Raw genomic sequence first — 72,089 nt, forward strand, 5'->3', positions numbered from 1 at the left:
CAGGCTCAAAACAAGACATTTTGCAATAACTTTCATTAATTGCACAATGGCCCCTCCAAAAAGTGAAAACTGCACTTATGGCCCAGAATGAAAATATCTTCCTAAAATATTTTCTTAAAAACCCCTAAAATAAAATATCTTCAAAAGATATTTACGAAAAACACCCCAAGAAAAGAAAATAATTTCAAAGAACTTTGCATCCATTCCCCTATGGACACCGGGATCAACTAGAGTACTTTCTTGCAAAAGTAAAGATACGTATTTCGAGAAAACCACTCAAGATGAAGGCACGTGAAGTCAAAAACCAACTGCGAGCATGAGAAGTGAGGTTGTGCCAACAATGTTACAAATGGGGAAAAGACAGAATAGGGAAAAATGACGAAATAGCGAATAGTGTCCAAAAACGAAAAATGCGAAAATGACTCGGTCCTCAAAGGAAGTTGTCAATTCACATGAAAGAGTCTCAAAAACCAATTCTAAGCACTCGAGATAACACTAAGTGACACGAAACAGAGCTCAGAAAAGAAAATTAAACGAAAAAAATTCATTCGTAAAATTTCAGGAAAAAGGAAAGGAAGGCAAATGACCGGGTCATTACAGGCAGAGGCAGCAGCAGTAGCAGCACCGGCGGCTGAAGGTGCATTCATAGACATAGACTTAGAGCAGAAGCCTTTAGAGGAGTCACCACATCACTCTCCGGCGGGGTCACCATTTCATTCCCCGGAGCATAGTCAGGCTGAGCATCAGTTCTCAGATCATACCATTCCTGACGCTCCAGCTCAGACACCCAGCCTAGGGGAGCTTATCCAGACATTAGAGGATGCGGTTGTCTCTCTCTGAGTAGATGTGACCTCTCTTCGCACGGATATGCTGACTGTACTGCAGGGCCTTTCCAGAGATATCCGTAGTTCACGCCCTGCCAGACTGACTTCATTTACTTGACCTCTTTCTCTCTTTATCATTTATATATCCGTTATCTTTGCCTGCTACTTTGACACTTTCATACTGTTAGCCTAGATACTGAGATGTACCATATATTATTTTTATTTTCTTTATTTTATGTATAATATTTTTGGATGTTAGATTAGTATATTGATTTATCTATTTATGATTGACTCCATTATCAGGTGCATCCCAGTGACTTCAGTGAGAGAGTGCAGCCCATCCTTTTTCAGGACCACCCTTATCCATCTTTCTCTATTTTTATTTATTATCCCACTTACACTTGCATGTCCACTGTGCACCATTATTATCCCCTTTGTTATCTGATGAGCTTTTATTCTAGTGCCATTTTTTCAGGACTAAAGTTAATCCCAAGTTTGGGGAGGTGGTACCACCCACTTCGGATACTTATGTCCCAGCCATTCTTTGCCAAAGCTGCACTGGTATGTTCTTTCCTTTGGTTCTCTTTGCACATTGAGGACACTGTGCCATTTAAGTTTGGGGGTGTGTGTTTTTTCAATTCAACAATTTGAGCATGACTTGTGTATTTGAGGGATTTTTTATGATTGGTCCATTACTAGCTATGATTTTGATCTTTTGAGGATTACATTGCTTAGAATTTAAAATTTGTTTGACTTGAGAGTCCAATACTCCTTGTATGCCTTGTGGATGCCATTTAGGAGTAAATTTTTCGAAAGATTGATATCTTGCTTGTATTTGTGGTCCCATCATCCTGATTTTGTGATTGTTTTGAGATTCACTCTAGGATTCTACATTAACACAGGCGCACACTAGCATTCATTTATGGGGTACATGCTTTATTGACTATTGATTTGGTTATATCCTAATTGAGTTAGTAGTGCATTGAAAGCTTTCATCTTGACAAAAGTGGATAACAATCCATTTTCACTAAGTAGCCGGGATTCTAGCCTCATCAAGCACTGAACTTCTTGCACCAAAAGGTGGAGGGCCCAAACTCTAGGTTAATAATTGAACTTACTAAAAAAAAAAAAAAGGTTGTTGCAAAAGCAAATAAAAAAGTGAGGACTTCTCCCAAAAGGTGAGAAGTGGGAAATGATTAGATGGAGGTTGTTTTGATTTGTAGCCTAGTCGATTTGAGCTTATAATTCCTTAGGGGTGTTTAAACACCTAGTGCCCTAAAGCCGTCTGGTTTTAGAGTCATTGAACTAATGCTCGACCTCATGGATCACTAGAAAGCTTAATAAATCAACTCATTGCACCATGCTTCCATCTTTGATCCTTAGGGATTAAAAAAAAAAAAAACAAAAAAATCGAGTGAAAAGAATAAGTGCACTTAAATCAATAAAGCTTTAATAAAAGGTCCACTATTTGTCTTGATGATCGGTACTAGATTTGTGTGCTAGTTTGAGGGTAAGGATGTGATCATTTCTTTAGTTGACTTAGATAGCAACATATTTGATGCCGGTTCACTCAAAAAGGATTCTTGACTTGTTTTGATTTGTATGATCATTTTCTTGATGTGTGGAGGACCATACTTGTTTGTTTGGTGTTGAAATTTTGAGATATTGCTTGGAAAGGGTTGAAAAATTACATACTTGAGGTAGTTTTTTTTCCTAATGCTAGTTTGCAATATTGGTGCCTCTTTTGTGAGAATGAGCTTAATGTTTATGGGTATCATTTTTGGAAACCCTCACGAGACTTCATTCGTCCACTAGGGGTTGAAAAGGCTTGTTGCATACGCTAAATGCAATCGTGTTCCCTACGAAAGTAGCGTTATCCATTTATTGCTTTCTAGATTCATAATTGTATAGTTGTTCATTTAATTCCTTTACTTTGTAGTTCATTGCTAGGGACTAGCATTATATAAGTTTGGGGGTGTGATATGCACTAAAAAGTTCGTATTTAAACCCCTTAAGCTTGAACATTCTAGTACCTTATCCTATCTTATTTTCTCATTTTAATCTAATTTCATATTATTTCCTTTTTCAGGCACTTATCCCTAAAATAAGTTAATCAAGATGAATTAAAGTATAAAAGATGCAATCTCAAGCTTAATGGAAGAAAGGAGCAAAGTGGAAGCAAGTTGGTGAAAGGAAGCCCGCTCAATCAATCAAACAGATCTCAGATCGATCTCACATTGATCGTTCCAACAATGCCAAGATGGATCGAGCCTTTTGTCCTTATCTTCAGCAAAATGCCTTTTTCGATCGATCCAATAATTCTTCAATTGATCGAACATCTTTGATCTTATCTACACCTACCACTTTTGTCTTCTTCCCAAAAATATCTCAGCCTTGTGTTTATTTCAAAAAGGCGCTGCCATGGTTTGATCGATCGAACCAACCATGAGATCGATTGAACTGCCTCGAGTTGTATGAAAGTTGGTTTCAAGCCAAATTAAATGTGTGCTCGTGGTGCAATCATTGGGAGGTCCATTTGATGATGTGTGCTGATTGTGGACTTAAAAGAAGGAATAATGGCTCAATTTGATATGTTATACTATTCACTAGTTTGTCTAGACAATATATACTTATTTAGTCATCCATGCTTATTGATTCAATCAATGACACACATTAGTATTGCAATGCATAATTCCCCTCATCCATCAAACATTGAATGTCTAGGAAGGTGATGTTTAGTGGTGACCTCTAAATACCAAGACCTCTCTCTCATTCTCTACACTTTACTCAATTTAGTTGTTTTATATTACATTTGTCTAGTTTAATTTGTAGTGTAACTCAACCAACAACCCATCTTTTGATCACTCAACCTACTAATCCAACATTGTTTCCACATAAATACTGCCCTCTTTCCCTTGGGACGATCCCTACTCACCCTAGTTATATTAGTATTTAGAGGTAGTTGTGGCATTTTTTAAATTTAAACTTGGCCACACTACACACATTTGCATGCTTTGGTACTGAACACACCATAACCTTTCACTCGAAACTCCCAATTAGGCAAACTCATCGGCTTTGGAAATAAAACTCGAAGCCCGACGTTTTTATCTCTAATAGTAATTTTGAGATTTATAATATAAATATATCAAAATAGTGTTAGAATTTTAAAACAATTTGCTGAAAGAAAACTAAGTGCTAAAACTGTGCTCAAGCATTGTCATCCTGGAACTTTTAAATACATGTGGGAAACACTCATTTTTGGTTCCAGACGGGCCCATATGACTTCAGAAGCTGTAAAGCCCATCCAAATGGGATTAGGACTTGTTCTCCACTATAAAAAAGATGAGAAGACACATTGAAGCTCTCTCTTTTATCTCTCTCTTGGTTCTCCTACCTTGTGGCAGCTTTTAGGGTTTTAAAGATTGAAGATTCCAATTGGCGGTCCATAGAGATGACTTATACACCAATAATGATGATATCATTCCTCTCCATGAGTAACTAAAACATTCCTTAGGGAATTAATGTAACCCTAGTCCAAGTAGCATGTTTTGATTGTTCTTAACTTTGGGGATTTTTATATGTATATTGATTGCATGGTTTTGAGCAATTGACTTAGTTGTACTAAGCAATTAAGTTTTAATGAAAATAATTGGTTTTTGATGAAATTGATCTCTTGTCTTAGAATTAATTTTGCTTTAATCAAATTCAAACTATTTTTATTGTGAGAGATTGACGGCTAAGGGCTTCTCTTAATGGTTTAAGTAGTGATCATGCAATGTCACTTAATTGAATATGTATGAATGAATGCTTTGATAATTCATGCCTGGGGAAGACGAGTTGTACTGCAACCTAGAGTAGAGTAGTTAAGTAGACAATTCGTGCCAACCGAAAATGAGTTATGGCTTAGTGTTTATTCATATATGCCTTCTTAATTGAATTAAAGTGTGCTTGTAACCACTTGATTCCCAAATATACATAATTTTGAATTTCCCCATAAGTTGAAGCAATTTACCATGTTTTAAGGATAACGGTGAAGTCAATCCCTAAGTTCTTTTCACTTTGATCTCACCCTTTGTTAATTTAGTTTATTTTAAGTTTTATTGCAATTTAGAAATAAAAAACAACAAAATCATATTTCTCTTCAATAAAATTAGGATTAATTTTATACTTAACAATCCACCACAGTCTTTGAGATTCGACACCCTCAACGTAGCTCTATCCTACAAGGATTCATTCTATTGCGAGTGGTTTTTATCATTGATAATACACACATCAGGGGAGCAACTGATAGGAGTTGAACTGACACAAAAAAAACTAAGAGATTGGATGGACTACTATTAATGAAGAGATAAGGATAATTAATGGCTCTTCCTTCTATGTTGAGGAAGTAAATAAAATAAATTCCCTAGTCAAACGAGACTCAATTCTATATAAAAAAAAAAAATGATGTTTGACAAACCCAAAAGGTAGGACATTAATTGTTTACAAAAGGTTCCTTTATATTTTCTTGATCTAGTACTAACTTTATCGTCGAATTCCATTTAGCCAACACCACACCGATGCCTTTCTCATAACCTTTTCTTCCCTTTGCATGTACGGCGTCATTCTAGATCACTATCGAATCTTGCATCAACAATGAGAATTGATGAAAGTATCTCATAAGTCTCTTTTTAATATATAAAATTCTTGTAGTATAAGGGCTAGTTTGGTGTGCGTGAATGAAATAGAATGGAATGGGAATGAAACTAGGAATGGAATGGGAATGGAATGGAATGGGAATGATGATTCCCATTCTCTTGTTTGGTTACAAACATGGAATGCCGTAAAAATGAAATGATGATTTCCATTCACGTTTGGTTTGACTAATGTAAAAACTAAAATAGAATAAATTTATATTGTTTTCTCCAAATAACCTCTATCATTAATAAAAAATTTAACTAAAAAATTAACATCTAAAGAAATTTTTTCCAATAAAGAAATTTTTTCCAATCTAGGGTAAGAAAAAGGTCTGTAAGAATGAAATTGGGGCAAGAGATAGAGAGAGAAAGTAGAGAGAAGAAAGAAACTGGGAAAGTGAACGGAGGTGTTGGAGGTTGGGTTGGGTTGTGTGTTAGAGAAGATGATGATGGTGGCAGGGAAGAAGGCTGGATTATGAAGAGGAGTATAACAAATCTCCTTCCTAAAAAAATCCTTCCTTTATTTATTTATTGGAATTGATTCACCCTTTCCATTAATTAAATACTACCTCAAAACACACAATGATTACCATACAGGGAAAAAAAAATGTTCTTAATCTATTTATATTGCAAAGTATGTTTTGTACAATACGTGATGCATCAAAGAATATATATATATATATATATATATATATATATATATATATATTAAAGTTACTGGATTATGGAAAGGAGTATAACAAATCCGTGATGAACCTTGATGCATATGTTGCTTCATCACAGATCTATTATACTCCTTTCTATAATCCAATAACTTTAATATATATATATATAGTTACTGGATTATGGAAAGGACTATAACAGATTTGATATGAAGGGGTGGATTGGAAGAGAACAAAGACGTGATGGAAGAGATAATGAACGGTTTTTTTTATAATAATTTTTTAAATTCTATTCCATGTGGGAATGGAATGCTCATTCCATTGTTAAAGAGAGAGAATGAAATAGTGGGAATGGTCATTCCCGAGAATGTCTCTTGATTCTCTTTCCAACTTTAATTTAACCTACCAAACACGGGAATGGAATAAAACCATTCCCATTCCCTCTTAATTGATTCCATTCTGTCATACCAAACTAGCCCTAATAGAATTATACCAGTTAATAATAAATTTTGATAACATGTCTTGTGAAAAAGTCTGAATAACTTTATTATGGATAATATATCATCTATCTCATTAATTCACAAGTTTAAAAATTGATCTCAAATATTAATCTTACTAAGCTTATGTGATTTTCTTATTAAAATGTTGTTGATGCAAAAATCTACAGGCTCTAGAGCCAGTGACGATTCCTACAAGACAAGAGAAAAGAGACGACCGGTGTGGTGTCGGTCGGGTGCACTCTGATGATTAGGTTAGTCCTCCACAATCCCATCTCCGATCAAGCATTAAATATGGGATTTATGGTATACCTTTTTCTGTTGACTGGCCTCACTATAGAAAGTTGAAGTTGTCGTTTCCGCATTTCCTTTCGAGAGAGAAGGGATTAGTTAATCGTATCTTTAGTGCAACCTTTGAATTAGTCAAATCTTATCCTTTAATTACCTTATGAGTTGGTCACTTTATCTCCTTAAATTTATCCATGCCCTTCGAGTCTCCATGTCACTTGGAATTCTTATCTAGTCAAATATTCCGTATCAGTAGCCCCCCATTCCCGAAATCTTGCTTGTCAAGATTCGGGAATGCCAAGTCCTTCCAAGCTAAGCATGCTTGATGATTACTTTCTTGCCCCTTTTAATAAGGGAGTGGATTTGCTCGAGCGTTGTGAGCTTACCCTTTAGTAAGGAGTAGTTAGCCCCTCGTCTCTTTACCGAGGGAAGAAAATGAAGTTGACCCTTCGTTCCTTTATGGGGGAAAGAGGTGTAGTCGGCCTCTCGCCTTTTAATGAAGGAATGAGGTGTAGTTGGCCTTTCATCCTTTTAATAATGAACCCTTTAATAAGGTGTAGTCGGCCTCTTGTCCCTTTAATAAGGAATGAGGTGTAGTCGGCCTCTCCCCTTTTAATGAAGGAATGAGGTATAGTTGGCCTTTCATCCTTTTAATAAAGAACCCTTTAATAAGGTGTAGTCGGCCTCTCGCCTTTTAATGAAGGAATGAGGTGTAGTTGGCCTTTCATCCTTTTAATAAGGAACCTTTTAATAAGGTGTAGTCAGCCTCTTGTCCCTTTAATAAGGAATGAGGTGTAGTTGGCCTCTCGCCTTTTAATGAAGGAATGAGGTGTAGGCGGCCTTTCATCCTTTTAATAAGGAACCCTTTAATAAGGTGTAGTCGACCTCTCGTCCCTTTAATAAGGAATAAGGTGTAGTCGGCCTTTCATCCTTTTAATAAGAAAACCTTTAATAAGGTGTAGTCGGCCTCTCATCCCTTTAATAAGGGAAGTAGATTAATACGAGTTTCACTTAGCTCATCTCTTTAATAAGGTAAGTAGATTAATACAAGATTCACTCAGCTCACCCTTTAATAAGGGAAGTAGATTACTATGAGCTTCATCCAGCTCACCGTTTAACAAGGGAAATATATTACTATGAGCTTCACCCAGCTCATTCATTTAACATGAATATCTTAACATATCAAAATGATAAAGCATTATTTGAAACAACAGACCTAAGTAGGGAATACTTTACTGTTGAAGCGAGATTCTGCATGATCTAGAATGACATCGTTTCCTGCAAAGAGAAGCAATGAACCTTGACAACACTGGTGTGGTGCCTGCCAAGAGTTCAAGCTAGTCACCGGAGCTCTAAAATAATAGCAAGATTTAATTAATTATCTCATACCTTTCAATTAGATTATTTACCTTCTTATAAGATATGGTAATTGTCATTACATATGGTAACCGTCAGAGAGATTTTTTGTGATTCCATAGAGATTTTGGGGAGGATAGATCCTTTACCCTTATCTCATTTCTGATTTGAATTTGAGTTGCTCATTATTCACATTCAAACTACCTATATTGTAACCGTCAGAGAGATTTTTTGTGATTCCACAGAGATTTTGGGGGGGATAGATCCCTTACTCTTATCTTATTTCTCATTTGAATTTGAGTTGCTCATTATCCACATTCAAACTGCCTATTATTTTTATCCTTATCATATATGTTGCCCCCCATTCTCGTGCTGGCTTATTAATGTCAAAGTGTTTTTTGATCGACTTCTCTTTGGCAGAAATAAATCTCTTTTTAGGTTGACCCTTGTTGGGCAACCTCTTTTTAGTTGACCTCTTTTACTCCTTTAATAAGGAAACTGCTAATAAGGTATATAATTCATCAAGTATTAATCGACATAATATAGTTAGGTAATTGAGGCATAGACATGTACAAAATGGATAAATAATTAATTTTGTCATGAATGTTGATGCCAACAAAGTACTGCATAACTAGTCGCAAAAATTTCTTCTTCATAAGAAATGACTGGAGATCTATGACTGGAGACCTATGTTGTGCCAGAGGTTGAAATTTTTGACTAAAGGCCATATATAAATAGGACGGTGATACTAAAAGTATTGATTGAATTATTAACCTTGTAGTGTCAATCAAAAGAGTGATAAGTATTTCACAACCTAAGCAACATTTATACCTCTGTCTCGTAAATGAATTATAGTTCCCAAATGGCCAAATGATAAGAGCACCGATGGACTCAACATAACTGAGCTTTGGAGCTGTGGGATATCGACTTTATCTACTTTAATGAATATTTTAAAAGGTTATATAACCAAACCATCCCAACTACTATTGACAATATCCAACAATAGTAGGGGAAAAAAGAGATCGAGGAAAGAAACCATGCATGTAATTTATTAAAAACATGTATGAAAATCACAACGACAGATTCAATAAGAAATCTCATGGCAACTCAATTGTTGGCCACATTAATCTTTGTAAATCTTTTCATTTTGTGTCCTTAGGCTCAGCGAAAACAGGGAGAGAAGAAATGGCATTCAAAATTAATGTATTGCCATCTCAAGTTGACAAAATACTACCAGCAAGATCTGGTTCAAAAAATGGGTTGTTGAACATACAATCAATGAATTTGCTAGAACTCAAAACAGACTGGGGCAAAACGTGAAACCAATCTATAGCTGATCGGTTGAGAATTCGATCTATAATAAATCAACCTTCGCAATAGTACAAATCATTGTAAAATAGGGCTATTGGTCGGGTAAGTCGAACCACTGGGACTGCGCTAGTTTATAGCAACCTAAGTGTCTAGAGTCTTTTTAGAATGATACGGGGTGTTCATAGAGGATTTGTTGGTTGTCATTTAAGCTATGAATTTAAATTGCATAAAACAATAAAGTAAAAGATAGGAATAATAAAGAAGAGACTAGGTAAGTGACTCCACAACCATTAATAAGCATGCTAGGACATGATTTATTTAGGGGAATAACTTATATATACAACCATGGGATGTAACAACACAAAATTATTACATTCCCCTCAAGAAATATATGAAGTCAATAGGCAAGAATAACCTATCAAAGCATTACATGCTTAGGTTACCTAAACTAGAATGCAACCTTGGACATGCTTACTAAGCCAAAGATTATCAAGCCCTTAACCTCATAATGTAAGCACATGAAATAGAATCCAAGAATAATCTATCAAAGGGAGATCCTAAGCAATAGATTATCAATTCTCCTAAGTATCATGCCAATAACAACACTTCCATGAACTCATCTCCATTGTCACTATGAAAATTTAGCAATATAATCATAAGAGAAAAACAGTCTAAGACGAGATTTAACTCAAAATGATCATGTATAGATATTGAAGTTCATTACATCAAATGAAGTGCTCTAGTTCATGGAAAAGTTACATACATACATTACTCCCCAAAAATAAATCAAAACAAAGCAATGCTTACAAAATGGAGCTTCATCACCTCCCTAGATAGGGAGTTAGTTGCTCATGGATGCAAGAGAAGAAGGAGAAAGGATGAAGAACCCCTCCATTTTCACACCTATAGGATACCGACAAGCCAAGAACTCAAGAACTCCCTCCTTTGCTTCCTAACGCCTTCCAAGAAAATATATGATCCCCCCCCCCCCCCCCTTTGATCTATGACGAGATATCCTCCTATATACACTCAAAACCTACTCCCCATGCTGAAAATCTCGACCTTCCCCCTCTGGCTCATTCTCCGCCACATAAAATGAAGATAAGGGGACAAAAATGCTGAAAAAGAGGGGCAGGTGAACTGCCTGCAGAGGGTCGGCGGGCGCCTGCGGAAGCTGCGGCTCGCGAGGATGTCTCTGGAGTGTTTGGCGGGCGCCCGCGGTGGCGCGGCGGGCACCCGCGGGAGGGCGCAAAGGCTCCTGCGGTTGCTATGCAAGGTGCCGCGAAAGAGGCCAGAGAGTTTGGGGTTGGTGGGCGCATCGCAGGAGCTTCGCGGGCGCTCGCGGAGGCTGCAGCTGCACTTCAACTCTTAATTTTCTGCAATCTTCTTCGGGCTGGAGCGATGACACACGTCCCTTATGAAACACTAAACCATGTTGCCACAAAAACGGTAATAGAAGAGGCTTGATCAAAAAGATGATTTCCCGACACGGCGCATGCAATTCAACACAAATGATGTCAAAACCGTTTCTTTGATCACTCTCGGGCACAAAACCTGAAATCTAAAAGAAATACACAATTGAATTAAAACTTTATCCTCTAATAATGGACTTAATTAATACAAGAAGGGGCGCTTGAATATGTAATATTCGGCGCTTATCAATAGCATCGCTTCCCATCTGTGAAGATTGACCATTTTCTAGATCAGTTTTAGAAAATGAGTACTCTTGAATGAGTAGAAATTGGTGTTACTAATATAGATTTATGGTTAAATAAGTTTCTCAAAAAATTAGAAAGCAAACTAAGAGTATATATTTTTGAATTTTTGGATTCAAAAGCCTTTGTCAATTGCTTAACAGACAATAGAGATGGTTGGATTAAACTTAAATAGCATGCATAATTGCATACCTCTATGTCCTTGTGCATGGTGTCTGTCTCATCAATGTTGAGGGAATTTTCAACCTCAGTTTCGGATTACTACTCCGTTATACGAAGTTATACCGTGAATGGGCCTTTCAGTCCAAATTCAGGCTTCGGTTTCTCTTTGTCCATCTGCGTCAAGTTTCTGGAGGCAAGACATCTCAAAGGATTTGTGCTCAAAGGATTTGTACTCTATTGCTGTCAAAGCACTACATCCTAAAAGATTAAACTGACAAGGTTATAAAGATTGATAATGGTTGATAATGCTTTTAAGTTGGTTTCCAAAAGGTTAAGGATTTGAAGGGAGCTTAGATGTTCAAAGAATTTGTCTGTGATTTTGACCAGACTTTGAGTACCTGGACGATCAAGTATCTCGATGTCTTCATTAAGTGATTCAGTGCCAAATAGGATTTTTAGCTGAGATCATTGTATTAAAAAGGGATGTCGAGTTGGAAGGGACATGTTTAACACCACTGTCAGTTTCTAATAAATTAAGGATATAAAGACCAACCTTTCTTTCTAATGAATTCTCATGGAATTCATTGAACTTTTCAGTAACTAACAAATCAAGATTCTAGTCAGTGACTAAATTCCATGTAGTCTTCAAGACTGAGAAGTTTTGGTAAGCTTTTAATCCGGGTTTGGGAAAAATCAAAGAGATGTTTGGATAATCATATGATTTGTTAATTTGGACAAACTATGCGCATATAAAATGTGACAAGAAAGATTTTAAATGCACCCTCCATCATTATTTATTTCTTAATGTTGAAGGCAATTAAAAGCACAAAAACCTCCGTTCAATTTTGGCATCAAATTTAGTATGTCAAAATTGCAAAATTGAATGTCTGTAAATTTTTAAACAAAAATCATGTACTAAATAGAACAACCCCTATTCCCAGATATTGGTGTGTGTGTGTGTGTGTATATATATATCTTTGACCAAAGGTTTAGACATACTATATATTTATAGAACTGGAAGAAAACTTGGGAATGAATTGTAATAATAGTTGGAACCAACTGGGCCCTAGTTCGCATTGGGATGCGGCCAACATTAAGTGTATACATAGAGTAATAAAAGATAAGTACCTCAATTCGTCAGAGGTGTTCGAATTCGTGAGTGTCTAATTCTTCTGCGAAGTGTTTGAGTTGCATCGATATCGATAGTCTCATCAGACATGTTTGCATATAGGAGTCTAGTACGAGCAGTCTAGTGCTTTCTTTAATTCCACGGCTATGCCTCTGATTAGTAGATAGATGCATAATACCAAGCAATTGGTACATCTAATTAGAGACTTCATGGTTGCGCCAACCATTGTGATGGCAACCAAGGATAAGGATTGACGATTGTGTTGGCGGATGAAGAGTGTTGTACTGTTGTAGAACCTAGAGTTGGATTTTCTGATATCTCTACGTTTCCCACAGATGGCGCCAACTGTTGATGCAAAAATCTACAGACTCCAGAGCGATTCCTGCAAGACAAGAGAAAAGAGACAACCGGCGTGGTGTTTATAGAAAATTGAAGTTGTCGTTTCCGCATTTCCTTTTGAGAGAGAAGGGATTAGTTAATCGTATCTTTAGTGCAACATTTGAATTAATCAAATCTTATCCTTTAATTACCTCATAAGATGGTCACCTTATCTCCTTAAATTTATCCATGCCCTTTGAGTCTCCATGTCACTTGGAATTCTTATCTAGTCGAATATTCCGTATCAAATGTTATACAAGTGAAATCGTTTTGTACGACTTTCTCACATCGAGTGTTTTTTTAACCTGAAAAATACAATAGAGAAATCAAGAAACATGTACAAAGTCAGATTCCAGAAGAGAGAAGCCAAGAAGGACACACCTCTCACAGATAATCACTCACTTTACAACAAAAAACCCATTGCCCTATTCCATGGGCAACACTGTTGTAGTGTGTAGGAGCCTATTGTAAATGAACGTCTCCATTCACTTCAGTAAGGAGGCTTGAAATGTCTTCGAGTAACACCGTTGACAAAGCATCTAAAGGAGAGAGAGCCATAACTTCTTAATCTCAACGATTTAATGCTTTCTCTAATCATCCACAACTGAGCCATGAAAGAGGAATGAATGTTCTGAAGGAACAAAGATGCAATTTTGACAGGCCATCCCCATTAAACTCACAGGAAAAAAACACCACCACTGTCAGAAGAAGGATGGAAAGATGCATCAAAGTTTAGCTTGAGATAGCCATCTAGTGGAGGACTCCATCTATCAGGGGAAAAATCAGAGGCTGAAGAATTCAAAAACATTCTATATTCACAAAAGATAAGCATTTATGATTATACCATTTGTACGTTGTTCATGCTTTTCCAAATATTCCAACAGATAAAGGAACCCAGGCTGAAGTAGTCCTCTGACGACTCAGACTTGGACCATAGATCTGATCGATTCAACAATCATTTTTGTCAAGGTATTTCAACCGGACTTTCTAAAATGAGATTAAGGGGAGAAACACGCCACACTTGTTGAGCTACTGAATAGGACAAAAGAATATGATCCACGTACTCACTTTTTTTCTTTTGGTTTACATAAGAACCAAGTTACATCAAGCACAAAACCTCTCTTCTTGAGGACTTGAAGACGAGAGTCTTTTTATGGCAACTCTGCCATAAAAAGAAGTGAACCTTCTTGAAGGATCTAATTTTCCACAACGAATGCCTACATCTTTGAAATTCTTGGCGAAACTTGTTGCTTTGTGTGGAAGAAAGAATGTTGGTCCACCTTAGGATGAGGATGTAACATACCAACAGTAACCTAATAGACACTTATAATAGAAAACTTGTCATTCGAGGATAATCCCCATGATTTAGATTCCTTTACAGTGGATTGAAAGATAGGAATCTTCGGAATCAACTCTGAGTCCCTGGCGTTGAGAGTGTTTCGAATCAACTTTTGACTTCCATGCTTTGGTGGACGGGTTGATAAGATTTCTTACTCGCTTAAGAGTCCCAAACCTTTGGGTTATCACAATCCGACAACTAATTACAATTCCAACAGTCAACCAATTCACCAGTCCGTCCATAACTTCCAATTAAGTCCTCGTTGGACAATATCCTTAGCATCACTTATACTTTTCCAAACCCACGAGGCCCGGGTGCTTCAATTAGATTGGAGAAAACTTACGTTACAAAAATATTTCTATTTGAAAATTTTAGAGAATTGTGAGTTCTCCTCCACTTCAAGTCGCCGTGCTAATTGATGAAGATTAGACTGCAACGATTCGAAACGATAATGTTTTCTCTTAACACCGGTGTGGTGCCTGCCAAAAAACTTTCGATAGCTAAGTCAGTTTACTGAAGAAATAAATTAAGCAATTGATGAACTGGAGTTCAATATTGCCCGTACCTCATTGTTTGGTGGTCGTCTCTTTTTATAATTTGCTGAGCGTGGAGTTTGTTGCAATTTTTGAGGAGACACTTTGCCGAGAATCATAATTTCACCTTATCATATCAAAACCACTTTTTGAATTTGTGACGCCAACTATATTAATCATCTTATCTTACCGTACCTTATCCACAATCGCCTGTTCAACTTCTATATCAAATTTCCTCATCACTAATTATGCTAAAAGAGTAAGAATAAATTGTTCAATTTTTTTTTTTGGCTAGAATAGTTCAATTCATAAATTGGTGTGCTGAACTCCTACATTATGAGAGAGAATATTTATCAAATTGTTTATTTCAAATAAATCTCTTTTAGTAAATTAAAATATACACATTTTTTTTCCATAAGTAAAAGTAAATAGAGTAAGCAAAAGTGTCATTTTTTTTAAATTCTTTTCATATAAATGACCTACACATCTACTTTTTTGAAGAGATATGATTGAGTTACACAAATTTTTAAATCATTATGTAAAAATAGTTTTTTTCACCCCTAGTTATACCTTACTTCTTCTTTTTTAAAATTATCACCTTTTTATTTTGAATTAATTGCACTGACACTTATAAGATTTTGATTAATGTCACTCAGATTAAAGTCAATGCAGGTCACATTTAGAATATTGTAGTGTCAAAAAAACAAACCAGTATGTCCCTTGACTTGTCAACAACCACTCATGAAACAACCCATTTAACCTTCCTAACTAATAGGCAATTTAACTTAGGAAACCAAACACCATAACCACGACCACCGCCACAACACCCAGACACCACCACCATCCCAAACAGAATACACATTTATATGCATAGCCAAATTATATACGTACGTATTATACAATATATATGTATATATATACACAATATAGTGGCAGAATCGCAAATAGACTTGGAAACCAGACACCACAACCATTACCACCAAAACACCACCACCATCCCAAACAGATGCCCAAATTATATACGTATATATAATACATCATATATATATATATATATATATACATATATATGTAGTATAATATAATATGCAGACCCAAATTTTTCACACCATATATATATATGTATGTATATATATAACCCTACAGTCGAAGATTTAAATCAGAAATGGAAAAATCAAAATCGAAACTCGTCTAAGCCAAATCAAACAAAACCCATATATATATATATATACACACACACATATAATATACATATAAATCTCAAACTGAGAGTGAAGAGCCCAAAGGTGTTTTTATACCATCTTGTGATGTGGGTATTCCTCAATCACACTCCCACTGATAAGGATAACACCATTGAAGAAATTGCTGGACTCATCCCTACCAAAGAAATTATGTTCTTCGACCTTCACAAAGTATGGCTGATGTAAAAAATTGCAAGACTTAACCCTTGAATTGGGTTTTGAATATATACGTGCTCGTTGTGAAGCCTCAATTGTAGTGCCATCGCCGCTGCTAGTCGTCGGAGCCCTCACCACCTTGGTCGTCACCACTGCAAAGCCCTAGGTTATTCTGTTGGGATCAATTTGGGAAGGGAAATCACTATTGATCAATCAGAGTCCTTTCCAACAACCTCCACAACCACATAACAACAATTTTACTCCGGTCTTTGTCCTTCACAAATTGTTTTTTTTTAACACTTCCTTATTGACTGACAATTTCTCTGCAAAAATCCAAAAACGTTAGTGCCAACAGCCAATAGACTGCTAACATGTGTGCGAGTGTGGATCAGTCGCAACTAGCACTCCTTGTTGAGATGAGATATGTCAGCTGTGAGACAGTGTATTGTTGGTCACATGGGTTAACGGTAAGGGATATTTTTGTCAATTAACATTAATGTTGAATTAAATAATAAATAGCAAATATGTCATTTGAAACAGGGTGTTATTGCCTAAAAAGTTGTTGACCAGGGCTAGTAGGATCGACCAAAATCGCGTGGGGGTGTTAGTGCAATTAACCATTTTTCCAGCTGCTTTTAGTAGAAAAAAACAGAGACTTTATTTGCTTTTTGGTCAAGTTAGAGATCATCGCCATCTTAGATTCTCGGCAAATCTAGCGGCACAATTTTCTTCCTAATAAAGAATGAAATTAAATTCTTTTCTATGCAATTGCCACAAATATGGCAATTCATTTCCCTTGAATTCAAAATAAAATTCCTTTTTACCCCTAAAATTCACTAAGAGTTAGGGTTTGTACTTGGGAATGCATGTTGAATTCATGTTGTAAATTGATGATTTTGTGACACTTCGATCTTCTCAAGTTACTTCGTAGGTTCTGTGATCCTTGTGTTAGTTCTCTGATATACCTTCTGTAATTTTGTTCTGGATTTAGAGAATTTGAATGCAAAGTCTAGGTTTTGCTGCTCTACTGTGATCGACCGTTATTTGATTGCTTTGGTGGGTTTTGATCCTTTTTTCCTCAGATGCAGCCTGATCAACGAAGAAAGGTAACTGCTCAATATTTTCACAGTATATGTATATATATATATATATACACACACATATCTAGATACATATACAGATATGCATGCTTGTTTGTTATAAATACAGGGACTTAATTGTTCATCCATCTTGTTGTTCCTTGTAACGGTAGGTCTCTTTCTCTCTCTCATTTGTGTTTCTCTTGTCCTGAACAGCTTTTTGTATTGTGGAAATAATGTTTGTTTGTGAATGGAATTCAAACTATTTTGCATGTTCAATTTTTCAAAATTTAATAAGAAATTGTTCTGACTCTGGTGTTCTTGGAATGATCGATAGTTATATGTACTTCTTATTTACATTTTAAATTGATTCTGTAAAATCAACTAAACTCTGAAAATTGGGAAATTGTTGATATTCTTTATTTATTCGACTGTGAAGTAATTAATCTGTTATTTCTGTTATTAACTTAGAGTAATGGAGCAAGTAAAAATTCTACTACTATTCTGTCCAATCTATCTATCTTTGAGAGTTAACCTACAAAAAGTATATATTCTAGTGACTAGCCCACAAAAATAAAAAATAAAAAATAAAATGTATGCATCTCTAAAGTGAGTGCTACCATGAACAGTGTTGTGAAGTCAAATCCAAGCACTAGTAAGGCTTTGTCAAATGTGGCTATGGACAGTGTTATGAAATGATTCAATTGTAAAACCAATATACAGTTTAATTTTATTTTAATAGTATCACATATGTTTCCTTTTTTGGTGGCACATAACGTGCCAGTTGTGATTGTAGACTACATCTATCAGTGCTCTTTCATTTCCTGTTCACATTCTTTAGAACAAATAGTTTCTGATGCCCTTTTACACTTTGAACCATTCGAAAACATAGTGTGGTGTTAATAACATCAAGTGTTTTTTCATGATGATGCAGGCATCTGAAGATGTAGATTTCTTCACAGAATACGGTGAGGGGAGTAGGTATAGAATAGAGGAAGTAATTGGGAAAGGAAGCTATGGTATCGTCTGCTCGGCATATGATACTTATCTTGGTGAGAAGGTTGCTATTAAGAAGATTAATGATATATTTGAACATGTATCTGATGCCACACGCATCCTTCGCGAGATCAAGCTTCTTAGACTCTTACATCATCCAGACATTGTGGAAATCAAGCATATCTTATTGCCTCCTTCCAGACGAGAATTCAAAGACATATATGTTGTTCTTGAACTCATGGAATCTGATTTACACCAAGTTATTAAAGCAAATGATGACCTGACACCAGAACATTATCAGTTTTTCCTTTATCAGCTTCTTCGAGGCTTAAAGTACATGCACACAGGTCATATGTTGTTATAATATTGTAATTCAACTTTAATACTGCTTTCACTTGACTGCAGTGCAAATGCTTTGTGAATATAGCACATGTGAGGATGTATATAACATTAAATTAGTTGTTTTATTTTTATGATCTTTCCATTCTGATTTTTTTTAGTTCTTTAATAAATGGTTTTGCAGCAAATGTCTTTCACCGAGATCTAAAACCAAAAAATATCTTAGCAAATGCCGACTGTAAACTCAAGATCTGTGACTTTGGTCTTGCGAGAGTAGCCTTTAATGATACCCCCTTTGCTATATTTTGGACAGTACGTTTCTTCTTAATCCACCGTGTCAATATTTCTGCCACGTGAAATTTCTTGTTACATGAGCTATTTCTCTAATAATACCTTTATCATTAGTTATTTCCATTGATGTGCTAATAGGATTATGTTGCGACTAGATGGTACAGGGCTCCTGAATTGTGTGGATCCTTTTTCTCTAAGGTGCAAGCATCAATATCACTGTATTTGCTTAGAAGTATCTTGATCATTATTTGCCTAATTCACAAATATCTGCTGATCTGAAAATATTATCATGTGACAACTGTTGTCCTATAATAGTTGCCATGCTGTGCAGATGATAAATATTTTTTTTAGTTACATTCACTCTCTATTTTGTTTCCAGTACACACCTGCGATAGATATATGGGGCATTGGTTGCATTTTTGCAGAACTTTTAACTGGTAGACCTCTCTTTCCTGGAAAAAATGTAGTCCATCAATTGGATCTGATGACTGATCTGTTGGGAATACCATCTCCCGAAGCCATAGCCAGGGTCTGTTTCTCGTGATAAACTTGTTTTGTGATATAATTATTATTATTGAGTGCCATTCTATTGCATGTCCCATCTATGTAGCAAGTATGATTCCTCAACCATCGTTTTATGCCTTCAGATACGGAATGAGAAGGCTCGGAGATACTTAAGGAGCATGCGGAAGAAAAAACCTATTCCTTTTTCCCAAAAGTTCCCAAATGCAGATCCCCTTGCATTGGATTTGTTAGAAAGAATGCTAGCATTTGAACCCAAGGATCGACCATCTGCCGAAGAGGTATGATTTTTATGGTGGTAAATCTGACCTCGTACATATGTGTCTGCCTCTTCTAAAGAGCATGTTGTGTTGCAAGCTGTCAGGCTCTTGCAGATCCATATTTTAAGAACTTGGCCAAGGTTGAGAGAGAGCCTTCTGGTCAACCAGTTAAGAAAATGGAATTTGAATTTGAAAGACGAAGGATAACAAAGGAAGATGTACGAGAGTTGATATATCGGGAGATTCTTCAATACCATCCAAAGATGTTGAAAGAGTACTTGGAGGGATCAGAACCAACAGGCTTCATGTATCCAAGGTATTGCTATCAAATATGAATTGACTTATTTTTCCCGAACATCCTGCTAGCATGGATGTAATGTCTTCCTTTCCTGTTGATGCCCTTATCTTGGTACCACAGATCAATTCTCATAACTTGCATTCTTGTTTAACTTTATTGTTATTAGAAAGACATTTAAATGTCCATATTCCTTACTTTCTATAATGTGATTATTTATTTAGAAAGATCTTCAGTCATTATATGATTTAATTCATAATATATTACAAGCGATTAGTAACAGTTTCCAATCTCAACAATTTGGACTTTGCATTTTCCAAATCTAAGTAAAGATATGAGGTTGAAATCTATTCTGGTTATTTCTAATAGCTTTTGGTTGTTGTTGTTAGTTGTTGGTTGTTTCTTCGGCCTTTTATTTAAAATTAATAAGAATGATAAAGCCGTATTTCACGTTGTTCTCTACTTAATAATCTTTAAATCAAGACTAAAACTTGTGACCCTGAATCCTCTACTAAAATTTTTGGTGCCTTCCTAGTCTTAAGTAAACTTTCAATGCTTTAGTGGTGATTAATAGCCAAACCGTTAGGATTATATATTAATGGTTGTGATATGCATTAAAATAAACTGGGTATATAACTAGCATTTTTGGGAAGATTATACTGTGCGCTGAAGAATCTTAAGCAAGTTTATATATATATATATATAGATAGATAGATTTGCTACTTGACCAGGCATGAGGTATGTTGTTTGTGCCGTAATCATGAAGATTTCCATATTTTTGTGTATTCTTTGTCACTTTCGCGTTTCGAATACACCAACATTTAAAATTCAGATTCTCCAAGAATGCCCCTTAGTTTACTTAAATTAAAAAATTACTTCTACTGAAGAAATCATAATTTCTTAACTTTGAGGGGAAACAAAATTTTTAAAGTTCTGGGAGAAAGGGGAAAGGAGGCATTGGATGATGTCTAACATATCACACACCATTACCATTATTAAGGTACCTTGAAAGTATCCAACTTTTGGTTCTTGTAAGGTGAAGGAATGCTTTTATTGCGATCACTCTGTGCTGATTGCATTATTCTTGAATCCCTAATACAATGCTTGCTTATGGAAAAAAAAGATGCTTCCTTTTTCATTATTTTTATTTATTTATTTATTTTTTAAATTTTAGTAGGAGGCCCTTTATCTCCTGCAAACTAGATCATTTGTCTGTCATTGACTCATTAATAATGACACAATTTATGGATCTTTTTTTTTTTTTTTTTTTTTTTTCCTTTTTTATTTTAGTCGATGTCCTTTATCACCTACAAACCAGATCATTTTTCTCTCATCGACTTTGTTGAAAGAAAGTAAAAGATTGAAGAGAGTAAACAATAATGAAACAACTCAAAGATAAACATGGTTCGGCCACTATGACCTACATCCACCGCACAAAAAGCCAAAAGGGCTACATCAGTTATTTTATATTCTTTCTTAGTTTTGTTCACAATGACCACCTCTATTTATAGGTGAAAGAGTACAAGTGATAACTATGGAAAATACATTGATGGAGGATTCCTAAATTCAAACATAACTTTCTGGGGAAAAATAAAAATAAAAATCAATCCCTTAAATCACTCCCATCAATATTCTATGAAGGCTTAAATCACTTCTATCATGATATTCTCCCCCGCGCCCCAATCCCCACCCCCCCTTCTCAAGTTGGTACATGAAGATTTTAACTCAAGTGTCCACCTTAAAACTAAATACGAAGTTGCGAGAGTCTAAGATGAGTAGATCTGGAGATCCAAGATGAGTGCATTTGGAGATCTGAGACAAGTTGATTCGAAGATCTGAAATGAGTTGATCCGAAGTTCTTAGACGAGTTGATCCGAAGATCCAAGACGAGTAAATCTGATCACAATATTCAAGGGAGACAAATGAGAGCCGAACGAGTCTAGAGTAGGATGTGATAAACTTGCTCTGGTACCATATTGGTAAAAAAATAAAAGATTGTAGAAAGAAATCAAGAATGAAACAATACAAAAATATACGTGGTTCTGCCACTACGGCCTACATCCGCAGCACACAAAGCCCAAATGCTATACCACTTTTATTATATTCTCTCTTAGTTTTGTTTACAATGACCACTTCTATTTATGGGTGAAAGAATACAAATCATAAATATGGAAAATACGTTGATGGAGGATTCCTAAATCACTCCTATCAATTCTATCAAGGCTTAAATCACTCCTTTCATGATATTCTCCCAACAGACTCATTCATAATGACACAATTAATGGATCTTTTTCTTCTTCTGATATGTTTTTTTGACAGTGCTGTTGACCAATTTAAAAAGCAAATTGCTTATCTTGAGGAGCATTGTGGAAATGGTGAAACCATTGCTCCACCTGAGAGGCAACATGCATCATTACCCAGGTTTCATTTTTAATTATCTTTTAAAATGTGCTGCTGTGCTTATTTAGGATATCACCCATTGTCATTTATACTTCTGATATATCATGTTTGAAATCATCTGGGCCAATGATCAAAAGTTTTAGATGCAGGCCATGTGTATTATATTCAGATAGCTCGACACAGAATACAGAAGAAATCACAAACAATTTCTCCAATGTCTGCATCAAAGAAGTAGCGAAGCCCAGTGTAGAAGAGAGGGGTGGAGTCCCTGTGACAAGGCTTCCTCTCCAAGTTCAGCAAAGTGTCCAAGGTGTGAATTTCTTATTAAATTTCCACTAATGTATATCATCATTATCTATGTGATTTTCACTTTTCTAGCTTTTATATCATCATTACTTAATTAGAGGAGGATAGGCACTATGTGCATAGTCTTCATGTTATTGCTTATCTTCTTCTAACAATCACTCATATCCCACTCTCTTTTCAGTTACTTTTACCTAATCAAAATTTTCCTAGCGCAATGTGGCAGCATGTTGGAAAAACATGCCAAACCTCACCAAATATCAAAGAGACATCTTAATATCATAGGTGATTCCAGTGTGCTTTTCTAAAATTTGTGCTATTCTCTTCTGATTGCCATAGATCTGAATTGCTTCTGGGGGAATATGATTAGCGTAAACACAGTTCATTTTTGTTAAGTCTCTCAAACTCTGAGTTTGCAGGTTGCTAAATCATGATGTATCATTTCTTTCTTGATGAACACCTCAACTATTTTTACTTGTACTTAATTAGTGATCTCAAGATAAACTTACAAAGGTACCACAGAAAAACTAGTCAACCTTTTCTAGTTGTCAACTTTTTTCACTATCTGGTCATGACAAAACATCTGAATTTTGCATATGGGTAAAGCAACCGTGAAGATTATTTCTTCTCTTAGTAATAATTTGAGAATTATGATTTTATTCTTGCATCTACATGTTTCTACTGGAGAGAGAGTGGTAGGGATCATGATACAATCTGCTTGCATGATCTGTTCATGATTCACATCTATGCTAGGAGAAGGGGCAAGGATAGATAAGATTAGGGATTTGATAGAATTAGAATTAATATATTTTTCTATTTTAATTCTTGGTAACAACAAATTTTTGGGGCTTCCTAATTTATTCAGGATTTGATATTTTAGGTTTTATAATTTCTTTGCAATTAGGGCTACTTGACTACATAAAGAATTCAATCCAGTTGGGCTTGATTTGTTTTGAGGGTAAAGTGTGTTAAACTCCCCTGAGCTTTCTTCGCTCTCCCAAAAAACCCTCCTGAACTTTAAAGAATACACTTAACCCCCTAAACGATCTCCCTTGTTGCAAAAATTCAAATTCCATTCCTTGGCCGTCTGATAGTTAACGTTGAGAAGAGGCAGGTGACCCACGCGCCTTTGTCAAAATTTAGAATACCATATATACCCTTATGACAGTTATAGAATATTATATTGACCATTATATATATATATATATATATATATATATATATATATATATATATTCAACGAACCAGAAAACCCCCAAATTAGAAACCAACTTGCCAGCAACAAATTCTAAACTCCTATTGGGATGCTGAAGGATTTATTTAGAAAAGGAAAGTTGAAAAATTGGGTGTGTTGTGATTGTAGGTTGGATTAGCTTTTAAGAGTTTACAAAGAATTTACTTAACCAGGAAAAATAAATAAATAAATAAAAATGAATTGGGTGCATTTGTGATCGTGTGTGTATATATATATATTTACACACACAAACACATACCAAATTCTTTTAACTTCCCTTTTCTAAATCAAACCCTTTTTCTTTCTCTACAAAAACCCAATTGTAATCACACACACAAAGAGAATTAATACACAATGAAGGGTTACCGGTCATGTATTAATTCAGAATCTTCAACACCGGGAAAGCTCCAGCCCAACTTTGAAGAAACAGAGGAGCATCCCCTCGTCACCACCTCCGCCGTGGTCCACAAGCCAAAAATCAATCTAAATTCCTACCCTAGTTCACTGCAACACTACTCTAATGCCCGTGCCAAGGACGCCGGGCTTGAATCAAATCTTTTCTAGAAGGATTTCCAAGAGATTGTATTAGCAAACGATGCACGGAAATAGATCTGATGAAGGCGATGAGGTCGTGGGCCGAGGCAGTGGTTGTTGATGGCAGGATCTATGTTCGGCAGTGATTAAGGATGAGGAAGGTCCAGTAGGTGAGGTTTTCGACCCGAGCAAGATTGGAGGGTTTCGTTTACACTTGATTATGATTGGGATGGGACTTGGGAGCTGTTTGGCGCCTCTTGATGGACAGATAGGTGGCTAGGTGTCGCTTCTTTATTGGGTCGAGAGATTACATTGCCACATCAGCATCCCAACAAGAAAAAACAAGGAAGGACTAAATGGTAATTTCATTTTTCTGTTAACAGTGGTTGACGGTTCCTCACTGTGTGCAACAAAAGGATAGTCCAAGGGGGTTTTGCTTACTTTAGGGGGGTTTCTTGCAATTGAGTCATACTTCAGGGGGGTTTAGTGCACTTTACCCTTTGTTTTGATGATTGGTTAAGAATATTGAAGACATTGTTCCTCCCTAATTTATTGTTCTTCCCCAAATGTTCTTCTCTTTGTCCCGTTACTGTTCCTCTTTTTTTTTTTTTTTTTTTTTCCTCTCTGGTTCTGCACAATTGGTATCAAAACGCCTTCCATTCTGCATCAAATTGGTATCAGAGCGTTTCCTGTCTTGCATGGTATAAGAGCGTTTCTATGTTCTACATCAGAGTAGTTGGTGGATTGAGGGAATGATTTCATGCCTTGGCTTTATGAAAGTGCATGTCCAAAGACTGCATATTTTTTAAATCTTGAAAATTGTTGATATTGGGAGCTGAACAAAGACTAAAAGTGAGTAACACAGACTCCACCATTCAAATGCAGTCTCATCCCATCATTATTTATGTTATTTATATACTACCTGACATTATTTTCATTGCACAGTCAGACAAATATACTCATATTTATGTACATTAGAACATTTGAGATAACTATTTGAACTTAGAGCTTATTTGGCAACCATTGTTGTTTCGTGTTTTTGTTGCCAAATCGGTGAAATATAGAAACAAATGGCGAAAACATGTTCAGTAACATTTGTTATGTTTTGCGCAATGTCGCATCTGTTTCAGAAAAAGGCCCAAATCTGGAAGCAAGAAAAGATGTTTTCACTGATGTAGCTGAACAATTGAAGAAATATTCTTTTAAAAAAGCCAATGTAATGTAAATACAACAATTTTTTACAATCAACAAAACATCTCTTTCAATTGTCTGTTTTGAAACATTGTGCAACAAATTTAGTTACCAAACATATTTCTGTTTTGGAATAAGTCAAAACACAACAAAAACATTGCTTTTGCTTCTTATGAACTAAAAACTCAAAATAGAAACAGTTGCCTAACAGGCCTTTAGTTACATAGGCTTTGGACCTTGATGTACAGAATTATTATTGTGCGCTTGCATATTCACCGGCTGTCTTGTGCTTTCCTTACCTAGCTCATACCAGTTCTTAAGATTCGTGTCCTCTGAATATTATTGACTTTCATACAGGAGGTGCTGCAAGGCCTGGGAAAGTCGTCAGTTCAGCATTTCGTTACAACAATTCCAGATCACTGGCGGTGGCAGCAGGGTCTCTTGAACGGCAAAAGATGGTCAGAAATCCATCTGATCCAACTCAATATGCTGTTTCTAGCTTTTCAAACTCTAGAAGAAACCCGGTTTTAAAAAACAGTAGGGGAAACAATGGCGTTGAAGGATCCAACGAGCTGCAACCAAAGCCTCAATACATGGCAAAGAAAGAGGCTGCCACTCAAGGTGGATCTCGAAGTCACTTACATTGACAACATCATGTTCGTTCTCGGGAGTTTTTGTCGTGGCAGCTGCATTATTCCCACATGCAACTAATGATGGGCCTCTTCAGATCTGAGCTGTAAACTCTTGGAAGGAAGTGGCAGAATTATAGATGCTAGCTTATAAGCACAAGCACTTGAAAGACTCGAGCATGGGACTTTTGTTGTTGAAGGTGGTGTGGTGTTAGCTTCAACTTGGAATATAGGTAATGAAGCTGACTGCTCAACATTAACATCAAAATATGTCACCATTAAAGAAACAAATGTTCATCAGTATAGCTTTTGCTTCACCCACCTTTGATTCGTGTCTATGCCATCTAATGTTCCAAGAGTCTCGCAAACGTTTGTTTTTTTTCCTTGGCAAAGGGGAACTCGAACAAGGGCATACCCGCTACATTTTTTATTTTTGTATATTTGAACTGCAGAATTGGACTTCACAATTAGATTCAATTGAAATTTCTCGCTTAATAGCAATTTGTCAAAAGAGCTAATGTGTCTTGTCAAAAAAAAAAAAAAAAGGGCTAATCTGTCTAATTTTTTATTTTTAATTATTTGTAGTTCTTATGTCTTACGTAAACCATATATAGCTTAGTTAATGATAAATCAAGTTTTATATTTTGAAGTCAATTAATTAATTAATTTCAGCTTGATTATAATGATCATTCTAAGACTAGAACGAAAAGCAAGGTTGAGATTGATGAATTCTAAGTCGAGACAATCAATCATGTTAGGAATTAGATGCTCCAGGCCATAGTTGTGTGTTAATCAGTGTGTGTTTGTGATCAATTGACCTGTGCAAAGCCAAATAAAATCAACTTCCACAGAAAATATAGGTGGTGTTTTATCTCATTTTAAATGATTTCAATGATATTTAAATTATATTATCAAACGTACTTAATTGAATAAACGTTTAATGCACTTGAGTAATCAAATAACACCATAGTCCGAAAAAAAAAAAAAAAAAAAAAAACAGTAATTGCAAGTGCTTTCCAAAATAATTTTGTAGGGTATTTTTGAGTTAATTATAAGTAGGGGGGCAAAATGGGTTAGGAACCATCAATCAGTCCATATCCGCCCGTTCTTTAATAGTTATGGGTGAACCATATTTAATTGAGTGTCAAGATGGATTGAATAATTTTTAACCACTTAATTTGAGAGTCAAAATGAATTGAATATGCCATATTCAACCCATATTTCACTCATCACATAATAAACATACAACACACATCTATTCTATATTACACTTAACTAATTTCTCTCTCACAATCTTATTTCTCTAAATTTGTCTCTCATCAATTCCTTCCCTCTAAATTTCTCTCTCTAGAAATTTCTTCTAAAAAAATAAATAATTAAAAAATAATTTTAAAAAATTTAAAAATAATAAATAATAAAATAAATAAATAATTTTAAAAAAATAAAAATAAAAAAATAAAACTTTTAAAATTTTGAAAATAATTAAAAAAAAATTTAAAAATAAATAAATAATTTAAAAATAAATAAAAAAAATTTGAAAAAATAAAAATAAATAAAAAAAACTTTAAAAATTTTAAAAAAAAATTAAAAAAATTAAAAAAAAAAAATTTTTTCCCATATACAAGTAATATACCAAGGCAATAAAGTTTAAAATGGAATATTATTCTCTTGAAAATTAAAAAACAGGTAAACTGACACCTTCTTGTACAACCTGTTTATAATGCGCAATTGAATCAAATGCGCACCAATTATAAGAAAATATAATAATAATAAAAATTATAATATTAAAAGAAAGCATTATGCATATATATATATATATATATATATTTCCTATAGATAGTACTGCTATTTCCATGTCGTGAGTAATTGAGCAAACAGAGGTACATTTCAACGGAAACTGAAGGTCAGTTGGTGCAAGCTCTTCCTAGAGAGAGACAGTGGGACGGGACTAGTTATATCTATCAATACCAAGGTTTCCGGTTTCCATCATGGGGAATTCATGGTGTGATATCCTTCCAGCGACGGAAATATATATATATATATATATATATAATACTTATATACGTGAAAATTTTAGCTACCTTATCGTCCTCTATTTGTGAACCGGCTTTAAAAATAAAAAAATTGAATTTGCTAATTAAAATGAATAAACATCTACGTATATAAGTAATTATTCGAATATATATATATGTATGTGTAAAGAAATTAGAAATAGTACCAAACTCAGGTTGCTCAATGAGTAGAAAAATTCTGGTGTTGTAGCTTAGTGGTTAAATTTTTACAATGTGATCCTATTGAAAATTTTAACTTATTAAATTCTATTTTTATTTTTTTTTCAAATAAGTCCCAGAGACTCCACCTCCTCCATTAAATGAAAATTTACCTAAAAAATAATAAGTTAAAATTAAAAAATTAAAAAATCTAAATATATAAAGATATATATATATAATTAAAAATAATAAGTAATGGGTTCACGGGTCATAACGGGTTGATCCTGCCATTTTCAACCCGTCCATTCAAAACGGGTTGAATATGGGTCTTAACCCATGTTGATCCGCCCATTTTTAACCCAACCTAACCCGCCTATTTGCCACCCCTAATTATAAGCTTAATTTTTTTTAATTAAAAAATGAATTTAAATAAATAAAATCTTACTCATCATGACTAACCCAACTTGTCCCCAATCAGAAATCTAATAATTTACAGAGAATATTTACCCAGATATTTTTTGCCAAACACACATTGTCTCTGCAAGGCTGCAAGCTCGATTCATCTACCACTTAGACAATCCAATAACTACCGAAAAGGCATGCCATATGTAATTTACTAATCGGGCACCCTAATCAAAATATTATGTTTTGTTGTATGGAATTGATATTTTAGAATTAAAAATAATAATTTAAAATTTGAACTAAATTTTTTTCAATTTGATTTACAAGACATTAATTTCATGCAACCAAACATAATAGTATAAACATCATTATTCCACGACTTATTCGAGAATTTTAGTATGGCTCTACGGAGATGAGCTCCGTATGCCAAAAATTTCCTAATTCCCTCGCTACCTCTACCGGATTGCATATTCCTACAACCTTTATGTCATTGTAGCTGACTCGATGAAGAGCAATATGAACTCCTGAAAAAAACCCAGAATAGAAAATTTTATGTGGCATTCAAGTCTCATTTTCATAGATAATTGCACACATAGTTCAAAGAATAGTAGGTTTGACTCAACACCCGGAAGAGCATTAACTTTTCTTACAGCATCAAAACAAGATTTTTTATCATAAATTTCGAGTCTCAAGACGAACTTCTACAAGAACAAACAAATAACACCTACTAAGATCTGATCATTCAAGATTGTATAAGCCAGTAATCTATAAAATAAGTTGAAAGAACAGTTTACCTTTCTTATTGTATCCGACCAATACCTGAGGATATATATCAGCATAATATTAGTAATGGGGACAGCTATTTTTTTTTTTTAATTTTTGTTTTTTGAACACTGCTGCTCAAGCCAATAATTCAGACCTAAATGATAAGGAGACGTTCTCTCCGACTAATCCGACTATTTTATGTGAACAGAGGAATGACATCTAACATCACAGAGTCATTATTATTGATGACGTCCCCATTCACATAAAAACAGTGGAATTAGTTGGAGATAATCCCATTGACTTATCTTTTAAGGCTTGAATTATGAGTTCAAATATCATTTTTTTCTTTTTCTTGCACATGTTAAAAGAAACTGAAAATAAAAATAAAAATTCAAAATACTAGTGACAAACCAAGAATTTCAAGATTAAGCTTTGAAAAACTAACTACGTACCCTTCCTTGCCAAGTTGAATAGAAATGATCTCTGCCAACGTCCTTGCAGCTAAAGGAAGGCCGTCGCACCTGTCAACAATTTCATCCTTCATTCTTGACAAAGTTGGATGATGATCTGAAGTTACAAACTCCTTTCTTCGAACTGAATCCATGAATATGGACCAAATTTCCTCTTCGTCGAATGAGGGCTGGAGTCTGAGTAAGTTTTGCTCACCCACCATGTTTATGGCTACATCCTCGGGTCTACTAGTGACTATTACAGCGCCCCCACCTTCCTTTGGCAAGCCATGCGAAAGTCGGATAGAGCTTATCGTGCTATCGGTGGTATATGAATCAGTAGATGGAACATATAAATCAGAGTACCACTCATCTTCATGCACTACATTGTCAAGAACAATCAAGTATTTCTTATTGGACAAGCGAGAGTAAAGCTCCCTCATCTGCACACAAAGATCAGAATTACCTTCAAATGCTTGTGTTGGATCCGACTCTCTCAACAAATATCTGGCGACAGTTCTTGGTGCATTCCCTTATTTAGAATGTCCGACCCAAATTATGGGCGAGAACTTCTTCTGGATTCGAAAACTTTGCACAACCGAATGGGCAAGCATAGTCTTACCCACACCACTCATTCCAATAATTCCGACTGCTTTAACACCGTGATGATCAGGTGTTGATCCGAGCAGCAATGCTTCGATGTTTTGCAGCTGTTGGTTCAACCCGTGAACTTCGGCTGTGTTGATAGATGGAAGATCACACAGTGACAGAACCGCCATAGGGTCTGATATCAGATAATTAGTTTGAGCAGGTTCGCTCATTTTGTGCAACTTTCTTCTGATTTGAAGCAGTTTCTGTCCGGTTTTACATCGTGGAAGTCGGTGATGAACCTGTCTTTGAGAAATTGTAAATGATCAGCTGCCATGGCTTTTGTGAGCTATCAAGTTATCTCATGTCTATATATATAATCAGCTTTAGTAGAATTTGTTGCTATTCAATACTTCTCTTTCAAGGAAGTTGCTCTAGCAATATGGTCACGGTGTTAAATGTAGAAAATTTTGAGCTCAAGACCAGAGAAGTCAAGAAATGAATTTGTTGCTATTTAATACTACTGCTTCAAGGAAGTTGCTCAGAATCGTTGCTTGTTGCTTTAGCATCTGAAATTTTCAATTTTGGGCCCAACAAGTTGAGGCCGTTTGCAACCTATTTTGCATTTTATTTAATTTTTTTTTTGGGACATTGTATTATAGTGAAGCAAAAAACTTGTTTGATAATAATTGTTGTGATTTGAATAGTATCGAAACGTTTTTGAAAAAGATATCAAAATTGGAAGTACCAAATTGGTGTTTCAAGTTGCTTCTGCACTGTAGCAAAAACACTAATAATGAAGAGTACCAAAAAAATTAATAATAATAAACTTTTAACATTCTTGTAACATTTTTTTATCAAATATGTTTTAATGTTAAGTTACCAAAAATGTTTTTGATTATTATTAAACACAACTCACGACAGAAATGTTACTTCTGCTTTGTGTCAAAGCTAAAACACAAAGAGCAGTTGACAAACTCAACCTAAAAGAATTGTCGGCAATGTGCAGGGTCAAGTACTATCACATCATTAACGAATTCTAAAGGAAACAACGAATGGTCTCCTCTTGGAAGACCTTTTGGATTCCTTTAAATGAGAACGGAGGAGGGGAAGTTCACCATATAATTCCTCCACAACTTCTTGGAAGGCGCTGATGAACTTGCGCTACACAATTTTTATGAGTCTCTCGATCTAATCTTGCACGTGTTGAGTGTGTGGGAGGTGAATTAGTCGGGACAAAGGTAAGAGTACGTCTTCTTGCTTCCAAAGGCAGGAGTTCGTAGCTAGGATTGGGCTACCAAGTGTTGGTACCATGACCAGTATTTGGACGAGGGTTCAAATCCTAGCACTTTTCTACGAGTCTCTCGATTTAACGTGTTGAGGGACTGGTGTGTGTAGGATGTGGATTAGTCAGGCACAGCACCAAACACCCGATTTTGTGGAAAAAAAGGGGGCAAATCTTGCACGAAAATTACATATGTTGAGATATAAGCTTAAAAATTAAAGGTTAAAAAAAAAAAAAAAACATTGAACCATTTTCTCTCCCTCGACACTGCAAGTATTTGGATCATCGTTAGATTAAAATTGTACCACAGTATCATTTTTATAACTACCCATCATGTTTTTGTTTTATACCCCACTTAATCCAATTCAAATGGTAATGTGGCGCTTTTTCATCCGTTAAATATATGCTCAGAGATGTTTGTAAAGTGAAATACTATACATATATTTATTGGAATTTGTATGTTCTGACATAGCGAATTCTTATTGTGTTCCTTGCTTTAATCTAATAGAATATTTATGCTTTGTACAATTGTTGAATGCAAATGTATTATGTTTCGATTCATTATGAAATTGAATATGTTTAGTTGACTGCAAGACATATTTAAATGTATTTGATAACAACCAATTCAAGAATATAAATAGTTTATAGTCGGTAATTAATGATGGACTCTTTATTAATTAAGACTTGAATCGGATCCGCAATAAATTGAGATATGTTGCGAAAGTCATTGTATATAACTGCTCCTTATCATTGTCATAGTATTTGACTCTCAAACATGAGAGAATTGTAAACTCTTTTATTAATTAATTAATACTTACTTTAATTTGTCGAAACCTTCGAGATCTAGGGATGTCAATTTCCTCCAACTTGGCGGGCTTTCACCCCGCCCCTGCCCTAATAGGACGGATTTGGTAACCCCCTAAATGGGTTTGGGGTGGGTATGATAAAATAATTAAAAATTTCAAACGTGTTTGGAGCGAGAAAAAATTTAGTGATGAACTCGCTTCGCCCCTACCCCGATTATGTGTACCTTTAATTTATATATGTATAATATATATTTAATATTTTTAAGACCCTATACCTTGAAGTGTTGGTTAATATACTAATATTCAGTACTTGGTGATTTAAAAGTTGTGCTATCTTATTTATTAGCTCAATTTGATTACATTGGGCTAGTTATTATTACTATATATTGTTTTTTTATTAAATAATAAAAGTGGAATAATCCGTCTTGTCTCGCAATTAAACAGAGTACGCAGAACGGAGTCAGTATTTTGTCCCTCAAATTAGGGACGGGAATGGTATACTAATTATGTACAAACCCATTCCAGAATAGGGGCGGAGTCAATATTTTATCGGTCAAAATAGTTCAAATCCTTTAAGATTTGAAGAAATTAACCAAAAAATACCATTAATAAATGCGTTTCAATAAGAATTTTTCACAATTTAATCATCGCCACAGGATCGATATCTATTTCACAATCATGTGTGTAGTAGTGCGTACTTAGATATTCTATCATCAATCCGTTAAAACTTTTTCATATCAGGTGAGATCCAATACACGAGTAACACAATACCGTGTGTGAACCTTGCTTTGCGCAAGTTAGCAGCTGCCTCTGTTTTATTGTTTTTCCAGGGGGCACAAAGTTGCAAATTCAGATGCCCACTAGTACTGTGTTTGGGTAATTTTAAATGGAACTTCTCTGTTTGTTGGGAAGTTGCAACTAAAAATTTGATTGACCCAGAAGTGTATCACCAGCGCACCTTAGGCTTCCCGCGTTGAATCCAAATGGTGAGTAGTAAAAGCAGATGTGAACGAAGAGCATTAATGTATTTACCATTTAGCCATTTAAATTGAGATAACCCTTTCTCTTTCCAAAATTCTATCATCGTCACGCCTCAAAAAGTTCAGTTTGCCCAAAAACGCATTAAAATTAGGTTTCTGCAAAGCAATACGCATGGGTCGTCGCTCACTTTACGCCATCTTTTTTCATACAAAGTTTTGGATTATTTTGTATTGATTATAATTGATCACAAAGTAAATTTGAAGTCATTTTTGTGTTTTAAATTAAATAATTTTTATGTATTTATTTATTAAATTATTTTTTTTGTCAAAAAAAATATTTTATTGTATAATGTGATCAAGTCAATTAAGGAACCAAAATAAATATGAAACAAAGGGAGAATATAATTAGATTAAATCCTAAAATAATTGGACCAGATTTGGTTCAGTCTAATTTATCATTCCACCTATTATTTGTGCATTCTTCGGTAGGGATGGTAATTTGCCCCGTGGGGTAGATACCCACCCTGTCTTGTCCGGTTTAAACAAATGTCGGGGGAACCGTGTAATGAATTTGGGCGGGGACAAATTTTATGGGAAAAAACTCACCTCGTTTAGAATTAATATGTATTGTTTTTTTAAAAAAAAAAAAAAAAAAATTAAATTAATGTGTAGTATCGTCATTATATTTGTAATTTGAATTTTATGTTAAATTACTATTTATAATAGTTTTTTTTGTTGGTTTGTATTATTATGTACTTGTAATCTTGTATTCCATACATATATTTAGGGGGAGGGAAAAAAAAATAGGAAAAACATTTTGGAGTAAATGGGTGGGACCTGCCCGCGGAGTACAAAAATATAAATGCGGGCAGGGACGGATAGCTGGACCGGGGAGGGCGGGTTGGGTCCAGAACCACCCGGTGCCATCCCTACTGAGGGCAGATTTTTCTAGCCTCACCCTCGGACCCCTGGGCGATTTCCATTTTTACCTGTGAACCGGAGAAATGCGAAATGACCTAAATTCCATTACAATGAGCTCGCAGATTGTCAGGCAAGAATCTTGACCTTCTATTCTTCTTTGACATTTTGTTGATTTAATCTTTATTCATTCCGATTCTTACACAAATTAGGGTTCTTCAGAAATTCTTGCGTCTTATACACACATAATATAAGCGATGATTTTTCGGAGACTTTGTACCTCTTTCAACCGATTCGACCTTTACCCATCTTTCATCCATAGAAAATTGCCCAACCCATGTACTGTTTATAGTTCCCAACCCCAATTTCTGAACCCAAAAGGCTTCAATTCGATATTTCAGGTCTCGAATTCGGTAACTCATCGATTCCTCTCGTCAAATTCCCAAATGGGCGATGTCCGGCGACCGTCCACCGTTCCGATTCCGTCAGTCGACACGGCCGAACTGTATCGGGCACTCGAAGCTTCACTGGGTTCGCCCTTCACTACCTACCCATTGGTGCCAAAAACCAAATCTCTGATCATTGTCCTCAGTGGACCAAGTGGGGTTGGCAAAGACGCAGTGATCAAAAGATTGAGAGAAGTTCGAGAGGGCATTCACTTCGTGGTCACGGCAACGAGCCGGGCAAAAAGGCCCGGCGAGGTGGACGGAGAAGACTACTTTTTTGTGAGTAAAGAAGAGTTCATATCATTGGTTGAGAGAGATGAGCTCTTGGAGTATTCATTGGTGTATGGAGATTACAAGGGAATAACCAAAGAGCAAATTCGCGAATACATGGAAAAATGATGTGACATTGTGTTGAGAGTGGACATACAGGGGGCTGCAATATTGAAAAGGATACTTAAGAATTCGGCGGTGTATGTTTTTCTGGTGGCGGAGAGTGAGTCCACACTTGTGAAGCGTTTGATTGATAGGAAGACGGAGACTATGGAGACACTTCTCCATAGGATTGGCATGGCTCGTGAGGAGCTTAAGCATATCAAGAATTTCGATTATGTCGTTGTGAATGCAGAAGGGGAGTTAGACAATTCAGTGAAGTTGGTGGAGTCCATTATTGACGTGGATAAAGCTAAAGTTTTACACAGGAATATTGTGATATAGTTAACAAATAACATTGATGTTCTTTTTGTTCACAAGGTTAGTCTAATGCTTATTGAATTCAATTGCTCAGTTAATCTTGATAGAACAATGTCATCTCAATTTCCATTAATGAATATTTAGACCTGTATGTTAAACCATATTTGTGCAACTGTTCAAACTCAATGGGATTTGGAATTTGAACGACATTCAAAGTTGTTGCTCTGAGTTTTTTAGGTTTAAACAATTTGAAGATGGAGAAAAAAGTTGTGATTGTCTTTATGGTGCAATGCATTGTATCGTGGCTAATGCAGGCTGCCTTGGCATGCTCAAAAGCAATTACTAAGCCAATGTTGTACTGCTTTGGAACTGTGCATTTAACACAAGTTATCTCAAGAATTTAAGCATTATCTATCAGTATGTTAGTTGTCTTAGAGGCAATATTTTCCATCTATAGGCATATTGAATCCGCTACATATTTGAGCCACTTAATAAAGCTGGATTTTATGACATAAACGTGTTTGTCGTATAGATAGTGAGCTTGTCTTTTAATGACGCTTTGTTAGTTTTCTATTATTGATTTTGATTTTTTCAAACCTTGATTTTGTTGTTTAAGATTATTGTATATGAATTACTGGATTAGTCCGAGAAACCCCTAATTTGTTTTTGTTAATATCAGCAGTGCCTTAAGCTACATTTTTAGGTTAGTGACACAAAATTTCTATGCCATTCTATGCTTTTAGGTTGTCAAATGTCATTGTTTTATTTGGTGAACAGGCATATATTGTCTGATATGGTAGGTTTCGACCTTCTTGTTAATGGACGAGAATATATAATGTGATTTTTTTACTGTATACATTATTTAGTTCTCCAAATAAGCTATTAGTATTTTGCAAAGTGGCCAAGGAAAGTCTTGTTAGTTTTCTGGAGGTCTGAAGTAGTGTTTATTTGGGTCAATTAGAGGGTAAGTTCTGTACTAGATTCTGGTTGATTTTATATGAACATAACAAATTCTTTGACAATGTAATACTTCACATAGTGGGATGAAGGCATTTCACTGCATTCGCTTGTCTACATAGGATGCATGTTGTGTAAATGGCTTTAATATGTTGATCTCCGTTCAATTTACCAGGAAACTGCTGCGAACATGAAGTTTTGTGAAATCTTAGAAGATTGTAGAACGTGGTTAGTTAAACATAAACGGCCTAATCTAACATTAGCCAAGTAGTCAGCAAGAGAACTACAGTTACTATTGTTATTTCTTTAACTTAATATAATTTTGTTTGCCCTTGCCCTTCCTTAAATGTGACATTTTTATTTTCTTTGATATCATATTGGTATCATGAGCATGCTTTAGAATAAGTTGTAATTTGATTTTGATTTGATTTAGTTTCCTTTCTTGTAATATGAGCATGTGCTCATTTTATCTATAAATACTAGAGCTGTGAATGAGTAATTCATATCATTCAAGCCTTTACGCAATTCTTTCCTTTCTCTTCTTTTTATATATTTCTACTTGGTATCATATATGCTAACACATATCACATATTTTCTTTGAAGACTTCATTAGATTTGTTTTGGTCACTTTTCCGAAAATACATTGGATCACTTGGTTCTTTGGCTTGGTGGGCTTTGAAATCTTGTTCGTCTCAAATGACCCCGATCCTTCAATACACTGGAATTCTGCAAAATCAGGTTCCTGTGAGTTACATTGTGATTGCGCATGCTGATCATGGATCTGTGGCACTTTTGTACGAATGTTGATCATGGATCTATTGATCTATTGCAGTTTTGTATGATTAGTTTACGGTTAGAGGTTATGGTGGTATCTGTTTGGATCATATGGCCTACTTCCATTTATATATTTTTCTTACTCATTGGTTAAGATTGATGTTGATCAATTTGTCTTCAAAGTATCTGAATGGTTAGCTCTCTTTATCATATGCAAGACTAATCTAGTTGTCATTTTAAATTGGGTTAATTAACGTTACCTGCCTGCAAATAGGGCAAATTTTGCCTGCATCCCCTTTGGTTTGAATAATCCCACCTACCTCCCCTCTAAGTGACTTGCGATCACATCGGTGGCCAGAAAGCTGAAATTACTCTTCTGTCCTCGTTATTTTAATGCATTTTGAATTCAAAAAATCTTACATTGTAAATTTACCTTTAGTCCCATAGCACACTTACACGAGTTGCAACTTTTCCAAGCAACAAAGAGAGAGATTTGCCAGATTTATTATCTAGGGTGTTTAATCGAACTTTGCCGTATTTGTATTTTGTCTTTGTTAGATCACCGAAAGCACCATACTCTCCCTTCATAACTGGGCCGTACATCACCGACACGAAGAAGCTGATAATGACGGTGAATCGGACGGTGGTGATGCTCTAAAGCAGCATTCCAATCCAGTTTTGGTAGAAGGGAGAACCGACGAAAGAGGAGCAGGGCCATTGCACGTGGTACCTCCCTTATAAAGACAATACCCAGCTCTCTTCCTCTCTCTATCTCTCTCTCTGAATCAACATCCCCATCTCTCTCAGTCTGTTTCAATTATTCATGAATATAAAAGGCACGTCCTCCGTTACAGGTCACAAGAAGCCCTAATTTCTGAACACTTTATTTTGTTCTATCTGTGGCTTTCAAAACTGTACCACACATACACACACAGATATGTGTGTGTATTTTTAGGTTTTTTATGGATGATCTTGATGATGGATGTTGATAGCTGTTACGTTTTTCCTCATTTCTTTTCATTACTTGCTGATTGTTAATTTCTTCTCAAAGTTCTGGCCGTCTGTGGATGAATGAGTATATATCTCTATATTGTTGCATCTGTCAATTTTGTTTTGGTTAGCGTAATCAGGTGTATATATGTAGGTGTATATATGTATAAGATGTGGTTTTGCAATTCTAGAATACACGAGTAATATTACCCAATCTGCAAGGGAGAAACCGAGGAAAGAGGCTGTGTCAGTTTTGGGTATGTAGAAACAGAGAATAAGAAAATCCCAATTTGCTTTAATGTTTACGCTTTTGATATTTTAATGAATTAGGCACTGAATAGAATACTCGAATATTCGTATCGAAAAAGGAAAAAGGAAAAAGGAAAAAAAGTTTGTAGAAAAGAGAATAAAATTTAAAATATCTGTATAATTTTCATTCCTATCCAAATTATCTTCATTTGTAGAAAAGAAAAGTATATATTGTAAGCTCCCTTGTTGAAGCCATACTAACAATCACATTATTTGATGAGAGAGTTATTATTGAAAAAAAAAAAAAAAAAAAGCAGAGATGGTGAGGCTTAATGTGGTGATGAATTTGAACCAGAGATGGTAACAATCACATTATCTGCCGTATGAACCAGTGCAGTGCAGTGCAGGAGAGAGAGAGAGGGGAAGAGACCTTAATGTGGTGATGAATTTGAACTTGTGTGCTGTTAGCCGCACCGTGTATCGCCGAGGGTTCAGTGCATGTGAGAGAGAGAGAGAACTCAGTGTGGTGATGAAAGTCTCTTTGGTTCTTATATATGGTTTCAGACTCTTGCTTTTACGTAGAACAAAAAAAAGAAGAAGCAGAAGTTCTTTACTTCTATTTGGCTTGTTTAACAATCTCGTTTGTATAGATTATCCTTATCCAAAATTTGTGTTTTGATTAGGATAGACATTCTATTTATGACATGTAAAATTTAAATACTCCATATTATATAATTAACATCTATTTGTTTGTTGCTTATACTGTGGATACTGGATAGTTGGCATAGTAGCTCAAGGCATGGCAATGTAACCAAATACATGTTAGTTTTGGTTCCATCAAGACATTGCCTAAACTACAATGTTGTTAACAAAAAAAAAAAAAAAAAAAAAGGTGCATCACTTGTAGCAAATGCAAAATTACCGAAACTACTAGTAATGCGTTGGCTTTATTCAACTTTTTGGTTGCATGACATCTAGTGATTAACCACGTAGTCACGAACCATATAATAATTTCTCGATATGGTATTATCTCGATACTATTGGACTGAGGCAGAGTAATTGAAACTTGCTTATACAGTTAATGGCAGAAAAGTAGATCACAGAAACTCAGTACTAATTTTGCATCATAATTCTGTGGTAAACTAAAATATTGTGCAAATGCAATAATAATCTTGTAAAAATGTATGCATAAAGATAATAGAAGATTCTTTTCCTCTAATGAAACAAATAATTACATAATTGTTCATTTATTAAAAGTAGATCATTTCTGTAAATAAGAAGCATGTGCATTGGGCAAATTTATTCATCCTAATACAAATACACATATTTCAGAAGTTCATCAAGCAATTTGCACTACCAACTAAATGCAGAAAATGAACTTCTTACTCAACCTTGGTCAAAATAAACATAAATTCCACCTCTCTAGAAATAATAATACCTAGAAGCAGCCTCAACTCATAGATGGGTTACATGTAGGTAATTACCAAATTGCCCGTGGTGGGCCATATGAAGGGACAATCTTGGCCTCTTTCTGCAGACGAATAGGCGACGACAATTCCACCACCTCAGCTAAATTACCTTTGAAACTACCCCTGCACCAACAGCACGACCTCCTCCTCTCAAAGCAAATCTTTGTCCTGTTAAAACCAATGATCACCAGCACACTCTTAAATTTTAAAACTAATACATTTTTTCCAAACATTAGAAACATGCATAAAAAGGAACCAATATATTAAGCTATTAAAAATAAAGCTCTCTTCAGAGTATATCGTAATTTCCTTACTGGACTTGGTCCCACTCAGTCAGATGGGACTAGAAATTTGATATCCAATTACTATCGATTTTAAAAGCTTAAACTGTTAGAGTGGGTGTAACTAAAATATTTAAATCCTTCAACCAAGGTCGGATCCAAGATTTCTCGTCCAGGTGGGCTAATATTAAACATAAATTTAATAACAATTTCTTAAGCAAAAAATATATATATATATTATAATATAATATAGATAAATATTTGAATTCAAATATTACAAAATATCTATTTAAGTTGTATTCGATGAGTCTTTAAAGACTCAAATTCGTCAATAATAAATTTCAAATCAATTTTCCAAACAAGCTCCCGTTCAAGGTTGATGGTCATACAATCAGTAAGAAATTTATCTCCAATCCTATTACGCATCGCTGTTTTAACACGTTTGATGCTTGGGTGGGAGGCTGAGATGAGCTAATAATATATATATATATATATGTATATATATATATATATATATATATATATATATTTGGGCTCGGCTAATATTAATGTAGTAAATTTTTTTTTTTTTTTGGGTGAGCTACAGCCCACCTTTACCCACCCCTCTGTCCACCTTTGCCTTCAACATGCCCCCTCACGTGTGGCTTTTTTTTGGTCCAACACGTGTTTCAATTTAAATAATGAGGGTGACAGAGAGATTTGAACTCAAAAAGAGCTTTGACTCTGATACCATATTGTGAAACATAAAATATAAACAAAAGATTTGAATTCGAGACCTTTAACTTTGATACCATGCTGTGAAATAACATAAAATATAAGCGAAGTGAGAAATTAAACAAGAAGAACAATGGTACCAAACACATCGGCAGCCCAAACAAGACACAAATGACACGGGAAGATCCTTGGCACAAAATAGGGGTCCGAACTTGGGAAGGAATCCTCCTTAGACTCTGATACCATGTTGACAACTATGTATCTACTCTAAAAACTTAAGTTGGTAAAGAGGGTGTAACTAAAATATTTAAATCCTTCGACAAGTTTCAAATTGCATATCATATTATCTTTAGTTATCATAGACAATAGGATAAAGGAGATGTTATATATGGAAAAACCAATAAAAGATGGTAATCAATCACATATAAATTGCACAAGCTCTTAAGGTCATTCAGCTTTGGCAAAACTATGCATCAATTCATTGTTGCATATACCATTCAATTTTTATTGGATTTTGTTCAATAAAATTTGATTTTCGTGTGATTAAAAATTGATAACAATAAACTTCCACTAGCAGATGCATCAATTAAAAAAAACCTGCTTCTAGAGGAACAGGTGAAATCAACTCAAAAACTGCAGTCACGTTATCACCAGGCATCACCATCTTGACATTTTCAGGCAATTCGACTTTCCAGTAATATCTGCAGTCCTAATGTAAAATTGAGGCATATAATTTGAGAAAAATGCAGTGTGTCGTCCGCCTTCATCTTTCGTGAGAACGTAAAACTCCGCCTCAAACCGTGTGTATGATTTTAGAATATTAAGTTTCGAGAACTACATATGAGTGGCAGTGATGACCAGGAAGAACATAAATGTTGAAGCCACATCCATAATGTGTCAAAAAAAATAAAATAAAAATAAAAAATAAAAAAAAAAAAAAAAAACCCCTAATGAGATGAATTCCCATGGTTCTGAAAAGACCATTACAATGTCAGAAACTGTGCGAGTGATCTGACATTCATTCAGCTCGATGATATTATTATGTATAATGTATCAGCTACTAAATGAAATATAAATTTGCATTTAAGAAGTTAGATAAGGCTGACTGATTTATTCTACACTATTAAGGCCAGCCACAATGTGGATTTCTCGTGTACTTAGCCAGTTTGACTCACCTGTCCTCTTTGAACTTCGCCACGTACCTTTGTACATGTCTTGTCTAGTTATAAAATAAAATAATATAAATTTTCAAAATTTCCAAAATAAATTAAAAAATTTAAAAATCGATACATATTTTTACAAACTTTTATGCATTTAAAATAAAAAACTATAATAATAAGATTATCCAAAATAATAACATTTCTATTTCCTAAAACGGATTGGTGGGTCATGACGAGTTGACCCGTCCCATTTTGACTCAACCAATATTTAACTCATGGTTTAATATGGATCATAATCCATATGCGACTCGTTTATATTTAAACCATTACAAACGGGTTAAATATGAATCACAACTCATATGCGACCCGTCCATATTTAATGCTGTCCAAATCCAACCCAATCCGTCCATTTGCAACCCAAAAATAACTACATAATTGGTTTTCCAAGAAAAAAACCACAATACAGTTATTTTATAATTTCGATACATATTCTCTGTCCTGCTCATAAGGCTTGTATTAGAAACAAACATTATTACTATCATACCGCACAAAACACCATACTCGTCATACTAAAAGTAGCAGACATCACATATTTGTATTTTTCTTTTTTGATCGGTATCGCACAGATACGTATCATGTGATACACAATGTGAAAGATACGATGATACTCACAGTAAAAGAGCATGGAGTTTCTTATAATCTTCGTTAAAAACAGAAAAAAAATATTAAAAAATTAAAAAAAAGGAAGGAAATAATAGGTTATTCTCTAAACTATACAAATTTTAAAAATAATCATAGTGTCTCCTTGTGCTCTTAAAAAAATTTAAACATAAATTAAAATGAATTCTAAAAGGAACTCTGCTCCTGTTGTTGGAATTTATATATATATATTTAAATAATAAAAATTATTTTATAGTCCTATGCACTACGTTTTCTAAAATAGGATTATAATGTAATTATTGATACTTGATGGATTAGGTTGTACTTTTCAATTTTGTGGGTCTAATTGGGAGTATGGTTTTTTATTCCGTTGGATTGTGGTTTTCCAACTTATTTGGTGTGATTTAATTCTAACCATTAATATATAAGTTTCCTTGATAGGGAGGGAGTCTTATGTATGCTTGTTTGTAGAGAAGTCATCCCCCTATTGTTGTTATATATAAGGGTTTAGATCTATCGTATCGACAATTTTCAGAAAGAGGTAAAGCGCTCTATTTTTTCAGATCACTCAGGGCGATAAGGAATTCTCAAAGGTATCTAAAGTTTAATTTTCTAATCAGGTATGATATCAAAAACCTCATTTTAATTCATGATCAATTTTGATTTCTACTTGTTATTTTTTATTTAAACCCAACAATTGGTATCAGAGCAAAGTTAGGGTTTATAGAAATCAACATAGTAAAGATTGATTTATGATGTAATATAAATCGGTGTATTTAAAATCACACTGATTATCTTTGTGTTCAAGATTTTCGTGGTGATTAACAATTAATCACATGGTCTAAATCTCTATGAAAAATATTAATGCAATCAATAATGGTGTTTAATTAATCAGTTATGGCTTTTGGGATATCCAATTAATTTAACCACAAAAATTGATCACATAATTGATTCAAAGGTGAGTATTATGACTTCCGTGAGATTCAGTTTGTATGCAAACATACATGGTAAAAAAAAAAAAAAAATAGTTCTCATGGTTTTATTCTTTGCATCTGTGTCTCCATTTGATCATCCCATCTTGTAGCTTTTCCTAAATTCCAGTAAAGCCATAGAGCACATGGGGCCTGATTTGACGAAACATCACCATTGTCATCATCCAGGTGTTACCAGTTAACAAATTGCTGCCAAGACAGATTCATGTTGGCTAAATTTAACAACTTAACTATAGTTTCAAGTAATTTTGTATGCATACAAACTGATTGCACAAAAATTTGATGGAAAGTATTGTGTTTTTTGATACCATACATGGAGACGAACTGATTAGATTATTGATGCCCATATTTTTTTGGCCAGTTTTGTATTCTCTAATTTCTTGCACAATTAAATAATTTTGTATGCACAATATAGATATATGTATATATACTCGATTGTATATGTATATATAAAAATAAATTATTTTAAAATAAATAAATACAATGGTGTGTAAGCAATTAGGCTATTTAACATGAGTTTTTCAATAATATTATGTTGTGCACAATTGAGTAGTGAATGCTTTAAATGTCATGGTAAATATGTACGCATCTATACACTAATTTATAATTTTCTTTTAATGAGATACCCACTGATGAAGCTTGTAGATTCATAAATATAAAGTTACTTTACACACATATGATGATTCATTTCATGGTATTTGAGATATCACTTCGTAGATTATTTCTCTTATTGTTTTGGGTATATAGTCAGTATGTGAATATATGGGCATGATTGACAGATCTGTGGTGAACTAATTGAACATTTAATTAATATGATATTCAATTCAAGTTCTAATATGTGTACAGTAATTAGTTGATGATATCAAAGAATAGTTGAATAGAAATTTTCTTTGAAATTTTATCATAAATTAGATTCTTTACATGACAATATTGTGAACTAGTGATTTATTCATGAATAGTGAATAATAAATAGTATAGATGTTCTTAAGATTATATTACATATACAAGTCAGCTTTAGCTTGAAAATCTATGGGGTTTACACGTCATAAGCAAGTAGTATTAACTTGATTAATTTAAAGAATTAAGTATTTTAAATTGTTTACTGAATATATAATATGCATGCATCAAGTATTTATAATTTTCTTTCAATTAAAGTTTAAAAAGAACTGAGTTTTTTTTTTTTTAAATCTTGATTGATGTGCATGTTATTATATTGTTCACTGTAATTTCTTAAGATGTATGAGGGGGCTTTATTTGTTTATTTATTTTTTGTATTAAAGCCATTTATATTACGGTGAAATTAAGTGTTCCATAATATTTGGGTTTAGTTTATGTGCATTATAAAGAAATTGTTTAACTTAAATAAATAGAACTTCTGCAGTATAGGTTCTTCCTTGGGGTTTAGAAAGACCGGTAAAGTGACCGTTTCAAAAGTGGTAGCCAAAGTGGGTGATGCCTACCAAAAGGTGACACGCTCACTGAAGTTATTATTATTATTTTTTAAAATTTTAAGGCATTGGTCTTATTGAGGTCTCACATTGCACTTACTTACATGAGGGCATTTGTTCTGCCAAAAGGTGATCAATGTCTTAGTGTGGGATAAGTAAGTAGAATATTTGAGAGTGCTTGAATTATAACTAAATAACCCTCTTGCCAAAAGGTAGTGGAAGTGTTTAGCAATAATTCAAGTATTATCAAATAGGTCTATGTGCAATTTTATCGTAAGTTTGGGGGTAAAATAAAATCTAAAATTCTGCCAAAAGGTGTTTTTTAGATAACATTTTATTTGTTCCCGCAGGGTGGATGCTTTGCACATAGTAAAACACCCTGAGAAATTCAGCTTAAAACCCCAAACACGAATTAAAGTAATAATCCCTAAAGCTGTGACATATTATTTTATATGTTGTTTATGTGGTGTTATTCAACATAACATTTATTCAAGTAATAGACGCTTCCACAATTTAAAGATAGCTCATAGGGATTAAACCATTGAATGGTTAAAATTATATTGCCTAGAAGACAGATTTTGATATTATTTTGGGTTTCTTAGACCATGAGTCTATTTTTTGAGGAAGAAATTCATATGCCCAGTGCGGAGTCTTCTTAGGTAAAAAAATTATTGCATTTTTAAGTGGACTAAAGGTACTACTATGCCATTAGATTAATTTATGCTTCTATTGGTGATATTATTCATGGAGGTATTCTGGTTTTGATACTGCCAAGGAGCTTTTTGATTTGATCAAGAAAGAGTTAATGGGTATTAAGAAGCAACTACAATACTATTATTAGACATGGTTTATATTAGATATGATGTCAATGGTTCAATGAGGGAGTACATCTATAAGATGTGCAAGTTGGTTAATGATCTGAGGTAGTAGGGAATCATATTTGATGATAAGTTATTTGTCCACTTGGTAATCTATTCTCTACTTAGGTTTTCAGCTTTTCAAGGTGAATTATAATTCACAAGAAGTTAAATGTGACATTAACCAACTGTTAGCACTTTGAGTAATTGAAGGGGAGCGACTCAAGGGTGTTAAAACTGAGTCAGCTAATCTTGCGGTGATAACAAGAATAGTTTCAAGAAGAAACTAGGTGGCAAGAAAGTGTATAAAAAGAATAAAGAAAGGCAGAACAATACGTGAAATGACATTGATCATGGAATGATAAATGTTGGTTTTATAGAAATAAAATGATATTAAAAGAAAAAGTTATTGTGGTGAAAAGAAGAACAAAGCATGAAAGAAAATTGCCATGTTAATATTTGAGCCAAACTTGGTAAAAGTATAGGTATAGACATGGTAAATGGATCCGAATGTAATCCTACTTGCTTCTTGTTTTTCAATAGACTCGATACCGTTCGAATAAAATCGTGTTTTGGTTAGAGATGATTCATCTATGTTATCCATAGGATATTGGGAAATGTCTCTCAGACTTGAACACTTGGTCAAGGATGAGATTATTGGGCCACAAATTTTATGCGTTGGTTGTGTCAAATGACAGATGCTAAGAAACGCAATTTTGAAGTTAGTCGGTCATTTGGTCATTTGGACTATATTTATATCGACATTTGTGGTTCATTTCTTATTGTAGCTCGTTTACGACAAAGGTATTTCATTGTTTTCATTGATGGGTTCTCAAGGTATGACTGTGTACTTAATCCACAAAAAGTCCGAAGCACTTGATGTGTGTAAAATCTTCTAGGCTAAAGTTAAAAGTAGTTGGTATAAAGATTATGGTTTTAAGACTGGACTAAGGTGGTGAGTTTTAATGGGAGAATGGTAAGGAGGGTGTAAATCGTAATACTTTCAGTACATACTTATAGAGCAGTGCATTGTTACATAGTACACCACTCTTAGTTTTCCTGAACAGAATATAGTTGCAGAAAATAGAAAGTGTAGGGATGTCTTATAAAGACAGAGTTATATAATGCATATATTATGAGCTTAATACTCACACTACCAATGATTATTTTATTGGGCATCTTGAAAGATTAAAGGATTCGAGATTTTACTGTCTTATAGACCTATGGAGATTATTGGAATATGTCATACAAATTAACTATGCCCATGTATGTATATATTACTTTGGCGTGCACAATGGTTTCTAAGCTCATTCATTGACATATATATTATTTAAAAATTATTATTTTATTTGAGAATCCTAGTTGGAATAGGATTTGGATTTTAATGTGTATAAATATACACATGAGGCTTTAGGGTTAAAAAGTTTGTCACGTTAGAAATAGAGGTTTGGACGACCGAACTGGATAGAGACTTTGCTGAAATCATGATTTTAAGTGGAGGTTGGTTTGGTAGAACGAAATGGGCCATTGGTCGACCGAAATAGGCTATCGGTCGACCTAAATGGTCCTGAACAGTGCAAAAGCCTACTAGAAAATGACATTTTCACTGTGCAAAGGAATTGAATCAAGAACCGGTCGACCGAAACAAGCCAATGGTCGACCGAAACAGGTCGAAAAACGTGGGTCATGCCATCTAATGTCTATGTTTTAAATGAATCTATAGAATCGTTCCTAAACTACATTTGAACATCAAAACACAAATCACAATATCGATGCAATTTAACCAACATTGGAATTTTCAATATAATGCATAAAACATAATTTCTCTAAGTTAACATCTTGAAACTCAAAATGGGAAACCAATTAAAGAACAACAAGTTACGATATCATCTAGTTATCAACTTGAAATGAAATGCGAAATCAAACAAAGTGGATACTTGGACATCACGCCGGATCAGACCGACATCATAGTTCCTTTAGGGTTACTAGCCCATGGGTAACCTCACTATGTGCGCACTAGACTATAGAGGGACAATCCCCCGTACTAGAACTATGTCCTAGCCGTTGTCAAACAACAACATCCCCAAGTTTCCAAAATCAACAAGTTGTGCAACAACGTATATATATCAACATGTATATACAAGATAACCAACTATCTATCACGCACAATCAAATTTGGAAACGCATACAATACATGCACTAAATATGCAAACTTGTTGAAAATATCGCATGTGTATTAGTATTTCGACCACATACTTTGCACCTTGGGAATTAGCTTATATCGGAGGAATTGCTTCTATGACCCAATTCAATTTATAAAGGTTACAATCTGGTGGCAGCCATCGACCGAGTAAAGGCTGTTATTTTGGATTTGATAAAGACTCTGTTTAAACAAATGAAGTTTAGAGTTTGAGTTTGGAAATTTTATGGGAGCTTCCTAAAAGCCTAAGAAGTGTTTTGCTCGAGACAGATTTTGATTTGGAGGTCCCCCGAGTTAATTTTGCCCATTATGACTCCTCGCTCGCACACTCAAGCACCTCGGCGTGCACACCGGCGTGCACGTGGGCATCGTATGCTAAAAAATGAAGTTTGGAGTTTGGGTTTAGAAATTTTATGGGAGCTTCCTAGAAGCCTAAGAAGTATTTTGCTCGAGACGGATTTTGATTTGGAGGTCTCCCGAGTTAATTTTGCCCATTATGACTCCTCGCCTGCACGCTCGTGCACATCGGCGTGCACGTGGGCATTGTATGCTAAAAAATAACGTTTGGAGTTTGGGTTCAGAAATTTTATAGGAGCTTCCCAGAAGCCTAAGAAGTATTTTGCTCGAGACGGATTTTGATTTGGAGGTCTCCCGAGTTAATTTTGCCCATTATGACTCCTCGCCCGCACACACAAGCACCCCGGCCAATGGTGATAGGAATACCATCAGCCTTCAGCATTTCGGTGAACCACTTTTCGGCAAACCCCATGAAATCAAATCACCTTAGGAATCAAGACGATATCAAATAATAACCTCCTCTAATATATATGTTTGTAATATATATGTTTTGATGCTCAAAGATATATAAATGATGCTACAGTTGTGATATCACATCAAATCTAGTGGGAGTTTAGAATACTGTAGGTTCTTTTTGCAGAGGAGCAACTTTCAGTATCTATTCTATTTATTTCAGGCTTCATTCCACTTTCTTTAGTGGTTTCAGTTAAAGTTCCTATTACCACTCATTTAGTTATTTCTCTTTTGCAGTCTCTTCTTTCAGTTTCCAATCTAGTTCCTAAGCCAGTTTAGCTTAGGAGATCTTCTAGAGCTTGGAAGTACGCTGTAGTTGGTGATTTTGAAGTGTCTGGTGGATATAAGACAAAAAATTGATGGCCAAGTGCTTAAGAAAGTGAAGTGTTGATTGCTTTGAGATTTTCTTCAGTTTCATTAAAGGACACATTAAGAGTCATTTTTTCATTATCACTCATTTATGGCTTAAGCAAGTTTTACAGCAATAGTATCCAAAATTTTGATACAGTAGTTACTAATTGTAGGTTCAAAGAGAATGTTATGGATAAATGCATATATCTTAAGTTCAGTGGGAGTTATTTTTTGTTTTCCTTGTCCTATATGTTGATGATATTTTGCAAGGTAGAAATGACATTCATGTGATACATAATATTAAGAATTTTATGTAAAGTTTTTGACATGAAGGACATGGGTATGCAAAGTATGTCCTTGGCATTAGGATCCATATAGATTACATTACTAAAATACTTGGACTTTCTCTAAAGGCTTATATTAATTAAGTATATAGAAAAAATTTAAGGGTGACCAAGCTTAGTAAGCCCATTGACATAAAGTACATTTTTCAAGCGTGAGAAGGTTAAGATTTAAGTGTCATTAAGATTTTCCTATATGGTTACAGAAAGATTGTTGCAAATCCTCTTACTAAAGTCTTCAACGAAGATAATAAAGTATTTAAAGAGCACGTAATTCGGATATGTGTTCGAGAGTCATTATGGTATGATGTCTGGTATTTCTTTTGTATATGCTATATTGTAGTTAGTTTCTTTACGCCTTGTGGTGATAGTTATTTTTCCTCCGGTTCACACCTTATGGTGACAGTTATTTGCATCCAAAATAAAGTTATGATGCATAATTATTATTATCTTGATATATATGGTTTATGCATGTGCTATTATATTTGCCTGGGAGTGGTATTTCACTCATGAGGTTGTTTGGGTTAGATGTGAGATTGACACCACATCGGTAAATTCAAAATAATTATTAAAGGTTGTCTGAGAGTGATATTTCACTCATACGGTTGTTTGGCACCACATCGGTAAATTCAAAATAATTATTAAAGGTTGTCTGAGAGTGATATTTCACTTATACGGTTGTTTGAGCTAGATATGAGATTGATGCCATATCGGTAAATCCAAATATAAGATTTTTCTGGGAGTGATATTTCACTCATGAGGTTGTTTGGACTAGATGTGAGATTGACACCACATTGGTAAATCCAAACATAAATATTAAAGTTTGCCTGTGGCAGTATTTCATACTCCATGAGGATAGCTTGGGCTAGATATGGGATTGGCTCCATATCGGTAAACCCTCACACTGAACAGAAGGTTGGCGGTTTGCTGTAATATGTTTAGGTGACATACCGCAATGGTATGAAGCAGGACGGATAGTGAGGTGTGCGTTTAGACCACATGCAGTTTGCACATCTCATGAAATACAATAAAAACCACTATATTTGCTTGAATCCTAGATGGAATCGGTTTTGAGACCATGGAACTGTTTAGACTAATATATTACTTGTCTACGCATTCATGATCCACTATTGAGGAAATTTATGGAGGAGAGTGTTCTAAAGTTTCAATCCATCAATTTCAATAATTGTGTTTTCTAAATAAAAAATGAGTGGCCACTCGATTTTTATAGAGTGTGTTGCAATCCATAGTGTTATTTTATAAAACTTAGAGTGCATGAACTAAGTGGGAGATTGTTAAAATTTTTATATATATATTTAAATAATAAAAATTATTTTATAGTCCTATGCACAACGTTTTCTAAAATAAGATTGCAATGTAATTATTAATACTTGATGTATTAGGTTGTACTTTCCAATTTGGTGGTCTAATTGGGAGTATGATTTTTTATACAGTTGGATTGTGGTTTTCCAACTTATTTGGTGTGATTTAACTCTAACCATTAATATTTAAGTTTCTATGATAGGAAGGGAGACTTAGGTATGCTTGTTTGTAAAGAAGCCGTCCCCCTATTGTTGTTATATATAAGGGTTTTAAAACCCTTATTCAGATCTATCGTATCGACAATTATCAGAAGGGGGTAAAACGCTCTATTTTTTTAGATAATTCAAAGGGCGATAATAAATTCTCAAAGATATCTAAAGTTTAATTTTCTAATCAGGTATGATATCAAAAATCTCTCTTTAATTCATGATCAATTTTGATTTCTACTTGTTATTTTTTATTTAAACCCAACATCTGTATGTGATACTTTCCGAAGCCATTAACTTATGTCCTCTATTAAATTGAAATAATACTTACTTCGAGAATGCTTTTGAATGTCAAAAAGCACATTGATCATTTGCATTTGAAAGTAAATCTAAGATCTCAGTACTTGTAATTTATTATTTATTAAAATTACATTTTCCTTCAATCAATTGCTGAATTAAATAAAATCAACTGAACTGGGAATCGGTCTATTAAAATATCCTTTTTTATTTTTATTTTATCAAATGTCGTAAAATATACCACAGGTTCACAAGAATTCTAATTCAAATGACACTCCTAATGGTTAATATTAGAATTGACTGAACAATATAAATAGAATATTCATCTAGCGGATGGGAATTTAGGGTAAAATATCTTTTAAATTTAGATCTCTCATTCTTTTCTTTCTTTTTTTTTTTTTTTTTTCTTTTTTCTTTTTTTTTAACAATTCTCTAGTATTGTTATTTTTTGGCTATTACTCTCGATCGTATCTAAAGTATTTGTATATATATTTTACCTAAGTCGATTATCTTGAGCCACACAATGCGAAAAATCAATTTTTGAGGCACAACAAGAATTTGTAATCTCAAATGATATTAGAGGGATTAACTTCCAAAACAAAAATAAATAAATAAATAAAATAAAATAAAAATAGACAAGCCAGAATACATGCCTCTATTTGCCACATTCCGACCTCCTTTAACAACGTAACATATTAAACCAAAGAGAAATAAGAGAGAGAGAGATGCAGCACCTCAAACTACTTTCTGACACCAAATCCATTTTGCTAGCTTATAGAAAATCATTTAGCATTACAAAATGACGAGGCACAAGAAACTTAATAAGAGATTTGAACCTCACAAAGCATTCACAAAGTATTAATAATAATTAGCTTAGAAAATGTGCACTTGTTATATATATATATATATATATATATAGAAACTGTTCAGAAAATTCTCCCTTTGGAAAAGAAACCAATTTGAATAGGAGACAGGCATTTAGTCCAGGTGTTATTTTACTACAACACGGAAAGCAATATAAATCTGCACCATCAGCAAACAAAACTGCTGTACTCACAACGTGAACATAAGAACTTCAACCAAAAAAACAAAAATGACATAACTTCAATATGAAAAATAATAGTAACTTCAGTCCATCGACGGGCAGTGGCCTAATGTTATCAGATTCATACTTTTCAAAGGAGATAAGAGGTTCAAATCTGGTGGAAGCATGTGTGTGTGAGTACCAATTAGGAAAAAAATAAAACTTGAGTCCAAGAAATATCTTAGAGGCCTAACACCACTATCGTCGAAAAAAAAAAAGAAGAAGAAAGAAAGAAAGTGTGTGGTCCCTTATATTAGTCAAAGCAATATATTTTGTAGTAGTCCTTATTCTATATTCAAAGCTACTAGTTGTAGTCAGTTGTCTTTCAATGGTGGTCCCTATATTAACTGGTTGGTCATTTATATGTTTTGTACACTTTGTTGTGTATTAAATTTGGTGATTATTAGTTATTGAAGTGTCAAATAGTTCTCTGTGATCACTATTCTTGTTTTATAACTAAATATTGTTGGTCTTAAGTTATCTTAAGGAATGTTTGCCTTTTAATGTCAAAAAGTATGGTTTTAGTGGCTTTAAGTATGATTTCTTTATGCATTGTGTATTGAAATAAGGTCCAGGGGTTGTATTGACATTTACTACCTTGTATCACATTGTTCTCAGTGATTTGTAATAGTGCATTGTAATGTTTCAGTCTGTTTTGATCAAAATCACTGTGACAGTGAAGGTTCAGTACTCCAGTGTTAGCCACAGGTGCTTACAAGGGTACTATTTTCTCAGTTGTATTCTATTGTCATACGTTTGTCTTGATAGCTGCATTGCACTGAACATCCTTTACTGAACCTGCATTGTGAATTATCTAGTCTCAGGACTATCTGTTGGCTGAGAAGAATAAAAACTATTACAAGGGTATTGTGGTCTTTTCCAGCTGTGCTCAAGAGTGTTCCACGTCTCAGTGGTCCTAGTGAGATGATATATGTAGAAATATTGTATTGCTTAGAGGCTAAGTTTGGATATAATTGGAATTCAGTACTCATACTTGTAACCTGCTACAGCTGGTGAGAATAGTGACAAATTAGCTGATGTGGCAGGCCTGCATTAGTGCATTGCTCTGAAAATATCTAAAATATGCTCTCTCAATCATTGGCTAGAGGTGATAGGTGTATATCCTTGGTGTGTGAGGCCTTGTGTAATTCAGTGTCACTATAAATATGCTGTTATAGTGACTTTTAGGGTTTAAGCCTTATGAAAAGTTGAGGAAAGTGAGCTGCAGCTAGTAGTCTCTCGAGAGCTTTGAATGAACAAGTTTTTCTGAGTATTTTGATGATGATCCTTACAAGAAAAACCCATTGAATCAACTCAGGAGTATGTACAAGGTGCTGAGATGATGCTGCTGTCAGATTTACTACTGCAAGGGCTGGATTGAGTAGTAACTTTGTGTTTCAAGCTGCTGTGGTCTATTCTGAAGGTTGACACAGGTATAATTCATCTTTTTACACTTGCTCAGACTGTGTTTGTGTTGAGAATATGCTGAAAATGAATTTGGACAGTGTGATCACTAGTTAAGCTTGTTTTTCTGAATTAATCTTGGATTCAAGTGCTGTTTGATTATACTTAGCTATTTCATGATGATTTATGCTGCTAGCAAGTATATTTTGATGAATCAAAATTGTTAAAGTTGAGCTTGTGACAGAAGTATAGTATGCTTTGATTTTGAGTATTCAAACCCTAAGGCTGAAGCTGTTTTGTGCTGAACCAAGGACTATGACTGAACTTTATGATATACTCATGCTGTGTTTAATTATGCAAAGCTATGAACATGAGTATAACAGTGAAAGAAGACTATATAAGGTGTTGGTGAATTGATCTAGAGAGGAATTTCCCATTTTACCCTTCAAACCTGAGATGCAGCAGATTGCAGTTCTGAGGCAGTAACTTGGAATTTTGTGTTATCCAGCTTATTTTAATTGTTGCAAAGACGTTATTGTACTGAATTACATAAGTAATGGTGTGTGTGGTGAGCTATAAGAGCTTATTTGGTCCAAGCAAGGTTGCTTAGGATAGGGGGAGTGCTTGTATGCACTGTGGTGTGCTAGTATGTGTATTAGTTGTGAAAACTAGTGTCTATTCTTGTGCTTGGATGTATGCAGAGAGTGAGACAGCTAAGTGTGTAATAAGATACATATAGCTAGTAGGGGATTGCTTATTGGCTGAGGCCAAAAACCAAAGTTTTCCTTAGTTAAGAAGGTTTCCTTGTAAACCTTGTGTTATCTGTTCTTTGAATGTTTGTTTAGTTGTTTTGAGAAAGTTTTATAAAATAAAGTTTTAACCAATTCACCCTCCCTCTTGGTTCAACAAATATGTGACCCACTTGTTTAGTTATATATTTGTTTAATTTATGTGGTTATTGTAGATGAATGGCCTTTACAACATTGAACTTTATCATGGGGGTGTTTTTGAGAAATCACATATTATGACATATCTGAATTTGACAATGTAAACCTTGACAAGATGTCACTTATTATGATTCAAGATTTTGCTAGCAAGTTGGGATATGGGGTGATTAAAAAAGTTTTTTACAAGGTACCTTATGAGTGGCAGAACTTTAGAGAAGTCAAGTGTGACTTAGATATTTTTAGAATGTTTTATGACCATGAAGCCCATAGGGTAACCAATAAAATTAGGTTGTACATTGTTGCACCTATGTTGAATAGTGCAGAAAATAAGGATGACTTCATGTAAGGGATTGGAAGCTCAGATGAAGTAGGGTGGGAGTATACACTACATGAAATAGACACAATTGCTCCTGTTCAATCAGATTATGGTCCTATTAATAATTTGGCCAGTCTATGTGGCTCTGATAACAGTGAAGAATTTGATTCAAGTTCTATATACAAAGACTTTTATCCTTTAAATGATTGGGGGGAAAAGGAACTTGAATTAGGTATTAAGTTTGGTTCAGCTGCAGACTTCAGATTGACACTTAGAGAATTATATTTGAAGAAGAAGTTTGATATTAAGTTCACAAGAAATGATGGAGATAGGGTGAGTACAGTGTGTAAGGCTGATTGTGGTTGGAAGATACATGCAAGCAAACCAGATGGTGAGAATTGTTTGGTAGTGAAAACGTATGTCTCAGGATAAACAAACTGCCTGTGGTTTAATAATATTGGACAAGCCTTATCTTCCTATTTAGCAACCAAGTACTTAAAACACTTGAGATTGAACCCTGAAATGCCTTTGGATTCATTTAGAACCACTATTGCAGTTGATTTGGATATTGATGTGTCTAAACACAAAGTGTATAGGGTAAAGAGAAAAGCATTAGAAATGATTGAGGGGAATGAAGCAGACCAGTATGCAAAAATGAGGGATTTCTGTAGTTTAATTCTTAGAACCAATCCTGTGATACCCCCGGATTTTCCGATGCGGGTTGGCCAGGCCCACGCCCGATTACCCGAGGATATCAAATCAATTAGCAATAAACGAACACAAAATATAATTAAGAAAACAGGAATAAATAAATTGCTGAAAAGAAGGTAGAATGATAAACCAAAACTGGAAACCTCAGAATAAAATTTTATAAATATATAATTAGTCTGATACACCCAACTTCTCCAATTCTAATACAACTCGGGAATCCATCTCTAATGGACCCCTAATAATAATCCAAACTGTAATGGAAGCTACTTAAAGAACATCCAGAGGAAACCATGGAGGAAAGTCCTACGTCGTCGGAAGAGTGAGTAGTAGTCTCCGCTCAGCATGATCAAGTCTAAGTCTGGAACTGACATGTACCTGAAAAAAAGAGGTGGGTTAGGCCCACGAATAAGTTCTAACTAACTACAATCCAAGTAGAGACTCGATACGCATATACATTATAACCAACTCAATAATAACTAAATAGTCCGTAGATATGTATATTCACACTACAGGACTCTCACTGGACTATGGAGAGGGCCTCAACCTGAATAGAAGGCAACATGCGAAAACGCACCCATAGGTGGGCATGAGTACCTAGACCTAACAGGGTACACCTCAACCTCTCATATCCAGCTACGCATCCTACTGCATATACGCACCCTAACCAACGAGCCTGAGACTCAAGCTCATCTCGTGGTACCATAAAAATATATTTAAAATCCATACATATCCATCCACAGGAAATCCAATAAATCATTCAGCTTATTCACCAATAAATCATTCAGCTTATTCAGCTGCACAGACTTATACAAGAGATCCAATAAGTCATTCAGTTTATTCAACCGCACAGACTTAAATATAAGGAGAATTATGTTTTTATAATTCGCACCCTTATTCCAAAATAGGTAGGACTGAGTATTTTGAATCAGTCGGTCCCTAGTATACCACCGTCCCATACCGGTGCATACAATCCACAAAATCCATATAATTGATAGAACAGGTAAAACCGTTCAGCAATTAAAATCCATAAGGTAGGAATTAGCGTTTTGAGATAAACCATACCTAGTATGTCACCGTCCCATACCGGTGCATACAATCCTCCATATCCGTGTAAATTACAATATATAAATAATAAGCAAGTAATTTACAGTCCTAAACCAAATATTCATACCATTGCAGAAAAGTAATTAAAATTTCAGCAATTTAAATCCAAGATCTAAACCATGTATTTGCAAAAAACGGTGTAATAGTTCAACAACCAGCATCCAGAGCATGCATAGATCAGTTTTAATAAATCAACAACTCTATCATGCATTTAAACCAGTTTTATAATCATGTTATAATCCAAACAATTGCTAAATTAATTTAAGCAATTTAGTTCTTTCCATCCGGTAACAGCCTACTACGTGCTATACTCGTATTCTATTTTATCCTTTAACACGGAGCCATACCCTATGCCCCAAGTCCAATTTACTAATTAAAAGACTCCACCATGCATCTAAAACCTAATTTAGAATCATGTTATAGCATTTTAAAGTGTCGAATTAAACTAGACAATTAATTGCCTTCCAGTCGTTAACCGTACGCATAGTTGTTAAATAGCGTACTATTAATTCCATTAACACAAAAGGGGTATTTTATGCAATTAAAGACCTTGATTACAGGTTAAACTAATTAATGAAAACCCCATTAAAATTCTAAAATTGTTCAAGAACCCCAAGTGCCCAAAGAGTAGCTAAAAACATTACAGTACTCGTCAAATTCCATCAAATTGGAAAGAGCCTGCTCTTGGCAAAGTAGAGCAGGCTCCAAAAAAGGCTAGAGCCGGCTCCATACAACCTTGGAGCCGGCTCTAATCAGGTGGGAGCCGGCTCTTGGCATTCCAGAGCCGGCTCTTCTTCCCCCTGTGAGCCTTCTCTCCGTTCTGCTCTGTTTCAGCTTCTCTGCTCCTTCACCGGATTATACCTATCACTCTATTGGTTTTTAAAACTAATCATAGGAGTCTAATTTACACCCAATAGCATCCCATCAGATTGTTATAGCAGTAGGAATTTAATACGACATCAAAACAACAATCGACGTAACATGTCTTTATGCTCAAAACTGAAACAAGTTAAGTTCTATATGACAGTTAATCCATAGCTACAAAGGCATTTAAACCTCTACATCTCCAAAAACGGTAACCCGATTTGCCTCTAACAATTTATGCATTATTTTACTATAAACACCAGTGTTTTAATCCAGTTAACCAACCCTTAGAAACTTTAATATGGCCTTAGAACATACTAAAAACCCCAATTATATCTTCTAACAGGATCTGAAATTTCCAACATCCAACCCTCGTAGCCCAAACGGTCGCCGAAACATCAAAAACTGGAAAAACCTTGAAGAAGCTTGCTCTTCTAAAAGAAGAGCCTGCTCTCTTTTGCTAGGAGCCGGCTCTCCTAGTCTTGGAGCCGGCTCCAAGTCCCCTAAGAGCTGGCTCTTTGATTTTAAGAGCCTGCTCTTTGTTTCCAAAGAGCCTGCTCTTTAAACTTTGAGCCGTCTCTCTTCTTGTGTGTTCATCGTTTCCACGTCCGGTGAATTTTTGAGGAACTGTCTTCCAATCCTAAGGTTCTTAAATGTTTAAACTAAGTTTCCACATGTTCCAGAATCTATTGAATTCTCTGTTCAATTACCAAACTCAATTTAATACATGGATTTTGCAAAAAAGAATTTAATACGAGCAGTTTAAGCATTCTTGAGCATCGACTGTTGTGGCCAATCAAACTTGCAACCTAAATTAATTCTAGTGTTTCCCAACATGTTGTAGAACTAATTAGAATCATTACTCATCAGATTACACGAATTAAACAGAAGTTACACAAGGAAGAAATTAAAACATCTAGTACACACATTACAACTACAATCAGTTTTAAAAACAACAGAGGTACAAGAAATCCAGTTTAATTTTAATCCTTAACAGTTTCCCTGGAGTTATGTTAGACATGCAAAGAACACGAATCAACGGGATAGGGTTAGGATTAGAACTTGCCTTACACCGACGTCGTCCTAAAGTCTCCGGCCAACCCCCTGTTTTTTCCCTCTCTGTTGCTTCCCAGACTTCTCCCAAATTACTTTTGCCTTTTCTATATCGTGAATACAACCCTCAACCCTAGGCAGAACATCACTGGTATATTTATAGACCACCAATTCTAGGTTCCATTAAACCCTACATGATTTATCCGGCCCATAGACCAACCTATATTATACCAACGTCGGCTGCATAAATGAAGGTGATAATAACACTAAAACCCTAACCTAATCTTACCATAGTGGAAATTAAATAGAACACAATTTAAATAATTCAAAGAATTCACATTAAACAATTAAATCCATTTAATTCAAATTGTAAATAATAAATGCAAATCAATAATCAATTATTGTAATTAAACCCATCAACACCTAGCCACGTAAGCACCTCCAACATAATTAAAATAAATACTGAAAACAATAAAATAAATAATAAAATTCCGATTATATTTTTTTTACGTTTTAGGGGTATTACATTCTTCCCCCCTAACAAACGGAATTCCATCCTCGGAATTCACGAAACTCTAAATTATTTTCTTTACAATTTATTTCCATTCTCGTGTGGACTCAACTCTATCAGTATGAATAGATTGAGTCATAACCTGGCAACTAACCCATGCCTTCCTAAGTATAGTTATATTGTGTGAAACCTTTGCAAAGCAACCATGCCGACAATTTAACCATGTCGTTGGCAAATAACCTATGCCGCCCTAAGTATATTTAGTTATACTTGACAAATCAACCATGTATTAATTTAACCATAAACCGATTGTAAACTTAACAAAGAACTAAGTCACCCATAGTCTGAGCATGCATATCAAATGCATAACATTAATTTAAAAACTAACCAATCCAGATAAACAAATTAAACATGTCTTAAATCATCCGGTTCACGTGACCAGACAATCGATGTCCTGATGCACCTTATAATCGTCCGAGTGCATTGAGAAAAAGTGCCGATATTATATCACATTCATTTTGACAATACTAACCGAAACTACTAAACCTCCGACAGTACCTTAAGCTCTAGTTGAGTAAAGTAACACCTCCACGAAGATCAATCCCAACATTTGCAGTTGATTTTCTTAACCTCAGTGATAACAGCCAGTGTCAGTATTATACAGGCTATAACTTCAACTGTGAACTCAACAACGAATAGAAAGATATGAATATCTGATCGGTTGGTGAGAGCGTCCACTTCCCTATTTCCTTCCACCAACTGTACCAACTGGTCTAGGACCAGCAGTTTCCGTCTGCACCCATTGTTTAAATTGGTCCAAGTCCAATAGTGTTTCTATCCAATCATATGACCATTTATTTACAAAATCCTAGCGTACAAAGCGCTATTATCCATGTCATCAAAATAATAGTTGGTTGATCACATGCTTGTGTCCCCAACCACTCCATACTCCCAATCCGGACAAATTAAAAAAAAAAATGAAACACATAACAACAAAATAAAACACATAATATCAAAATGCAACACAAAATAACAAAATCAAACACATAGATACACACAATGCAACAAATCAACTAAAATATAATTCCTAATTAAAACATCCTCCATTCAAGAGAAGAAAACCTCCTTTGAACTCAAGTTCACAACTTATGTCACAAAAGTCCATTTCGCGGTTTCGTGAGTAATCGTCCAACCGTGAAACCTGTCTTTAACATTGGCTTAAAAGCAATATACTTTTGCCTACGCAAATATAAGAACTCCATCTGATTCCCAACCACCTAAAGAGTACTTCTTAATTGACTCTCTAAGAGATGACACAAAAATTCCATCCACATGTAGATTGATCTATACCAATTCTACTAGTATCATTCACCATACTGCTGGTGAATGAGATCACTTCCGTGCGATCCTTCATTTTCAAGCTTTAATATCCCCTTTCTCGAAGACACTGACATTTCCTCCCTTAGGATCCTCTTCAGAATCCTATTCTTCGCTTGCCTCCTTTTAGAGATCACCCGAAGTTGTGTTGGCCCCGACATGCGGTGACCTAACACCTATATCTTAATCCATTCTTGGCGTATACTTTCCAAGTAATGCCAATCTTAGGACTAAATCTTTGAACCCTAAGTTCTATTTCTGACAAAGAACTTGACAACATCCTCCTTTACTCCATGGGGTCTATATTGCTTTCACCTTGAACTCGATCCTCCTCCTAGTGTCAACCATTCCATAATTATGGAATATAATTGACATCAGCTCCTCTTACCAAACCGTAACAAGAGTACAACGAATCCTAATATGGCTCTAAGTTTTTAAGAGACGCAATGCGGAAGTCTTACAACGAAAACACTCCTAAGGACACTAGAACCTGGAGTGCTCTGATACCAACTGTGATACCCCCGGATTTTCGGATGCGGGTTGGCCAGGCCCACGCTCGATTACCCGAGGATATCAAATCAATTAGCAATAAACGAACACAAAATATAATTAAGAAAACAGGAATAAATAAATTGCTGAAAAGAAACTAGAATGATAAACAAAAACTGGAAACCTCAGAATAAAATTTTATAAATAAATAATTAGTCTGATACACCCAACTTCTCCAATTCTAATACAACTCGGGAATCCATCTCTAATGGACCCCTAATAATAATCCAAACTGTAATGGAAGCTACTTAAAGAACATCCAGAATAAACCATGGAGGAAAGTCTTACGTCGTCGGAAGAGTGAGTAGTAGTCTCCGCTCAGCATGATCAAGTCTAAGTCTGGAACTGACATGTACCTGAAAAAAAGAGGTGGGTCAGGCCCACGAACAAGTTCTAACCTACTACAATCCAAGCAGAGACTCGATACGCATATACATTCTAACCAACTCAACAATAACTAAATAGTCCGTAGATATGTATATTCACACTACAGGACTCTCACTGGACTATGGAGAGGGCCTCAACCTGAATAGAAGGCAACATGCGAAAACGCACCCATAGGTGGGCATGAGTACCTAGACCTAACAGGGTACACCTCAACCTCTCATATCCAGCTACGCATCCTACTGCATATACGCACCCTAACCAACGAGCCTGAGACTCAAGCTCATCTCGTGGTACCATAAAAATATATTTAAAATCAAATCCATACCTATACATCCACAGGAAATCCAATAAATCATTCAGCTCATTCACCAATAAATCATTCAGCTTATTCAGCTGCACAGACTTATACAAGAGATCCAATAAGTCGTTCAGTTTATTCAACCGCACAGACTTAAATATAAGGAGAATTATGTTTTTATAATTCGCACCCTTATTCCAAAATAGGTAGGACTGAGTATTTTGAATCAGTCGGTCCGTAGTATACCACCGTCCCATACCGGTGCATACAATCCACAAAATCCATATAATTGATAGAACAGGTAAAACCGTTCAGCAATTAAAATCCATAAGGTAGGAATTAGCGTTTTGAGCTAAACCATACCTAGTATGTCACCGTCCCATACCGGTGCATACAATCCTCCGTATCCGTGTAAATTATAATATATAAATAATAAGCAAGTAATTTACAGTCCTAAACCAAATATTCATACCATTGCAGAAAAGTAATTAAAATTTCAGCAATTTAAATCCAAGATCTAAACTATGTATTTGCAAGAAACGGTGTAATAGTTCAACAACCAGCATCTAGAGCATGCATAGATCAGTTTTAATAAATCAACAACTCTATCATGCATATAAACCAGTTTTATAATCATGTTATAATCCAAACAATTGCTAAATTAATTTAAGCAATTTAGTTCTTTCCATCCGGTAACAGCGTACTACGTGCTATACTCGTATTCTGTTTTATCCTTTAACACAGAGCCATACCCTATGCCCCAAGTCCTATTTACTAATTAAAAGACTCCACCGTGCATCTAAAACCTAATTTAGAATCATGTTATAGCATTTTAAAGTGTCGAATTAAACTAGACAATTAATTGCCTTCCAGTCGTTAACCGTACGCATAGTTGTTAAATAGCGTACTATTAATTCCATTAACACAAAAGGGGTATTTTATGCAATTAAAGACCTTGATTACAGGTTAAACTAATTAATGAAAACCCCATTAAAATTCTAAAATTGTTCAAGAACCCCAAGTGCCCAAAGAGTAGCTAAAAACATTACAGTACTCGTCAAATTCCATTAAATTTGAAAGAGCCTGCTCTTGGCAAAGTAGAGCAGGCTCCAAAAAAGGCTAGAGCCGGCTCCATACAACCTTGGAGCCGGCTCTAATCAGGTGGGAGCCGGCTCTTGGCATTCCAGAGCCGGCTCTTCTTCCCCCTGTGAGCCTTCTCTCCGTTCTGCTCTGTTTCAGCTTCTCTGCTCCTTCACCGGATTATACCTATCACTCTATTGGTTTTTAAAACTAATCGTAGGAGTCTAATTTACACCCAATAGCATCCCATCAGATTGTTATAGTAGTAGGAATTTAATACGACATCAAAACAACAATCGACGTAACATGTCCTTATGCTCAAAACTGAAACAAGTTAAGTTCTATATGACAATTAATCCTTAGCTAGCAGTAATTAAAGCTTAGGCATACTTGTTCCTACCACAGTTCCATGTTTAACATGGTGCAACCATCCTTAATAATCTGCTAGATTAGATCAAAGGCAATTAAACCTCTACATCTCCAAAAACGGTAACCCGATTTGCCTCTAACAATTTATGCATTGTTTTACTATAAACACCAGTGTTTTAATCCAGTTAACCAGCCCTTAGAAACTTTAATATGGCCTTAGAACATACTAAAAACCCCAATTATATCTTCTAACAGGATCTGAAATTTCCAACATCCAACCCTCGTAGCCCAAACGGTCGTCGAAACATCAAAAACTGGAAAAACCTTGAAGAAGCTTGCTCTTTTAAAAGAAGAGCCTGCTCTCTTTTGCTAGGAGCCGGCTCTCCTAGTCTTGAAGCCGGCTCCAAGTCCCCTAAGAGCTGACTCTTTGATTTTAAGAGCCTGCTCTTTGTTTCCAAAGAGCTTGCTCTTTAAACTTTGAGCCGTCTCTCTTCTTGTGTGTTCATCGTCTCCACGTCCGGTGAATTTTTGAGGAACTGTCTTCTAATCCTAAGGTTCTTAGATGTTTAAACTAGGTTTCCACATGTTCCAGAATCTATTGAATTCTCTGTTCAATTACCAAACTCAATTTAATACATGGATTTTGCAAAAAAGAATTTAATACGAGCAGTTTAAGCATTCTTGAGCATCGACTGTTGTGGCCAATCAAACTTGCAACCTAAATTAATTATAGTGTTTCCCAACATGTTGTAGAACTAATTAGAATCATTACTCATCAGATTACACGAATTAAACAGAAGTTACACAAGGAAGAAATTAAAACATCCAGTACACACATTACAACTACAATCAGTTTTAAAAACAACAGAGGTACAAGAAATCCAGTTTAATTTTAATCCTTAACAGTTTCCCTGGAGTTATGTTAGACATGTAAAGAACACGAATCAATGGGATAGAGTTAGGATTAGAACTTGCCTTACACCGACGTCGTCCTAATGTCTCTGGCCAACCCCCTGTTTCTTCCCTCTCTGTTGCTTCCCAGACTTCTCCCAAATTACTTTTGCCTTTTCTATATCGTGAATACAACCCTCAACCCTAGGCAGAACATCACTGGTATATTTATAGACCACCAATTCTAGGTTCCATTAAACCCTACATGATTTATCCGGCCCATAGACCAACCTATATTATACCAATGTCGGCTGCATAAATGAAGGTGATAATAACACTAAAACCCTAACCTAATCTTACCATAGTGGAAATTAAATAGAACACAATTTAAATAATTCAAAGAATTCACATAAAACAGTTAAATCCATTTAATTCAAATTGTAAATAATAAATGCAAATCAATAATCAATTATTGTAATTAAACACATCAACACCTAGCCACGTAAGGACCTCCAACATAATTAAAATAAATACTGAAAACAATAAAATAAATAATAAAATTTTGATTATATTCTTTTTACGTTTTAGGGGTATTACAAATCCTGACAGTGTTGTTAAGATAGCAACTGATCCCACTCCTGTTGAAAATGTTAGGAGATTTTAGAGAATTTTTATCTACTATTCTGCAATGAAAATAGGTTTCAAGGAATGTTGTAGGCCACTAATTGGTGTGGATGGTAGCTTCCTTAAGGGACAATATGGTGGCCATCTTTTGAATACAGTCTCTACTGGTGAAAATAACCAAATGTTCCCAGTTGCATATGTAGTAGTGCAGGCTGAGACAAGGGATTATTGGGAATGGTTTATGGGAGAACTGATGAATGCTTTAAGGCATCACTATGGTATCACATTCATATATGACAGATAAAAGGTTAGTATATTTCATATGTTTGCTAATTTTTAATACTTTACAATCTTGGAATTTAATTATGTTTGGTTTAAATTATGGTTCTCACTTAGTATGTTTGTTGTTTTGTTTGTAATTCAGGGTTTAGTGGACACATTTGAGAACATCATGCAAGGGAGTGATCACAGGTATTGTGTGAGACACCTGTATGAAAACTTCAAGCTGAGGTTCAAAGGGCAGCAGCTGAAGATTGAGTTATGGGAGGCTGCAAGGGCATGTATAGAAGCTGATTTTGAACAACATATGAGAAATATTAGGCAGATAAATGTTGAAGCACATGATTGGTTGAGAAAGGTCCCATCTCATTTGTGGTCTAAGTTAATCTTCAGTTTTACTTCAAAAAATGATGTGGTGATCAATAATATGTGTGAAAGTTGGAACTCGGTTATTCTTGAAGCAAGAGACAAACCAATCATGTATATGCTGGAGTAGATCCGGAGGCATCTCATGCTAAGGTTCCAAGTTAAGAGAGAGTGGATGGAATCACAGCCTAGCTTCTTATGTCCAGATATACAGAAGTAGTTGAACAAGGTGAAACAAACAGCTAGAATTTGCAAGGTGTATTACACTGGTGAGAACAAGTATGAGGTTCAATGCTATGGAATTAGTGAGGCTGTCGACCTTAACCATAGAACATGCAGCTGTAAGGTTTGGAGTTTGACTGGTATCCCTTACAAGCATGCTATAGCATGCATATTTACCAAAAGAGACCAACATAAAACATATGTTGATCAATTCTATCACAGGGAAACTTACTTGAGGTCATATGTTGGGTTAATCATGCCCATTCCTATGAGAAAGTTAATGAAAACAGACCCTATTAACCCTTTGCTTCCACCTTACTTTAGAAAACCTACTGGTAGACCAAAGAAGGATTGAAAAAAGAAAAATGATGACCCCAAGAGCTCAACTAAACTTAGTAGGTCTAAGGAAAGTCTGAAATGCTCAAAATGTAAGGAGAAGGGTCATAATTCAATAACTTGTAAGTTACTTGAAGCATTGGTCATTGAAAAACCTCCACTAAGAAAAGGAGGTAGACCACCAATTCTTGGCAGAGGAAGAGCAAGGGGAGAAATAGATGGTATTGGTGATGGTGAAGTAGCAGTAAGGGGAAGAGGTAGGGGAAGACCCAGAAGGGGTGGAAGAGTAAGAGGAAGTAAAGTTCCAAGTACGGTACATTCAAATCAAGAGGTAAGGCTACTTAATAATCATAAAACATATCTTCAAGTTAATTTTTTTTATTCTTAGGATTGAATTTACCTCACTATTACTATTGACTTTCAATTTTTAGGTTCAAAATATAACAATGTCCTAGCTAGAATCAACTCGAGCATCATCTTCTAGGTATTACAATTTTTGTTGTCTTGATGTGGATAATTTTTTTTTAGAGATTACAACAAATTCTCATGTATTGACAGGTCAATGATGGATGGTAGTGAGTATACATGTTGGTAATTCTTATGGTTGCAGCTTCTGGTGATGTTTTTTTTTTTGCTGATGTTGATGGTTCCCACTTGCTGTTGGGGTTGTTTATTTTGTTGATGTTGATGGTTCCCAGTTGTTGTTGGAGATTTTATTCTATTTTTTTTTTTTTTTTTTTTTTTTTTTTTTTTTTTTTTACTGTTGTTGATGAAAATCTTAACAATTTAGAGATGTGATTAGATTAGTATCTATGAAATTACCTTAGTAATGTTATCAAGTTTCTCTTGCTGCTACTGCTACTATGACTGAAGAACTAATTTGTTATTTTGTTCACTGCAACACTATGGTTGTTAAGTGCTGTGTTATGTGATCTTAAGAATGTTATTTAAGTATGTTAAGTCTTTTGGCTATTATGTTAAATATTCTCTTTTTTCTCTTGCTTATATTACATATACTTCTGGTAACTGGGAATGAAAAGCCAGAATATGATGTAGTTATGAGATTGATATTAAGTGTTGTGCATATAGATACAATTTCTTAACTAAAACCAAAGTTCTGTAAATTGCATCAACATTGATACAATAGACTCGAGATCCCAATTTCAATCAAACTCTATTACCAACTTTTTTGTCCATTCCATAAAAACAGAACAAAAAGGAAGCAATTTATAGCCATATGCATCAAATGAAATTAATAACATAGTAACCAATTAAGAAAAAAAGGAAAATAATTTTCATTATTCATCAAAATATTACAAAAACTTGAAGACCCTGAACAAAAGTTACAACACAACCCAACTCCCAAAACAGAACCTTCAATACACAACCTTAACTTCCACAATAGCACCTTCAACACACAAGCTTAACTCCCAAAACAGAAAATTCATTTTAACAAAAAGGAAACAATTAGAATTACAATTGACAACCCAAAGAAATATAAGCTTGCAACAAACATTAACTTAGCAATTGAATTGATGTCAGTCATAGGTGCTAGACAAGGAACTGGATGTGCTTTATCTTCATCTGTTGTAGTAGTTATTGGATGATTCCACCATATAAAAAATTACTGACTTCATCCTTGCACTTGAAATAAAGCTTTCAAGGATTGTTTCGTGACTCAGAAATGAATATGCCTGCCCTTTGGTCACAAAAACATTTTCTTTTTCGAAAAGGACCCCTTCGGTAGGAAGTACGGGTCGATGATACAGAACTCATTCTCTGCAAATAATATCATATAAGCATAAAATTCGTACCTCAATACATACACACACACACACACATATATATAGACACACACACACACATAGAGACATATATATGCTAAACATTCATAACGCAAGCAATTTCTGGATTTTTCCGAAGACGACGGCCACAAATGAACACTTACAGAAATAAAGAGATGAATACAAACCCTTACCAAGACCTTAATCGATATTTCTGAAAATGAAGGCCATAGATGTTGCTTGACTGATTTTGGGAAGAGACGTTCAGTCGATCTAAGGCAAGCAATTTATGGATTTTGATTTGAAGGGTGTGTTTGGCTGTCCCATTTTTAACCCATCTATAGGCTGAAATATGACTGTTTGGTTATAACGATAACAAGTAAGGGCATTTTTGTCCTTTTATGTGCATAAGGGCATTCTGGGTCTTTATTTTACACATCTGCATCACGTGATGGCACATGCCATTTTTAACAGTCAAAGTTGCCGGATTCTTGCCGGATGGAGTCATTTGCAACAAAATTGAATACATCAAGGGGTTCGTTGCAACTTTTATAGTTCAGGGGGTTAGTTGCTGATATGCCAATAGTTCAGGGGGTTTTTGGCATTTAACCCTTAAATTTATTCTAAGAAAAAGTTCTCTTTATTTATTACTTTCTTGATTTTGAAATAAAGGACAATATGAATTTGTGATTGATTTTGAAATAACATATAATGTGAATTTGTGGTCGTACCACATACCGTTAGTAAAAATTACATACTCACCGTTGAGTAGATAAATATTATCCCTTTTTTCTATATCTTTTTTATGAATATTTATGTAATTTGACATCATCTCCTAACTCCAGTCACCTGCGAGTAAAAAAGATAATTTTGTAATAAGTCATAAATTGTGGAGGTGTGTTGCCGAAAAAAAGAAAGGGAGTATTTTGCAACTCTTTGAAACTATAGAGGGTTTAATGCAATTCGCCTAAATAAAAAGTTCAAACAAATTTTAAAGAAGTTAACATTTTTGTTTTAAAACTTAAAACTAGCAGTAGAATCGGTGATATCCCCAAACTGAGCTCTAGTGCCGCCAAAATGTATAAGCGTAAGCGAAAGACCCGAAAGACTGTGAAGGCGGCGATGTCGTCGATCTGCGCAGTCCTACCCGAAGAGATGGTTGTTGACATACTGTCTCGACTCCCGGCGAAGTCTCTCTGCCGATTCAAGTGTGTATGGAAATCATGGTTTGCTCTAATCTCAAGCCCTTATTTCGCCAAATCACACCTCAATCGAAATGACAAACGCGAGAGTTATTCTAATTTCTGACTTTCTTTACTCCATAGACTGCACCGAAGCATTCAATAACAATGACGTGATTGCAACGAAGCATGATTTCCCTATGATCAAAGACCCATATTTGTTCAATGATATCTTGGCTTCTTGCAACGGTTTGTTTCTGGTTAACCACAAAGAGGGAACCAAGTTTTTATTGAATCCATCAACTGGAGAGTCCAGGAAATTACCTGATTACGATTTTGGCGTCAATCCAACTTCTAGGTGCTGCATATATGGACTTGGGTAGGATTCCTCTCTAGATGATTACAAGGTTATAGCAGTTTCCTACTACTTAAAGTTGAGTACAATGAATGTACTGATACATTTGTAAGTGTCCATTCACTCAAAACCAATTCAATCAAAACCAGTTGTTGGAGGATTCAAGATTTCCCTTATGATCTTTCTCGTGCTTGGCCTTACCCAGGTGTTTTCGTAAATGGGTCTATTCATTGGTTAGTACGTAGGTCTTGGGATCGGTCACCTGTCATTACTGCTTTTGCCACCTACCTCATTTGGAAAGGGTAGAGCAGCACAAGGTTTGGGACTTCTTGGAGGGTGTCTCTTCTGCCAGATTGGACGGGGGGATACTTAGGTGGTTGTACTTTGGGTGATGAAAGAGTATGGGGTGACTGAGTCATGGAACAAGTCTACAATGTATATTTTTTTCAGGGTGAAGTTAAAAAAAAAAAAAAAACCCTTCAACTATTAGCCAGCAGAAAATCTCTATGTTCTACTAATTTGACATATAACCCTCCTAAACTAACTAATTTGGTGCAATTAACCCCGTCCGGTGATAAGCCGGTTGAATTTGACCGTGAAGACGCACATGATGGGTCATGTGACAACTCAAATTTTGTTAAATGACCATATAACCCTTTATGAAGCTAAAAGACCATAATGCCCCTTTTATTACCGTTAAATCCCAACCAAACATTGCCCTATTTATGTGGTTAGAAACCCTAAATCGCCTCATTCTTTATCTTCCTCGATCAGCCACCATAATGCCCTTCTATGTATATCTTCCCTAAATTTCTCATTCCCCATCTTCCTCGATTGATTTGTGGCTAGATTTATATATATATATATATATATATATATATATATATATATATATATATATTTCATTTGTAAAAGAGGTGTGAAAGAATATGTATCTACTTCATGAACTGTAATTTCTCCCAAAAAAAAAAATAATAATTAAAAAAAAATTCCTTCTTTACTCCATCCTCACCGATCACCACGTTCTCAATCTGCCACTATCTCTCTCCGGCGATTGAACTTCCGTCATCAAATCCGTGCCTCTAACGCCGTAGACTTAGAGAACTTAGTCAGAATATAGCTCGGCGATGAGCTTGTGGCGGTGTTTGGCATGGAGACGGCTGGTTCAGGACGGCAGTGAATCAACGACTAAAGAAGTCGCGATTCCGGTGATGGGCTGTTATAAAGAAGCTCGGCCGTGATTGGGTTTGATGGCAGCCGGCAGGACTGAAAGGCTACGAGCTTGGCTTCTGATGGTGGCGATCGGCGGTGGAGAGGACAGTGGAGTGAACTCATTGCTGTACATCGCCGGAACAGTCTCTGATTTTCGACGTTGTGAAGCTGTGGTCGCCGGCGTTGATTCCCTCTCTCTCTCTCTCTCACTCTATATATATATATATATATATATATATATATATATATATATATATATATATATATATAGAGAGAGAGAGAGAGAGAAAGAGGGAATCATATATATATATATATATGATATATTTATCTCTATATATAACCAAAGAAAGAGGAAAGCAAAATTAGGCCTATTTAGCTACAAGTATAGCACTGTCCTAGGGTGTTTCAGCTTATACTCTGACTGATTTCTCTAAGTCTACGGCATCGGAGGCACGGATTTGGTAACGGAAGTTCAGTCGCCGGAGAGAGATGGAGTAAAAAAGGATTTTTTTTTTTTTTTTTTTTTTTTTCAGAGATGGGACACCCTCTATGTCAGACCATGGTTTTTGTTGCTGATAATTTAATTGAAATGACATAGTTTTTATAAGGGGTAAAATTATCTTTTACTATTTTTGTTTTCACCAATTGGTCGAAGATGTCATATTGGGGGTTAATTGCACCAAATTCAATAGTTTGAGGGGGTAAATTGTAGTTCAAGGGGGTTAATTGCACATGACCAATAGTTGAAAGGGATTTTTTGCACTTTACCCTATTTTTTATGACATGTGCAGTTTGGTACCCTTATGTTTACGGCTGGATAAGGAAGT

General features: G+C 35.1%; 2 protein-coding genes, 1 long non-coding RNA gene and 1 pseudogene across 6 annotated transcripts; 2 read left to right on the top strand and 2 right to left on the bottom strand.

Moving 5' to 3' along the window:
• The first annotated feature begins 16,922 nt into the window (after nucleotides 1-16,922).
• LOC132296036 (mitogen-activated protein kinase 15-like) lies at nucleotides 16,923-26,851 on the top strand. Of its 4 annotated transcripts, XR_009478570.1 has the most exons (11): nucleotides 16,924-17,373; nucleotides 18,281-18,689; nucleotides 18,866-18,993; nucleotides 19,111-19,170; nucleotides 19,352-19,501; nucleotides 19,620-19,775; nucleotides 19,859-20,070; nucleotides 22,369-22,470; nucleotides 22,593-22,759; nucleotides 22,937-23,037; nucleotides 26,069-26,220. XR_009478570.1 is itself a non-coding variant. In XM_059794292.1 (10 exons), exons 1-10 carry the CDS (start codon nucleotides 17,350-17,352, stop codon nucleotides 26,356-26,358), a joined length of 1,692 nt encoding a protein of 563 aa, XP_059650275.1. In that variant the 5' UTR covers nucleotides 16,923-17,349; the 3' UTR covers nucleotides 26,359-26,851. The 4 variants fall into 4 exon arrangements, 3 of the variants coding, with proteins under 3 accessions (XP_059650275.1, XP_059650268.1, XP_059650281.1); XM_059794292.1 differs by lacking the exon at nucleotides 22,937-23,037 and having other exon boundaries at nucleotides 16,923-17,373; nucleotides 22,599-22,759; nucleotides 26,069-26,851; XM_059794285.1 differs by lacking the exon at nucleotides 22,937-23,037 and having other exon boundaries at nucleotides 26,069-26,851.
• On the bottom strand, nucleotides 21,301-24,860 carry LOC132296063 (uncharacterized). The gene is made up of 2 exons (XR_009478571.1): nucleotides 24,353-24,860; nucleotides 21,301-21,945 (listed from the first exon to the last, which is right to left on the bottom strand). It is a non-coding gene; the product is annotated as an uncharacterized LOC132296063 (long non-coding RNA).
• A 3,241-nt stretch (nucleotides 26,852-30,092) lies between the features above and the next one.
• Nucleotides 30,093-31,018, bottom strand: LOC132295859 (putative disease resistance protein RGA3). The gene has a single exon (XM_059794151.1). It carries the CDS (start codon nucleotides 30,607-30,609, stop codon nucleotides 30,109-30,111), a length of 501 nt encoding a protein of 166 aa, XP_059650134.1. The 5' UTR covers nucleotides 30,610-31,018; the 3' UTR covers nucleotides 30,093-30,108.
• A 3,703-nt stretch (nucleotides 31,019-34,721) lies between these two features.
• On the top strand, nucleotides 34,722-38,660 carry LOC132296068 (guanylate kinase 3, chloroplastic-like; annotated as a pseudogene).
• Nucleotides 38,661-72,089: the final 33,429 nt, after the last annotated feature.

Source organism: Cornus florida, unplaced genomic scaffold, assembly GCF_030987335.1.
Source record: "Cornus florida cultivar Cherokee Brave unplaced genomic scaffold, ASM3098733v1 CherokeeBrave_3.0.0_Hap2_Chr01, whole genome shotgun sequence".
Classification (NCBI taxonomy): domain Eukaryota; kingdom Viridiplantae; phylum Streptophyta; class Magnoliopsida; order Cornales; family Cornaceae; genus Cornus; species Cornus florida.

Coding starts and splice junctions, on each gene's coding strand:
- LOC132296036 (XM_059794285.1), top strand. CDS start 17,350: ATGCAGCCTGATCAACGAAGAAAG. Junction 19,171..19,351: donor GTGGATCCTTTTTCTCTAAG/GTGCAAGCATCA, acceptor TTTTGTTTCCAG/TACACACCTGCGATAGATAT. Junction 19,776..19,858: donor ATCGACCATCTGCCGAAGAG/GTATGATTTTTA, acceptor GCAAGCTGTCAG/GCTCTTGCAGATCCATATTT.
- LOC132295859 (XM_059794151.1), bottom strand. CDS start 30,609: ATGAGGGAGCTTTACTCTCGCTTGTCCAATAAGAAATACTTGATTGTT.